Genomic DNA, 72,089 nt, shown 5'->3' with positions numbered 1-72,089 from the left:
ACAGGTTATAGTTCTCATTAAAAATAAATGGGGTTATCTATATATGTCAAATTGCCTGTCTGCACAAGTGGCCAGTTCCCCGACTGTTGAATTTCACAAGCTTCTAGTGTTCCTAATTGTCACATGGAAGTAATTAATTGAGTCACTTGAGAAAAACCTGTTCCAGATCATGTAGGGTATTTCTTTACAATTGTGGAGGCCTGAATTACTGAACTCTAGGAAATACTCATTTTGTTTACTTTAAAAAATAGATGTTTACCAGTGTAATTAACGCAAAGAACTGATGGGACATAAGCTTCTCAAAGTTACAGCCACAACCACATATAATTTCCCATCACATCTGTTCATATTTCTGCATTTTGTTTGTGTCATAGATCCTCCCAAAGAGAATTACGAGACTTTCATAGTCAGGAGGGTTTATAAAATATTAAACTTCATCAGTCATTTTTAGCCTGAGGCAGCCAAGGGAGAACTAGCCAGGAAAATTCTTCAACAAAATTCTGTTAATAATTTTGCATTTCCAAATGAAAAATAAGTAGGTTTGTCTTCTCTTCCATAACAGTTATCACTATATTATGAATGCCACACCAATGTTGCATGGTCACAAAGTACTGATGACTGCAAGTGGAGGAAAACACAAATCTCTCCCCTTCCTCTGGATGATTTGTCCTGGCTTAGTTCTTTGAAGCCAGATTCATTTCAGGTGTCACATTTAACCAAGACAAAGAGATAACGTCATCTAATCATTATTACAGTATCAAAAAAAGTAAGTAATTTTCAACTGACCACTGTTGAGAGACTCTGCATCGTTTGGGGAATAAATATGAGTACAAGAAAGCATAAAACAAGGTATAGCTATCAGTCATAAAGAGGAGATAAAATATGGATGCCATACAATCCCACAGATTATAAAAGCTCTTAGATTTTTGTCCAGTACAGTCATTGGTGATTTATTACTAAGGTTTAAATCAATGAAGATGGAAGAAATTGGATTACCCCTCTATTCCAAGCAGAGAGCTACTAAATCTCTGGTATCTCAGTTAATCCCTTCACATTTTCCCCTCTGTTCATAACCCAGTTTTCCTCCAGGAGCCTCTTCCTTTGCCTGCCATGAAGCGGCTGTGCTCTGGGGTCCCAGCAGCATGAAACAGTTACGCCACCACAAGCTACTCATATAGATGCAGTAATACCAATAAAGCTTAACTTGGGAGTTTTTGATTTATTTCTTTTAATTCTTACTGATTGTTTCATTTGTGTGCATATGCTTATGTGTGCGTGTATGCAGGGCTTACTATCCCAGCACGTTGCTCAGAGTTGCTGGTGTTGCTGCTTCTCAGCTAGAAGCACTTTGCCGTTTAGTATGCCTTTAGCAGTAAAGTGCTCCCACACTAAACATAGCCTAAATTGCACCCTGCAATTATCTCTTTCCTTAGCATGGTTATCTCTTTCCTTAGCATGGTTAAAAAAGCCTTCCACAAAGGTATTTCTATTAAGAATATATGATTTCCACTAACGTCTGAAAATCTGAGCAGGTTTCTTGACCTAACAAAAAAAAAACCCTTAGAATTAATGTAGATGCCCCATCTCACAACCAAACAAAACAAACAAAAGGAAATAATTGTAAGCATTGCTGACAGCCATTCTGCTGTTTGGAGAAACAAGGCTCCTTTTTTCTTGCTAGAGAAATATCTGCCTAATGGATTTATTTTCTATTTGGTTAAGCCACGGCCTGTAGGTAGCCATGAACCTTTGGTTCTGATGTTCAGCAATAGGAATCTGGTGGACAAAGTTTGTGGGGAAGAATATGATTTCATTTAAGTGCATTGATTTTTCTAATGCCAGGTTTTGTGAAGTTAGTCATTGTTGTCTTAACTGCGCCATCCCGGGAAGAGTTAGCACATGCCTGAACTCCTCCTTTGCATAGATACAAGAAGAATTGTTAAAAATACCTATCTCCTTAAAAAAAAAAATCCAGATTTTGAAACATAAAAGGAGGACTGGGAAGGCAAAATGGAGGCCTTAGTTGATTGACAATACAGGATATAGAACCTTTCAGATCCTAATCCATGAGGGGAGGTTTGCATCTGGCCCCATAATGGAGTCCACATGCCTGAATTAGATGCCTGGACTCCATGCATGTGCGTAAGGGGAGTTAAGTGCCTCAGAGAGGGATTCACAAAAGCCACTGTTTGGGGAGCTGCCTAAGCCAGCCAAATAGGAAAAGCTGAAGATTGCAGTTCATCCTAAATCCTAGCTCTCTCCTGCGTTTAAGTGCCTTCTGGTGAATGAAGTACACAGGCGCAAGTCCTGCCGCTCTCAGTTTATAGCCCACAATCCTCTTTTGAAGACAGGTGCCAGATTTTTCTTTCAAACTCTGAGAAGCCGTCAGCAGCTCAAGCACCGTCTTACTCAGGCTGTAGAAGAGGGGTCTAATTCCTTCCTCTAGCAAAGGCACTAAAGTGTGTGTTTCCTACCTCCTAGGCATGCCCCGGCCAGCAGGCTACATGCATCAGCTCCCAGGAGGTGGGTGAGATAGAGGTGGGTGAGATGGAGGTGGGTCACAGCAGACCCAAGGAGGCCTGGGGAGGAGGAAGGCAACAAGAGGGTTTGTCTGAAAGCTTGGGAGGTGTCAGCAGGCAAAGGGAGCCTCAGGTCCACGCCCTGCACTAAGGAAGGTTTGTGCCCTGGGACCAAGCAGTCCTTGAGGAGGACTTTAGTGGCCTGCCAGATCAGGGGACAGCTAATCAGTCTGTCATCAGGGACTTAGATATCTATTATGGACCAGAGACCTTTAATTTCCCCCTCCAATCCTATTTCCTCGTGTGCTTCCAGCCCCACCTCTGCCTCATAGAGCTGCGGGCAACCGAAGGGAGGCTGGACTCCCGCTTTGATCCAGTTTAAGCACTTGGGTAGCAACAGGTTTGTCAGCCTGTCACCACTGGCAGTGTCCTTCATCCTGGCTGCAGTACTGATGAAATGCTAGCGCCAGAGCTGCAGACATTTTATAACAGTTAAAGACAGGAGACCGTAGCACTGACCAGCTCTAGAGCCTGTATATTTGCTAGTCTCACTGTTACCAGTGATCATGGGTCCAAATGGCTGCGCTCAACATTTCAGATTGTTTCTCTTGGAGTAGAGTTGAGATACTTAAGTGAGTGAGCGGTAGTATTTGCTCTTCGGTACTTGGCTTTGCTTTCCTTTGGCCTTGGTTGGGTTATTCCAAGGTGACAGATAAGGTAATTTCAAGTCCTTTAAACCCTAGTACATTGGATTGCATATAGGAAATTAATTCTGCCTCGTGGCATCTTTGGAGCTTAAATGACTATATATTGTCATGGATGCAGGGTAAGTGTGTGTGAGGGGGGTGTGGGTGCATGTCTTTTATGTCTCTATGTGTGTTTCAAAAGCACTCTTTACTGTGCTTGTGAAAGACATGGCAAACATTTAGTATAAGCATTTACTGAATCAAACCTGCAGGGAGTATTTCACAACTCAGTTGAAAGGTTTTTCGGTGGTGTCATCCTACCCTTATTTCTGCACTCATAGAGTGGGAAGAGAGCAGCGTCTGTGTTGGCCTGTACATGTTACAGTTGTTAATGAGTAACAATGATGTCAATCTTTGTCTCTCTGCCCATTGACTAGTCGAGTGGTAATGTGTTGAAGTAGACTTGAACAAGAAACATTTCTTACCTGCTGCGCAAGAGCAGAGGAAAGAAGGTCTTTATGGGCGGATGTGTCTAGCATGACACAGTGATGTATGTGAGCAGTTCAGTCACGGTGGCAGTGTAGAGGAGTACACTAGAGTTTTTGGTGGTCATTGCACCCAAGTGCCAGATTACAAAGAGATGTACATTGGTAGATCCACTGTCAACCGTCTGGCAACTTCCAACTTTATGTCCACCCATAGATACGACCCAGAGAACAAAGGGTCTTTTACAAGCCCAGTTAAAAAAGCCCAGTTTTGAAACCATTTTAACCAAATGACTGGTTAGTTGTGGTTATTGTCATATTAGTCTTCATCAAGAAAAGTAGCATAAAAAATAAAATTTACCCATTTAGGAAATATGATCATGAGGTAACATCTGCTTGATTTTTGTGAATGGAACAGTGTCAGGTCATGTCTAACATCAGCACATCCTAACCAAATATGACAATATCTGCAGTATTTTATAATAAAATAGGAAAGTAACTGTTGCTAAATAATTTTAAAACATCTTCCCAATTTCTGTCTGGGTGGAGTAGCCTAGTATGTTTAACCTTCTAAGGCAAGATCATTTCTTCCATTGTTTGAGCAAAGGTAGGAAAAGTATGCACAGGGCAGGAATCTATTTAATGGCAAATAAACCTTCCAATAAAAATTGTCTGAGAGACGGGAGGTTTCTTCAAGAAAAATATTTTACAGACATTTGTTATTGTTTTCTTATCTTCCTTGGACCAGGACTTTGGGGTTCCAAGGAGCTGCAAAGTTAGAACACAGCAAATAATAAGGGAGAGAGAAGCTGCTCTTTCTCTTGACAGTCTCATCACAGTACAGTGAACGGAAATATTATTAACTGGTCATAATTCATCTCCAAAATAGAGCCTCCAAAGCCTTTTGCTTTTATTTAAAAAAAAAAAAAAGTCACGAAGCAGCATGAGGGCAAGAGCCAAGAAAACACATTTTGTATGCCATCAAAGTGAGAAAAGGAACAGAAACGCTACGCCGTGCCAGTTTCAGAAAGAGGAAATCAAGCACATTTTATGGCAAGAAGGCAACGCGTAAGGGCACAGGATTGCAACAGGAGTCACATAGAACAATAAATTGTCTCAAATTAAGATCAGGCCAAGTACTTCAGAGGCCCCTCCCTCCCCCCCGATTTCTTGCTTTCTTCTGCAGCTCCCAGGATTGTTAAAGTAAACACTCTCTGGGTTGCAAAGGCTAGAGCATGATCCCTACAAAGAGGCACATGAAATAAAGTTTCTCTGTAACCAAAAAACTTCCACCAAAGAACTGGTGCACCCAGAATTAGACTCTTTTTCTTAATGAGATTTCATGATTTTGATGCCTCGTTAGGGGTTAACGATTCCTACCTAGAACACTGTAAAGCACTTAAATGTAATCAGTACACGTGCAGTGCTAAAAGAAGGAGGGAAGAGGAGGGGAAATACAGTTCTAAGCCTCAGAGAAGTCCCCGCTTCATCACTGATAATAAAAAGCCTAAAACTTACCCCTTTCCAAAGAGCCAGCCCTCCTGCCCAAGAGATGCCAGGACCCTTCGCCTCCCAAAATGCCCCACTGCAGAGAAACCGGCCAGACCTTGGTGGTAACAGAGACAGACACCTGCCTTTCCCAAAGCTGCAGCTGGGCTCCGTCCACCCAGCCCATGGTTTAGCCTTTTTACCCCCAAAAATGAAGATACAGTGACAGTGGCGATGGCATGGCAGGATATCGCACCGCCGCAGGGTGCCTGCAGGTGGCCCACAGGCCACGCAAGGCAAGTCAGACCTCAAGAAGCACCAGGGACTGAAATGGCACTTGCTACAGCCCCAGGATGCTGCAAAGTGCAAGAGCAGTTTCTGGCTACTTTTCCCTTGTCTCCTCAAGTTTGGCACCCAGCATAGCTTAGCTAGTCTGAAAAGTCAAGCCTACAGAGATACTACATCTGCAGACATCTCTACTGCTTTACATAATGTTTAATCTAATAAAAAGACAGATTATCTTTCCTGTGACATCTGTAACAATCATTGTCATAACCGACAGCACTTCTATAATCAGGATTCTCCTTTCTGTTGCCACTTCTTGTGAAGTGTTTAAGAAAAATACGTACTCTAGCACCTATTTGTGTCTTGTGGATGTTAATGAATGGAGTTTTTGCATACACATCTCAGCTTTCCTAAAGGCATTGAGATCTACTAATGCACACAATGCTCCCCTCTAAGCAGTCTTCCCAGACACATGAAAGAAAACCCTAAACCAGGCTATATTAGAATATATATAGCCCGAGTTGATCTTTTGTGTCTCTTTAGGACTCGATGTACCTTCACAAAGAATGTATTTTATTTTTTCTGCTTTTAGTACAATACTTTGATTAATCAAATGAGGAAATAAGGGCTCTCTGAGCAGTAAAACTGGTAGATGTCCTTCAGAATAAGACTGCCAAATGTATTTGGGTGAAGATTCAGGATACATTTGATTTTATTAATTGCCAAAGAAAGAGAGTCTTCTTCCCTGACTTTTGTCTACTCCCATTCATCTGATAAGATGGAGCATTTCACTGATGAACAAGCTCAATACTAAACTGTGCAGATTATTCACTTGTCCTGTAGAGCCAGTTGCTAGCGTGTGGCTTGTTCACAAAGCTGGCTGAACCCAAGAGGTAGCAAAATGGAAACTTTTTACACTTTTACCAGGGAGTATAACTGACAGCAACACTGCTAGAGGCAGTGCTTTGGATTGAAATAGTAAAATGTTGTGATACACTTTGCAAATCATTGTACCATAATAACATGCAAACAATTGTACCATGAAAATTTGGGAGGCTTCTACTGCACGCAGCCAGCACAACCTATCTCAGGGCAGAGTAAGGACAAGAGCGATGAGTGACAGCTGAGGAGGGAGGCTTCCAAAGAAAGCCTGTAGTTTCCTGTCTATACTGTTTTGCAACCAGTAATCACCATAGTTCAAATATCAGCACCTCGAGGTTCAGCCTACTGGATCAAGCAGCGCAGTCTGAAGTGCATCTCTAGTTGTTTGTCTTCACATTTATTTGGGGGTAGGGGACTGGCAGTAAATGTAAAGCGTTTTCGCCAAATAAATCCCCAAACTGACAATGCCCCCAGGAGACAGTTGGTTGACTATAAAAGCACTTCCATTAAAACCAGCCTCATTGCCAGTGGGCTGCCCACAGCAAAACCCATTACATCTGATAAGGCAAATTCCTTGGACGGTGTCAGTGCCTGTGCCCCACGGGGAGCTCCTTCTGCAAGTGCTGGTAACACCACCACTTCAGAGAAGGAGCCCTGGGGTCATTTCCCGCGTTGAAGAAACAGTCTGTGCTCGGACTCATCAGCCGCCAGTCCTGGGCTCCGTGCCAGGAGGGCGATTACACGCCAATAAGTGCAGAGGTAGCTCTTGGCTTTGATCACTTTGTGTGTTCCACATTATCGGGTCCGGGTTTACGTGTCTCGCGCAGCCGATCGCTGAATGGGGAGCTAGTGGCAGTCACTTAAGTGTCTCCATCAAAGCCGCCTGCCACCAAGACTGTAGGCAAACTGCCCAGAAGAGCGCATTAGGCAGAGGATTCAAGCGCATGCCATATGGCAGAGAACAGGAAAATGTATTCAAAGGCAGGTATTTGCTAAATCCTACCTATAATTAGTTCTAATCCCATAATTAAAGTCGCATGCTTTTCTGCAAACATTCCCCCACGTTGGTCCCTCCTCCCCACCCCGAGGTCAGACACCGCTTCGTGCAAACAAGTACATGCCACCACGCAAGACAGCCGCATCCCTGGGGACTGTGGTCACCCGGCCAGCGATGCCCAGCTTGCTGCTCCTCGTCACGGCGCCCTGCCGTCTGACTGCAAGTAGCTTTCAGGCATTTTCCAGCAAACAGCTTCTGGGCCAGATCCTCAAAGACACACAAGAGACTGGCTCTCCTGGAAATCAATTACTAGCGCCAGGCATCTGAATACCATCATAAATCATGAACTTCGTGTTTGTGTTGAGTTGGCAGAGCCCTGTGCCGGGGAGTTAGAGGTTGTGAAGGTGCTGATCTAATCATGCTCAGATTTGCAGAGAGAGATGGAGATGCCTTCCTGGGCCCACGTAGGTAGGCTGGCGGCAGGCTGGGCATGGGGAGAAGACTAAAGGCAGCATAATTATGTCTGTGTGGCCTAGTTTCTCCTTCTCATGATGGCTGCTTCCAGTCCCGGGATGTGCATTTTCACATATGCGCACACATAAATACCTGCACATAGACAACTATTTTCATATATATGTAGATACCGACATACATGCAAACATACACTGTTTGGAAGTAAGAAACAGAGGAAGTCCAAGGGTGCCATTTTCATACGGAGAGCTGAGTGACCATCCAGACCTAGCACACACACAAATGTATTTGCAGAAAGATGGGAGCAGAGGCAGTTGCTTTGTCTTCAGACATGGATTTACAAATGGATAAACAGAGATCTCCCCAGGCATAGCAAGAAAAGATCATATAATTACCACTGAAGTCAAAGATAGCTTATAGATGATTATCAGTTTTTAAGATGAAGCTGCTTAGATGTTTTCACACTTCTCTAGGAAAACAACTGTAGGCACCATTTTGAATTTTTTATAAAAAAAAAAAACAGAAATAGGCATCCGCCACATGTTGACTATTTCCCATTAGCAGCAGGTTTATGAATGTGTGCATTTTAAAATGCGTATTATAACAAACCTTGTTATGACTGTCTTAGATTTAGTAAATACCACATGATAATCAGACACAGTTGTAAGACCTTGAGCAGAATATGATTTAATTTATTTTTAACATACTGAACAATAGCTGTTTCTTGGTAATCTAAACTGAACACAGACATTCAACACTACTTTGTTTCCTTGGAGGGGACAGTGAAAGGGGGAGGGGGGGAATAATAAACCTGATCTCTGTGGGAGAGTTTCAGAGGCAGGAGTACATCCTACTTTCCTCCCTACTGAATACCCAGGGCCCTATAGACCCTTTAGCAAGGTAAACTCTTCACCTAGACTAGAAACGAGTATCGACTTCAATGAAGCTGTAGGCACCATTAAAAATAAAACAATGGGGGACCCCAAACCTGCTTGGGCTGCAGTCCGGCACGGAGCAATCGTCTCCTGTCAACGGCATGGCCGAGCCCTCACACAGGGGCTGCACTCTCCCATACCGTCCTGCTCTTTACTACTGAAAATAAGATTAAATCAGCGCAGCTAATCTTAATTTGTTTTATGAAACTGGTTAACTTTCAGAGGAAATTGGTGCCAAGTTACACTTGGTTGCCTTCACTCCCAATTTTTATGTGGGGTGTGACTGAACTTTCAAAAAGAAACGCCCCCAAACTGAGTTTAATTAGTTTGATTGCAAATTCAAAAACATCTGTCCAAACGACATAAAATCTTGTTTGGCACAGAAAGGCAGAAGAGTGCTTTATATTCAAGAGGTAATGGGTATATTAAATGGCACCCTAAGCTCTGAGCAAATACAAAATTATTTGGCAAACAGAAGGTTGTTGGTTTTTCCTGCCCCTGAAAATACGAGCTCCCACTAAAATTCAGTCTTCTGTGCAATACAGGGTATCCTCTGATCCCTTTAGAAAGTACTGACTGATTGACAAGTTAGTCCTCAAAGGAGTTGAATGATCCAGAGATCAATTTTAGCTGAGATTAAGTTTTGAAATAGCATCTTTGTAAACTGTGGACAGCAACATACTGGGAAGATCAAGGCTTAAGTCACCTACACATCACGGCACTGCTGCCGAGAATGACAACCAACATTTGCTTGACTTTTCACATCTAAAGACATCCCCTACTTTAAGTCACCCCAACTACTTGCTGGTGCTGAGCAACTACAGGAACTAAGGCCTTGATAGCTGTTCTTCTCATTTTGTCCTAAAGTTTCTTAAAAGAAAGGTAGCTAGCTAACAGAATTAGATTACGAATGCCCAAAAGAAATTATATGCCCAGTGATTAATCTAATACTTTTCAGGTGGTAGGAACCTTGACAAAAAATGTGTATAAGGGTGGGGGTGTACACAGGCTTGCACGTATAACCCAGCAGTTTAAGGGAACCATATTGTATAAAACAGGAACAGTATAGGTTATTTGTTACCAAAGTAGCACTAACAATGAAAACAGAAAAAAAAAAAAATCAGTTATCAAATTGTGAAGATTTTGTAGCTTTCTCTTACAAGCCCTTCTTTAACTCCACATGAGCAGCCACGTACCTCTGGCTGCGAGCTGGGGGACAGCCAGGGAACTCCCCATGGAGGGGTACTGCACATCTAACCCACCTGCTCTCTCCAACATGGTGGTGTTACTCCTTACACCCAGTAACACCTCATTTGCCATTTCCATTGCGTTATACTGTCCCTGCATGTCCTAATATGACAAAGAGAGACTTTAGTGAGGTTTATAATGTTCCTGTGGGATTGGACCTCACAGTCCCCAGGAGCCATTCCTGAACACACCATTGTAGATACCTGGTCATGTGATCAGTTATCAAGATTACCCCACTTTTGATCCTAACCACTTTTGATCTTGAGTCAAAAACACCCCAGAGGACTTAGCTTTTTAGCATCAAATATTTTTAGGAGCCCTCTTCTGGGCACAAAACCTCCAGAGTCACTAGGATTTTTATCTTGCGAGTTTTGCAGCAGTCATTTTCCATGTGGAAACCTGAGCGCTAGCAAGTCTTTCCCCTCAGTGCAGTATGGAACGGGTCCCTGCAGCTTTAGGCAGCCTCCGTGGAAGGGACCCCAGGGCAGAAGAGTTCAGGTCACCAAGACCTACTCATGTCTTATGCCTCTTTGGGAAATACAGCAGTTCAAAAACAATGCATGATAAATTAAGCCCACAGGGCTCATCTCTGGGCGAGTATCTTGCAGGTTCTGAGACATGGGCAAATTTCAGTTAACCCCAAAATTGGTTGCAGAGCCATCACTTCCCTGTAAGAACCAATAAATCGAGGTCCAGCTTCCACCCTTTGCAAGGCCACCTAGGATTTCAAGTCCCATGCAGATGGGCATCAGTCTTTCCATACATTCTTTGCACAATTAGGCTAAATCAGCTATTATTTCTTCATATCAATTTAAGAATTACGACTGCTGGTACATTTTGTTTTGTCTTCAGTTTCTACTGACAAACGCAAATAGCCAGAGGAACGTCCTTTCTAGTTTTCTCAGGAGAACAGTTCTGCCAGAGAGATTATTGAGAAATGTTCTCACTTGAGCTTTGCCCATAAAAATGTGCTTTTTCAGGGACTCTTTCTCACCCACAGAGCCAACCACAAGCATTCACACACAAGCAGCTTAACACTGTGGTGTAGTATAATGTTCCATTGCCCCACCCTAGGTAAAGCAAAACATTTACTGTGTCTTAATTTCACTGACTGGTGCAAAATGACATCACACGCTATGAAGGCACAGTAGATTCTCCTCCGTCTTCCCTCAGACATTCAAACAGTTAAGGTAAAACTTTGCATTCTCCAAGCCTTTGGCTTCTCTAAGGGTGCACGCATGCACTGATTTACCTGACATTCCCATTGCTTTCTGACAGAAACACAAGAAATTCCCATTACAAAACCAGCCTATTGCTCTGCTGATGGACACCTTTGAAAGCAAGTCAGATCACATTACACGAATGTGTTTGGAGATGCTCCCTAAATTGCTGGGATTTGGGTGAAGGGTGTGGGAAGTCTTACACTGTGGCTGCATCTTCAGCACAGATTTTTCTCCCCATCACTCTGGTATTTTCCTTGAGTCCTGTCACCGCTGGGAAAATCTCCTTTTTCTGCTCAAAAGCTCTGGAGGAACCTGTCCAACATTTAGGATCTATACGCTTCTTTTTAAAAAAATCAAGAGCAAGTTTTTCAGTACCTTTTAGGCATTTAAAGATGCCAGTGTTTTCCTAACAAGGTCTTCAACGAGAGCTGTGCACCCAGGCATTCAGAAACAAACTGCAGGGCAGAAAAAAAGACCTTCAACTTCTCTCTCCTGGTACATAAATAACTTTTTAGAAAAGCTGAGTAGGATGAGACAGGCAATGAGCTGAAACACTGAAAGACTATCCCAGGCATCCCTCATGTTTCAGGGCAGGCTTGCCTTATAGTGACAGTATCTGACACCAATAATGCAGCTGGACCTGCTGCCAGGAGGCAGTGAGCAGTAGCAGTCGCACCACATTTCTCATCAAGACTAATTTTGTCTGATCCCTCCTTCCTTGGGGAGCAGGGGGAGAGACGAGCCATAGGGCTGGTGCTGAACACAGGCCGCTTCCCAGGTACCTGCAGCAGATCCCAAGACCCAGACAGCTCATGTGAAGTCGCTGGGAGGCTTTGACCTTCTCCCACAAAGATGTCGTCCAAGTCCCATGTAGCCAGAGGTTGTTCAGTAAATAAACCCCCACCTTCCACCTCAGCTAGCCACAGGCACCAGCCCCAGCCAAAATCAATAAATGAGAAGCAATTTGTCATTTCCAGGCCACACTGTTTTGCTTATGATGAATCAAAAAACACTAAAGGAAACACAGATGTAGTGAGATCACCTCATTTTCTGGAGCCTTCCTATCTCTAGAAGTTCTGCCTGATCTCCCTCAAAATTTCCATGCGCGCACACAAAAACATCTCGTGTGCTGCGTGGTCCTGCCTGTTAAACCACAGGTGGGTTGCGTGACGCTTGGCAGGGCAGAGGGAGCTCGGCACAAGCAGTGGGAGATTGAGTTCACCCTCAGCTGCGGGCAGGCTCGAGTCTCCCCATAGGAAATTTTTTTCAATTAGTTCAAATAGCTCCCACTCGCACACAAAGCCCACATTTTGTAATAAAAACAAAGAGAAAAATCACATCCAAAGGAATTTTACCTATTTCCCTCTCCGCTTATTCCACTGAAGTTATCTTTTTAAAAAAACAAACCCCCAAAACTGGCCACCAGAACAACAAAGAAGCCAAGAAGCTAATTTAATAACTTCATTCTTCAAAATCCACCCTGCCCTTCATACTTCTAGGTTTCAACAACAGTCCTAAATCATCCAATATCTTCTAATATTATTTAAAGAGGTTTCACTGCATTTCTCTCCTCGCACAGGCAATGCTTTTCATTTGGGAGCAATGCACAGAAAGCTACAAATTTTCCAGTAGCTGGGATTTTACCTGCAAACTGAGGCAGGCGTTTCCCTACCCAGCTACAGGGAGCCAAAGCTGCAGCCAGTTACTGGTGATGGTACAGAAAGGAACAGACAGGCCAACAGAGACAAGAGTGGGGATAACCCCTGCAACCCCCCCCCCCCACACCACCACCACCAAAAATCCCCAGGTTGCTCGGGGTCCATGTGCCCAGGTGGAGCTGCAGCAGGTTAATAAGCTACCACATCCCAGCTGAGCCCCAGTAACTGATCAGGCACAGGCTGTCCTCTCAGTCCAGTGCCATTGAGCTTGAAGCAGAAATGCTGCGTCCCAAGGCCCTAATCCCTTAGCTCACGGCAAAGCAGCCAGCCGAGGGCTAAAAGCCACATTAAACTCGCTGGAGATGAAGCCTTGGGTGAAATGCTTTGCTTGAACAAGGACGAGTGACTGCGCTAGAGCTTTAGCTACGCTTACAACCTCCTGTACATCTTGGCTCTGGTTTTCTTTGCCACATGGCAGTTGGTTACATCCAAGACCTTAAAATTCCTGGGAGAGAAAGTGACTGTAGAAACTCAGTTGTGCAACATATGCTCCATCTAGTGTTTATTCACTAATATTTCATTTTCTTAAATGGTTTGTTTTGCTGTTAACACATAGTTCTGTCTTTTCTGTGGTTCATTTATCTATTTAGGAACTTTATTGAAAATATTAACCTTTTACTGGTTGTTTTAGCTATGCTGTTTGGATTTAGCCTTCACTTACAGCTTCAGTAATGACAATACTCTGTTTTCCAGTGAGAGATTAGATCTCAGAGCAAAATGAAGCAGAAATATTTTAAAAGAGCAGTGAACTCTTTCTCCAAATGCTTTGCTAACGCGAACAGAGAACTTTGAGCAGGAGTAAAACATAAAAACTAAATGTCACCCAATGTTACCACCCGATCAATCACCTTCACCACCACACAGAGCAGTGAGAGAAGCAGTTCCCAGCCCTCCCGGTGCTCCAGCCAAGTCATACAGCGGCAAGTGCGGAAAACACGAGCCATGACTGCTGGGCTCAATGCCTGTGGTGCCCCTGACCTGCTCCCTAAGCTGGGCCAGTCTTGCAGCTGCCCTGCAGCTCGCTTACACCCCCTGCCCACCGGGCACAGGTCTCTCATGGATGCCTTGCAAAGTCCTACCCTCCTCAGTGACTTTCAGGCCCTTTCTAGAGGCCCGCTGCCCACTGCACAGTGTTAGAGGAGGCAAGCGGAGCTGCTTACTGCCCCCTTCTCCACCAACACATTTCCTCCCCACAACCCCACCTACCTCTCACATTTTCCCTCAGCTTTCCACAGCAGCAGCCTTACCTGCCTGAAGCCACGTCTCCTTATGGCCCCTGGGAGGATGTGTCCCAGCCCAGGTCGGTTTGTGCTGCCCCTCAAGCAAGGGGGGTGCCTCTCATATGCTGCAGCTTTGCCCTGCGCAGGGGAGACGGGGCTACAGCCCCCCAGGCAGCTAGGTACACGTGAGGACCAGCCCCAGCAGGAAAAGCGAGAAGCTTCACCCTGCAAAATGCAGGGGGAACCAGGCGAAGGGAGCTCAGTGCTGAGCCACTTTGCCACAGACAGAGGAGCTTTTCTTGTCCTGTGGGAAAAGGACAGGAGCATGAGCAGGAGGTACAAAGCCCCTGCTGCCTCCTCAAGCCACCCTCCCCACACCTGGGCCCAGAAGCTGCTGGGAGCAAGTCCCAACGAGTGGTTTGGGAAGGCTCTGCAGGTGTGCCTGCGTGGCGGGGGCTTTTCCAGCAGCTCAGGTTGGGTGCAAGGCATCTTTGCCCTGTGCACTCCCTGGAGAAGCAGGGAGTCGGGGACAGCATCAACCCTGGCAATTGCCACGAGCATTTCAAAATAATGGGACTTGCCTACCGGGATCGGTTGTGGGACAAACTGGAAAATACTCAAACTGTAACACACAGAGGCTCCTCCTTGCCTCAGGCTGCCCTCAAATTTGCGCTCATTTAGGGAGATCCTGGTTACTGATTTGCTGCTCACCTGCTAGTAACACCATTACTGCAGAAAGGAAAGCCAACAGCAGATGGGACAAGAAGTCCCAAGCTTGTATTTTGAGAAGGAAGAAAAAGAAAGAACAACGGACCCTGTTCTGTTATGTTAGCAGGGCTGGAGAGGTGCTGGGATGGGCTGCCTGGGGAGGGGACAGTGTCTGCAGTGGGGGAGACCTTTAGAAAATAGTCAAACATCCCCAGAGAAAGGTGTGGGTTGGCTGGTCCTGCCCGGAGGCACTGGTGGCTCAGACAGCCCCTAGATGGCCCTGTTCTTCTGGGTGAAGGCTGAGAGGATCAGAGCCTAGTTCAGGACGAGAGCTGGCAAGAAATTTGTGACAGAAATCAAGACCTTCTGGACCCTGCAGCCACAGGGCGCAACCCTAGGCACAGATTTAAACTGCAGAAATTCAGCTTTTGTTGCTATGGAAAGCATGGCAAAAGGGGTGTTGATTATTTAGCTTCCTTGGGCAGAAAGCCCCTTCCTGCACTCCCCCTGTGCCAGAGCTTGCAGCAGAGCTCCCCAAATCTTGTGTCATAGCACTGACACAAGTGAGAAAGTGGCAACGTGCAGCTTGGGGACAGGAGGGAGTGGGTCCCCACGTGGAGAAACTGCAGAGGGCACCACCTGGGCTGTGTGAGGTGGCATAAAACAGAACACGTATAAGGACATTTGCTATAATAGTACTATTTGAGTAGCAACCTCCAGTAAAACAGACAGAGGCCTGCTGCAGGATGTCCTCCAGGGCAACACACAAACTAGAGCGAGTTTACAGAGGTTTAGGTCCAGTTTGCTGCAAAAAATGAGATCAGGTTGTCCCCAGTGGAAAACACATGACACGAAAAAAGCATTTTGTGCCAACTGTGGGTTTTGTTGTGTTTTTTGCAGGTGATGGCCATGCTGCTCTTCCCTGTGCAGCTGCTGGCAGTGGCTGTCACCATTTACCTAGAGCTGGTGAGGTCTACCCAAGGCGGCGTCTACTATGGGATCAAGCAGCTGCCACCCCAGGTGCCCCAGTACCAACCCCTCGGACAACAAGTACCTCACATGCCACTGGGCAAAGAAGGCATCCCGATGCAGCACATGGGCAAGGAGGTGCCCCACATGCAGTACGGGAAAGAGTACCCACATCTGCCTCAGTACATGAAGGAGGTCCCACAGATGCCTCTGCTTGGCAAGGACATGGCTCCCAAGAAAGAGAAAGGTAGGCTTGGCATGTCCCTGGCCCACCCCCACATAGTGCCCACAGCACCATCTGCCTCGGCATAAATGAGGATGGAGAGCAGGCTGGGCACAGCACCCAGGTGCTCTGAGGACTGGCCAGGTTGATACCTGGCCACGGGTGAAGGAGATGGGATCACATGAGCTGTGGGGTAGCTTGGGGTCACCAGAGCAAGGCTGTAGTCATCCCTCAGGCTGCAGCACTGCCTCTGAGCAGCCCTACCTGTGACAAGCCTCCAGCACCTGGGGCTGGCCCCAGGTTTGTTTGGGTGCTTGTTGGAGGGCAGGAGAAACCTCATAATCCCACCCACCTGCAAAAAACCCCCTGATGCCCTAGGCAGATGGGCCAGGGTCCTGCCTGGAGGTACTCCCACTCTCACTGCAGCGACTGGACATGAAATAAGAGTTAAGAGCCCCAAGATCTGAATTTACGGGAACATCACAGTTTTGTCTGGATTTGTCCAGACCCCGTGGTTTAGAGGTTTGCAGATAAACACATAAAATTGCTCTTCTGTCTCTGCATTCCTCTTTCTGTAGGTTATTTATGGGAGTAACTGAGGCTCTGGAGGTACAGGGCATTACCACATGAGTCTGCACGTACAAGCACTTTCAGTATTCAGTAAAGGAAGTTTGGATAGTATTAGACTATTTAAGAAAACATCGAAAAATGTCCAAAATACAAAGGGCAACCAGGAACACCCAGTGTCATAAAATCCTTGTGGAGACAGCGAGTGTCTGTGCGACTTCAGACAAGTTGGTTAACTCTTTGTCTCATTGAGGGTTCTGTGTAACCACAGCCTCTGCTGGCTTCAAATAGAAATGGAAGATTTCAGGGCCTATTTTTGGAGTGTCTGAACAAGCACGACTGGCTGTAGTAAAACCAACCCATCTTGTGAGCAAAGGAGGTTTTCTACGTGCATGAAACACAACATGTGCAGAGAAGGAGGCTTTTTGCCTCTCAAAGAACAGTTAATTCTCTTGCCCTGAAACCTCATCTCTCCCCTTCCACCAAACCTCTCGCACTTTAGAGCCAGCGAGGAGCAGACTTTCCACTTAACACAAAAAGCCTGCAGCTTGAAAAGCAATGAACCCCAGCACAGCCACTCCCACGCGGCAACTCACTCACCCTGACCTGCAATGCTAAGTGGTCACATACACAAAAATGTAGGTTTGGACAATAAAAACATTTTGTGACGTGTTTAGAAGAACTCTAACTGGATGTGGCTACGCTAAAAACCTGTGGGAGCTCGGCAGTGCTGGGTAAGGCTGCAGGTTTCCAGTAATATCTTAATGGGAACCAAAGCGTTGGTGAAAATTCAGTCATAGCTACGTGCAAATGTCTTACTGATACAATCTTTTTTAATTGGTCTTGCTAGCGTAAACCCCTCCACCAAAAGCATTTTTATGCCAGAACTCCTCCTACAGCGCAAGAGCACCAAGCAGCTATCGTGTCCTGCGAAAACTCTTAGATTAGTCTACAGCAATATGGGAAAAAAGGCAGATTTGGCTGCTTAAGATTGTAGAGGTGGAAAACACTAGTAAAACGCAAATGGCTTTTTGCAGGGCAACAATATAAGCAAATATGATGCACAACAATGATTTTATGGTAACAGAAACACGCACGCAAGTTTGGGGTAAGCAAAACAGGAACATCCTCTTCGTTCCAAACACCAACCTGTAACTTGCTGGCCAGCTCTGCCTCCCAACCCACCACAAAACGGAGAGGCATCATAGCAAGCACATTCAGTTCAAAACTGCCTTTGTATTTCTCAAAGGATGCAACTGCAATCACCTTTTGTCTCTCCCCATCCCCTTTTCTTTTTCTTTTCTCCCTGACACAGAAATGCCCATACGCAGTCTGAGGGGTGAGCAAGGTCCCCCAGGTGAGCCTGGACCACGAGGGCCGCCAGGGCCACCAGGATTACCGGGACACGGTGTGCCAGGAGCCAAAGGAAAACCAGGCCCACAAGGATATCCAGGAATTGGGAAGCCGGGTTTGCCAGGGATGCCAGGGAAACCGGGCGTCATGGGGCCCCCAGGGCCGAGAGGGGAGATGGGGCCAAAGGGGGAGATTGGGCCCATGGGGATACCTGGGCCGCAAGGACCACCGGGCCCTCATGGCCTTCCTGGCATTGGGAAAGCAGGTGCTCCAGGGCTGCAGGGACAGCCAGGACCGAAGGGTGAGCCTGGGATGAAGGGGCCTCCGGGAGCCCCCGGGATCCCAGGGCCAAAAGGGGAGAAGGGCGTTGGGATCCCAGGTTTGCCGGGCCTCAAGGGTCCACCCGGGCTGCCGGGTCCCCCTGGCCCTGTGGGCCTGCCGGGGGTCGGCAAGCCAGGCATGGTCGGCTTCCCTGGCCCACAGGGACCCCTGGGCAAACCTGGACCCCCGGGAGAGCTGGGGCTGCAAGGGCCCCCAGGGGCCCCCGGGATGCAGGGCCCTCCCGGCCTGCCTGGTGTTGGCAAACCCGGCCAGGACGGTGTCCCCGGCCAGCCGGGCTTCCCAGGTGGAAAAGGGGAGCAAGGCCTGCCAGGCCTGCCAGGGCCCCCTGGCCTTCCCGGGGTTGGGAAGCCAGGTTTCCCTGGGCCCAAGGGTGAGCGTGGGGTGGGTGGTCTGCCCGGACCCCTGGGGCCGAAGGGGGAGAAGGGGCACGCAGGGCCACCGGGCATGGGGGGGCCACCAGGGGAGCCAGGCCAGCCAGGACTGCCAGGCATCATGGGCCCCCCGGGGGCTGCCGGCTTCCCAGGACCCAAAGGAGAAGGCGGTGCTGTGGGGCCACCAGGACCGGTCGGCCCCAAGGGCGAACCTGGCCTGCAGGGTTTTCCAGGGAAGCCAGGCTTCCCTGGGGAAGTAGGGGCCCCTGGGCTGCGGGGGCTTCCGGGCCCCACAGGGCCCAAAGGGGAAGCCGGGCTCAAAGGCTTGCCGGGGCTGCCGGGTGTCCCAGGGCTGGTGGGGCCAAAGGGGGAGCCGGGGCTCCCTGGTGCCCAGGGGCTTCAGGGCCCCTCGGGCATCCCGGGCATCGCGGGACCCAGTGGTCCCATCGGCCCCCCAGGGCTGCCAGGAGCAAAGGGGGAGCCTGGCCTGCCCGGACCCCCCGGCTTCCCTGGCATGGGCAAACCTGGCGCTGCAGGGCTACAGGGACCCCCGGGGAAGCCCGGGGCGCTCGGTCCCCCTGGCCAGCCAGGACTCCAGGGGCCACCTGGCCCCCCTGGACCTCCAGGTCCCCCGGTCATCATCCCACCCACTCCACCATCTGTGGGACAGTACCTGCCTGAAGTGGGGCCAATAGATGGCGTCAAGCCCCCCTACGGCTACAAGGGCAAGAAAGGCAAGGCTGGTGGCGCCGTCTATGAGATGCCCGCGTTCACAGCAGAGCTCCTCACCCCCTTCCCTCGGGTTGGGGTGCCGGTGAAGTTCGACAAGCTCCTTTACAACGGCCGGCAGAACTACAACCCCCAGACGGGGATCTTCACCTGCGAGATCCCCGGCATCTATTACTTCGCCTACCACGTCCATTGTAAAGGGGCCAGCGTCTGGGTGGCGTTGTTCAAGAACAACGAGCCGCTGATGTACACCTACGACGAGTACAAGAAGGGCTTCCTGGACCAGGCCTCGGGCAGCGCCGTTGTCCCGCTGATGCATGGAGACAAGGTTTACGTTCAAATGCCATCCGAGCAGGCGGCAGGACTCTATGCCGGGCAGTATGTTCATTCGTCTTTTTCAGGATATTTATTGTATCCCATGTAAAACAAAAATCAGACACACACACACACACACAAAAAATCAAAACCTTTCTTCTCTGCTTCAAACTTTTATACCATGAAAGATGCATTTTATGACCGTTTCAGACCATTTTGTACAAAAAAAAATTAAATAAATACAAAGTTTAACGTTATGCACAGCTAGTTATATATAAAAAAAAAAAGGTGTGGTGAACATATCTAAAGATGCGTATCAGGTTCATAAACAGTTGTTTTGCACCCGAGGGGGACATATTAGCTGTACATCATATATTTCTGTGATGCCATGCTTACTTCATTTCATGCACAGTAATTCAGTACTAAGGTTCAAATCAGTCACTCGCTCCTGTTGCATTGACCGTAGTCAGGAGATGAAAACCAGTGACTTAAACCAGAGTAGGTCAGTCTCAAATTATATGGAAAAACTTGAGTGGCTTTTTATTTGTTTGGTTGGGTTTGGGTTTTTTGTGTTTTTTGACAGCAGGTCTGCCTGACAAGCAAAGGTTCTCTTAGCTGGAGACCTTTATTTCCCTTCCCCCCACATAAAATATTCCTGCAGGTGTGTTTTTTTCCTGAACAACTTATTTATGATGGAAAGGGAGTAGTGATGGTGTCACTACTCCACACGAGCCTTCTCCAACAGCCATTGGACCCAGAATGCCACCACTGTCTCCAGCAGGCGCTGGGTTCACCTCCAAGTACCACAGGGCTCGAAAAACCTCCATCTGCATTTGCACAGTTGAAGTAGATGAGGCAGATGATAGTCAAAACTGAAGGGCTCCCCATTTGCTTTGTGCCACGTGATTGAGACATTTTGGCCAACACGTGGCAATACAGCAGGGTGGAATAAATCCACTTGGATTTCTGTGCTCGTGCTAAGAACCTGTGCCCATTTGGCTTGTCAGAAGAGACGCCTATTCTGCCACTCAGCAAAAGTTAAATCAGTTATACTCTTCAATGACTAGGCAAAGCAGAAGTAGCTCTGTTTGCTAATTAACTAATCTGTTGTTTGAGATCAACCGATAACTTAACCAGCAATACTGATCATGCAAATTTATCCAAGAACTTCATTTTATATAAAAGCTGATTTCCAATCCTTATTTTTATGTTACCAATGGTCAAGGAGAACCTGCAAGCCTCGATCTTTTCTGTACACGAGGAAAGCAACTTCTCTGCAAGAGCTGTCTGTTCATCAATGGTGCTAATCTCACCTCGAAAGTATTCGTTTCCAAGGGCAGTGTACTTTGCTGTGTCTCCCTGTACAGTGCTGCACATCACACACTGTTACGCTAGTTGAAAGAGTTAAATACTCATCACTTCTTCAGTGTCTTTAGCTAACGCTACCGCTTTTGATTCAAAAATGAACTAGATTTTTTTTTCATGCAGAACTAAGATTGGATTTAACTGGCATTACCATTATTTAAATGCAGAGTTTAATGCAGTCTAACATTGACTAAGGACTCCAGTGATATAATGTGGTGCTTTATCTCAGAAATTTTATGGAATGGTGGCAGGAACAGACGGACAGTTTACCAGGCATTGGTGACTTCGGTATGTTCCCAGAATATATGAGATATGTCAAAAGCAAATAATTTTGTATTTAAAATTTTTGTACTGATTTGAAAAAAATATCTTATTAAATACCTTTAAAAAAAAATTAATCCTGTCTTCATTCAGCGGAAGTGTTAGAAGGAACGTTCAACCCACTGACTTCATATATCAGGTGATAAGGACTCTCCGAAACCACTGACAGCCCAATATAACAAAAAAACCCCACTACACCCTTTTCTTTAGAAAAGCTTTTAGAAACCCCACTACACCCTTTTCTTTAGAAAACAGCTTTTCCCACTCCTCCTCGTTTTTTCCACCTGCAGCAAAAACCTAGTGTGAAAGCAGCAACGTATTTACCACCGATCTACCATCACTATTCAACTGTGGCTCCATTGCAGGGAGTAAATTACAACCCATGGAGCAGCTTCCCTGATCTCACCTCAAAGACGGGCATTTCCTCCAGGCTCGGGAACTCCTAAACTGTCCATACTAAAATGAATGCATTGCATACCTGTTAGCATCAGGTAATTGTTTTCTAAGTCTCCCTTAAGCTCCCTGAAGCTTCCTGCTCCCCAGCATCTCATTCTTACTGCACAAAAAAGAGAAATCAGAGCATGAGCAAAGTATCACAATCACTGTCTCTCACTTTCTATCACCTTAGTTAAACATCTTTTATTGTAGCACTCTCCTGAAAGTCCCCAGTAAGACAGCCAAGATTAAAAAAACCATGAAAAATTAAACTCAGGAGGATGCTGCTCTTTATCTTACCCACAAAAACTATGTCCCAGCTTTGCTTTTACTTGGCCTGCAGCGCTGTTTCCACCTGTAGTACAGCTCAGCCTGCCTAGGCTCAGAAATTTTCAGCCTTGTTTGCTCTACTAAGCACCAAAGTTTGTTCTGAAACTCAACACCGTATCTGATAACACTGTGTGTACTTTACACAGCATTAATAATGAAGGGGACTGGGCACACAGGCGCATCCGCACACACACACATGCAGAGCACTGACCTTGCAAAAATAAGCCTGAGGGCACCGTCTTTAACACAATTTATTCACAGGAAAATAGTCTCTTTCCATTTGTAGCATTCACGATTTCACTTGAAAACTGTAAGAGTGTCGTCAAAATACAGCTGGCACTTTAAAGGCATATAAAACTTAAGACAAATGGCAAATAAAATATGTATTTACTGATCGCAAAAACAGATGTTGAGCTTTGCATGTTCTTAAAAATCAAACTCCACTTAAAAGTTAAGATATTTACACTACCTCCCAGGGCACTGTTAAAAAGGAAAAGGGTGGCATAGGAAACAAGAGGTACCACACACTAATTATTAAACACCAAAGTTGTGATTCTGTATTATTATCACCAATACAGTCATTTGAAATGTCATTTAGTGATATCTTTTAGGCACTCTCAGATTTGTATTTAGTGCAATAGTTTGTGACCTTCCTTTTTAAGTTATATCTCCGTATTTCCCTTAATTATTACAGCAAAGGAAAAAAAAAACCACAACTTTCCTGACAGAAAACAAACAAAAACCCTAAAAGACTGAGCCAAACAGAGCTTTCAGCCGATGCATGTCATCCTGCCTGTTTTGTGCATTCTTCGGTACCTTAGAGCTGGGTCTTTCTGATGCAGCATTTTGAGGGGGGTGGCAGATGACACGCAGGAGCGCCTTTGCCGCAAGATGCTCCTATCTTGAAATTCAGCAGGCTGCTGGAGAACAGGACAGAGGAAGAAGGGATGAGACCATCCGACTCGGCAATTGATACAGGAAGAAAATTCATGGGAGACACTGGGTACCTATAGTTACATCATTACCAGACATGGAAATAAAGTTGGCAGCACCCGGGGATTCAAAATTCGCCAGCTTTGCTGCTGCTGCGATTAAAAAAAACAGGGTAGATTTTAAAGGGAAGTTTCAGTGCAGAGACTTCACTTCCAGGAATGGCAAAAATGGAAAAAGAAAACCTTAATAGCGGCTCCCCCTCAGAAAATATCTAAGGTATTTGGAGTTAGCGTTATTGCTTTCGTCAAAAAGGCCCAAGGCAAATCTTTGGTATTGCAAAATGCCTGTGAAAACGTGTGCCCGGATAGAATAGACACTGTGATATGTGGCCATTACTGAGAAACACACTACGGATAGTTATTAACGCCTGCATGAAGTTAGTGTAAAAGCGATACCTGTCCTCAAGGCAGAAAAGCAGAAACGACTGTGTGGAGCAGGTGATGATGAAGCAGGGCTGGTGTACACAGAAGCCTACCAAAACATCTTAGGGGTGGGTGGGAGGAATTAATCACTTGGCTCACTGCTTATTATTGAAGAGAAAAAGCTACTGGCCTGTAAGCTGTGCTTTCAAAAAAAAACCCAGTACCCTGTGGTTTACCAACAATATCAACTCTTGGCTCGGTCCCAAGTGAACAGGTCTGGCTCTAAACTTTATTCAGTCACACTGCGATGGCAACCTCAGCACTTGCAGACTTGACAATCCTACAGGAGCACAGAAGTGGGAGAAAAATATCCCTGGGGGTACCATTTAATTTCAGAAAGTCTGTCATACAAATGGGGAGGCTTATTAGGAACAAATAAAACAGAGCAGCTGATAAGGATAAATGCTTGTAGACAGCATATTAAACGCATTGAGAACGTCAAACACATTATCCAAAATAAAATAATTAAAAAAAAAAAAAAAAAAATCTTTCGGAGACCAAAAAAGCTGATGTGGTTAAAAAAAGAATAAAATAGTCCATTTTAAGTAAAAAGAGTTTGGGGGATGCCATTTGTTTGCCATGAAGCCTTTTTCCCAATTATCTTGTTTGGATCCTAACTACAGCCAAACATACACATAACCCTCAAAAAAAAAAAAAAAAAATCCTAGGAAAAATAAGAGAAGGAATTGGTTTAGATTAGTGGGTAGAGGAAACAAAGCAGAGAAAATAACCACATCCTCAGCACAGCTCCCTGCCCACTTCCTGCCACCAGGGACAGGGATGGAGAAGCAGAGGGAAGCAGCCTGCACCATGGCAGGAACCAGGCACTGCGAGGAGAGGGAAACTCAGCAGCAAAACCCCACCCTTTTGTATTTAGACTTTTGAGCAAAGACTTCCTCAAAGGCTCAGAAATGTGCATGTTTAAAAAAATAACAAAAAAAAAAAAAAAGGAAATACAAATAACTGAGCCCTTCACTACCTTGTGAGGAAATTCTAGTTTCCTCCATTTCCACCACAGTCACCTGCTGCAGTGTCCCCCATGCTCTCGCCTGCCTCCCTGCACAGGGCTGGATAAGGGGCCACCCCTGCAGCAGACGGGCCCCATGGCACAGCTTGTCCCTTGCTGGGCACACATCTGGGTCCTTCCCCGCCCCAGACTGATGACATGCGGAGTTATTGCAATATGTCCAATTTGTTTGAAATGCACCAAAGCTCAGGAGTCATTAGGTGAAAACACTAAGTGAGAGCACAAAGCCTCCTCCCCTTTATCTGTGGGTCCCCTCCAAACTACACTGCACTCACTGATCTCTGAACAGCAGAGCCAAGGGACAAAAAAGGGAGAGGAAAACTATGGGAAGGTGGTAGTGTTTTTTTAAATACCTACTGCATGCCACAAGGGAAACAGGGTAAAAGAAAGATGGTTCATTGGTCACTTCAATGCTTATTCCTCTACATTGCTGCAAAGAAATTGTGTTCAGTACTCCTGTAATCCTCAGCTTCTGAAAAATACAAATATTGTGCTCTTGCCCTGCTAGAGGATTGTGTTTGTATTTTAATTGTTTGCACTGCTCCTAAACATACTAAAGCTCTCTATATCATTTTATTAAAAAGCAGCAAAGGTTTTTCTGTCAGCTACACTTTTTTTTTTAAGTGGACTTCTTTATGCTTTCTTTAGGTGTGATTAACCACAAGATCTTCAAGCAAACCTGCCACAAATTAAAAATATACACTCTACAAGAGAATTAGAACAGCACACTACTTGTTCTTTGACAGTTGTCAAGGTCATTCCTAGGCAGATTTAACTTATTCAGCAGGCTTGTTCAAAGCAAACCAATACAGGAAACAAAAATCCCATTGAATGTTTCAATTAAAATCAAAAGGAAGTTCCCACCGCTAAATGGTATATCCTTTAAACCCAAATGTCAAGATGGGGGAGATAAACACAAGTCAAATATTAAGTCAGGTGAGGTACATGTTGGATATTCCCTAGCACGCTCTGTTGCTGAAGATGGGAACATGCATTGCTCACATTGATGCATTTCAAAAGTGGAAATGCATTACAGCATCTGAGAAAGGCAACTTATCTGGTTTGGAAATATACATCTCAATTCTTGGGGAGTGAACAGAAAGATACACAAGATCCTCTGTCCTGGAGATCTGGGAATCCAACAAACATTGGCTCTAGATTTAAACTCAGGTGTGACATCTCTGTCCCAGCTCACGTTTCTGTTGTGGTCTGGGAAAAACGGCTGACACGCAGGTAGTAAGGACAACTCTTCAGTCTTCATAATCCCTCTTTTTAAATCAAGCCACCAACCTTAATTTATTGGACATACAGTACGGGGAGTAGGGTTTTCCATAAACTGAGTACAACATGAGCATTGTCAATATAAATGTCTCCACAAATCAGACCAAAAATCTTCACCTTTGGCAAAGGCATGCAGCAGTTCAGAGTCGATGGCCAGTGCAGAAGCTGTAGCTTTTTTGCTGAAGATGGACATCTCCTCTTCGGTAGGGCAGACTAAAACCTGTACACTCTGTACGTTCCCCCTTCTCCCAAACACACAGTAATGATTTATAGGCATCGTTTTAAAGCCGTTTTCATACTATAAGACAGACATTCAAGACTTTACATCCATCTACTAATTAAACACTGGTTGTCTCAGTCTCTTGACAGTGTAACTCTTGAAGGACAAGAGAAACAAAAGTATTCCATAGAAGTAATCATTTGGAAAGAGTTCTTGCTGATAAATAAGCGATGTGCATCACATTTTTATATATCCCTGATACTTTCAGCTGAAAGTTTCATGGTTTACCATTATTAAATAGCTTCACAGAAATTCAGTTAACTCTGCAATAGTCCATTACCCTCAGGCTTAGAAGAAAGCTTCTGCCTTGGTGAGGTTTCTGTGCTCCTTTTAAACAATAAACAGTTATGCTGCACTTAAAAAATAAAAATGTCATACAAAAAATAAAATTTTTTCAAATCTTGAAAATAGTGATTGTTCTCTGTATTTTCCATTCAGCTTTCACGTCAAATTGACAACAAAGTTCTTGTCTATAAGCTTCTTCAAAAATTTCTGCTCAGCATTGATGTTGTGGTATTCATTCTAAAGAGATGTGAGGGAATAACAAAGACAATTAAATTCAAATTACTACCAGAAACATCACTTGGTTGTTCCTTCCCTTTAATTACCAACGATATTTGGAAGACGCTAAGAGTGGGAAAGCTCTGGGGAAAAGACTTCTTAGCAAAGGCTGTAGCACAGTCTCCCACAAAAACAGGCGAGTGACTCTATAGCTCAAAACTAGATTAGATTTTCCATTAGGACACAAACCAAAAGGGATGATCCTTTAATGGCAAGAATGGGTGAGACAGAAGTCCTTCCATTACTAACTCTCCCAACTCTTCCCTACGCTTAGAGGGAAAAGCTGCATAACCATGTTTAGAGCACAAGGAGTCAGAAAATGACTAATTCTCAAAGCTCAGTGCAGGTTCTTGAAAAGCACACATCAGGCATCTGTAAAACTGGATGCGTCCTGTCAATCAGTTTCAACCAGCCAAAAGCGACACATCTTCTGTGCTGTATCCAAATGTTAGTGGAAGACAGCACGAGGAAAGTAAGTTTACTGACAAATCTTAGACACTGGATCCAGTAAATTAAAATATAATACAAATACTGCATAAAACATTATGCATATACATTATAATATTTACAACTTAACGCCACTAAAAAATTAATGATAAGGTTTTTGTTTAGTTGTTTGGTTTTTAAAGATTTGAGATTTTAGGAAACTTAGGGATGTCTATTCAACTAGTGATCAACCTTATCCAAGCTTGGTACACATTGCAAAAAAAGCACCTGCAGAGAGGAGCCTCAAAACAAAGGTGAGTTCAGTGTTAGAGAAAAATTACCTCAGAGCAGCAGACACTGAGGAGTCCTCAGACATGAGAGGCTCCTGTGGGCACTGCCCCTGTCCTTCCCCTTCAGGAAAGGGAGGAGAGAAAACGGTCCTCACATGCACTAGGCATGCACATGGAAGGGAAAACTGTTCACATTGAGGTAAAGGGCTGAGGTGGAGTTACTCAGAATATAGAGCTGAAGGCAAGAGCAGAGACATGACTGTAGCAAAGCAGGAGGGAGGAAAAGGCATCACTGATGTTTGCCAGCCTCCTGCTGGCTCCTCTCCTGGTGAGTTGTGGCTTCCCCCTGAAAACAGTTCCTTCTCTTCCTACCTGCTTTTCTTTTATGCTTTCAATTTCAGAAAAATTCAGTTCTTCTCCTAACTGCAAGTTTGTAGGTCCTAACTCCTTCCATTTCCCTTTGCTCTTCTTTTTTTTCTTTTTTTTTTTTTAAGAAGGTTGGCAACTATGACATTGTACAAGTAGCTGCCAAGGAAAAAGAAAGTGCAAACAGAAACAATGCTATTCATGTTCTGACAGTAATAGCAAATATGCCTCCATCAACAGGAGCTGTGTAGCCTAAGGGTAACACCAGCAAAGCAAAACAGAACATGTAAATGGACACATGGAATGGAAGGCTCCAGGGAGACCTTATCACAGCCTTCTAGTACCTAAAGGGGGCCTACAGAAAAGATGGAGAGGGACTCTTCAGGCAGTGTAGCGATTGGACAAGAGGTAACAATTTTAAACCGAAAGAGGGGAGATTTACATTAGATATTAGGAAGATTTTTTTACTGTGAGTGCAATGAGACACTGGAACAGGTTGCCCAGAAAAGTTGTGGATGTCCCGTCCCTGGAAGTGTTCAAGGCCAGGCTGGATGGGGTTTGAGCAACCTAGTCTAGTGGAAGGTGTCCCTGCCCATGGCAGGGGAGTTGGAACTAGATGATTTTAAGGTCCCATCCAACTCTAACCATCCTGTGATTCTACATCTCATGCAGACATTGCAGAATAAGGTGTAGCACAAGGGACACAAGTATCATTATCCACATTTTTCAGCAACAAAACCAGAGAGGAATAGATTCAAGCGATGTTAACCAAGCAGCTGTATCAGGAGGCCTTTCTGACCTGCAGTACACATTTCTAGCTATTCTGAATTGTCTTCCCCAGTTACCAGCTATAATCCTCTCAGCATAAACAAGTGTTTGTTACCTGTATCATTTGAGACATTGTGTCGTTGCCATAGTAGTGCAAAGAACTGTTTCTGTCACTGAAATCGTACTTGAAGCCCGCCAGGTGAACTTCATGGCATATGTGAAATGCAAGTGTAATGGCAATAAGTCCCGTTGTTGGATGCTTGGGTTTCTACAATGAAACACAAAGAGCACACACACATAAATAACTGGCAGTTTGACAGGAACAGCAAACTTAAGAACAAAGGCCCTGGAAATCAGGCAGCCTGGCTCTTCTACAGAAATTTGGTTTTGTAGTTTGATCCCCTCATGTCTCCTAAGGAGTAAGATACTGCCTGCAGGTTTTTCCATCACCATGACTGCAGGTTTTTCCATTTCCATGTTGACCTTCCCCAAGATTCTCCAGTTTCTAGTCAAGGCTGAGCCCATATTGTAGACCCCTTCCATCAGCAGAGGCATCAGGAAGGTGTCCCCATCCACCTGCTCAGCAACCTACTTTCATGAAACTGGCCAGGCTTCAATATATTGGAGACCATTCCACCCTGTCAAATTTGACCAAATTAGCAGATGTGTTCAGGAGTTTCTAGATGATGGAGATCCAGAGGAACAAAGTAACATGACATGCCTCAAATCTTCATAACACCAAGCTAAAAATGTATAAATGCTACTGCTGCATAAATTTGGCTGCATTTGAAACTTTTCAAAGAAGGGAAATTCTAGAAGAACATGGCTTTAGATCTCCCCCCACTATTTCTTCCATTAGAAGAAAAGAAATTGTAGATAAAATTGCTTATTTCTCCCTACAGTGAGATAGCTCAGAATAAATGCAATGTAAAATATCAAGTGCTGGTCATAAACAGGTTTTAACTGTGCAAAATTAACAGCACCTAACTGAAAATCAGCATTTCTTACAACAGCATAGAACAACTCATTGCAACCGTCTGTCCCATCCTGTGATCAAGTACATGACTGTTTTAGCAGCAGCAGTGGCTAAAACGATCTGTAGAAGTAAATGAGGCAAGGTTTGTAGAAAGAGCTGAACGCTTTCATTAGACCAACAGATGAAGCTGAGGGGGAAAAAACGCCCCCAGCACTGATGCCCTTCTCAGCTAAAATAAGAATTTTCTCAGAGACCAAATGAGCTACACATTCGGTAGACGCAATCAAACCTCAAACTGAGCATAAAATCACATGCTTTTCTGAACTCTTACCCAATGTTCAGTTCATTTGCCTCTGAAAACAAAGCAGACAAACCAGTACCGGGCAACTTTGTGCAGAGAGGGCAGATGCACTCAATGACACAGAAAAAGATTTCTTTGTATCGTATGATAAAAGAAAAATCCCCAGGAAGAAGTTAAGTTACTAACATCAGCTCTGTAAGCCTAATTAAACTCACAGGATTGAATTACCACCTTTTATGTAGAATTTTTTTGTTCCTTTGTAAAACTCTTGGAGTACTCCAGCAATAACATCAACTTAAAATGCATGCTGTTACCCAGGGCTCCTGCCAGTTAGCGAAACTTTCCGCCCTGGGGGGCGAGTATCATAAACTTAGCAGTGACTCTGTTGCAATGCCCACACTAAAGAGGACACAAAAATCATGGCAGGAATGCTATATGTCAGGATTAGAGCAATGTGGAATATCAGGAACATCACAGGTTGCAACTAGCTCCGTTTACCTTTGGCTAACATAATTTGCTTCATAAAGAATACACTAAAAAAAGGAACACTACTTTTAAAATTTATTGTCACACTAGCGTCCGAGCAATAACCAGATACCCTCGGCCTGTAATTAAATTCATTCAACCAGTCACGTTTCGTGGGAATAGATGCAGCTCTGGAATGACTCTGCAACACTTTCTGACTTCAGTGCCACTGGGGCACCACATCCGATTTTACAGTTATGCTCCTGGCTCTGCTAACACCATCAGAGTTGCTAACAAAGAAACAGAAATGCTTGCTGGACTACACATAAATGCACACACAGAGAACGTGAGATTGGCTTAACGGAAAAGGCAGAGACAGCAGGGAAAGCAACAGCGGTCTTCAGTGTCTCCTGCAGGCAGAGGGGGCTGAAGCACAGGACAGCAAAGGCAGCATCGGCCCTTCCCCAGGGATGCGCTACAGGGACAGAGGGCTCCAAACCAGGTCCTGCAAAAGGCCACCCTGTCAACGGGAACCCCAACGGCATGACCTGCAACTTAACCAAGCCACTACACACCAGCGGATGTGCAGGCTCCCAGCCACAGCTCGCTTCGGACATGCGAGGAAAAGTGAGGACAAGCACTCTGGAGCTTGACCACTGCTGCCGCCGGGGAGGAGAGGCTGCAAAACCTCTGGGATGGAGCAAGTGAGACGTGGAAGTGGTAGAAAGGGGCTCCAAGCATGGATGCACTCTGCCCCAGCTCTGAGTAGGGACACCCAGCAAGCAAGAGAGAAGCAGAGGTCATGCATGTTACCCAAAGCAACTGAGGTCTCTGTGCCTCTGTACCGGCTCCAGGACAGCACGCACATCTGTTTGGCTCACTGACAGCATCTTACTTTTACCCCCACTGAGAGGGGACCACAGGAAGAGACAAGAGGGATTTCTGGAGCCATGGAGGCCACGGATGTTCTGTGGCTCTTTAGGAGATCATTATATGCTCAACTACTATGCTGCTTTCTTCCCACCCTCAGCTGAAGAGCTGAAACGCCATGGAGCCCCAACAAGCATGCAGCCAAACTGGGTATTCCAGTTCGAGAGCTAATAAGGGAGGAAAAAGCCACTAGTAGGTTCAAAATAAGAAAGGATTTTGAAAAAGAAGAAAAAAAAAAAAAGCACAAAACCACCCAAAAGCAAAAGACCCTCAACTCCCTCAAATATGAATTAAACTAGGAAAAAAGTTGTGGTAGATACTCCACAGTAACAGCCTATCAAAAGTTTCCACATGTCAGTTGGTTGATCCTGATGAAGCAGCTCTGTGCAATGATGTGACCCCAGGGAACCGTAGCTGTGCTAAACAGCACGTGGTCAGTCCCAACTGCGCAAGGAAGGTCTCCAGCTTGAAGCCTTACCTTTCATCAGAAACATTCTTCAGTCGTAAACTGATGGTTAAAATGTATTTTTATGTCCAAATTATTGGTTAACTCATTACAATGCTTGGCATCAAATCAGTAAGCACAAGAATGCTGCTAGACAGATGTCATTAGTGTGGGGCTGGAATATCCTGTATGCTCCCTAGCCCCTACCCGCCGCCAGCAGAGTGAAATTGCAGCAGTGTTAGAATTACTGGGTTGTTGGGTTTTGTTTGTTTGGTGTATGGGGTTTTTCGGTGTTTTGTTTTTGCTGGGGGGTTTTGGTTTTGTTTTTTGGTTGGTTGGGTGGTGGTGTTTTGTTTTGGTTTGTTTGGGGTATATGAAAAAAAAAAATATATAAAAATATAAGTCACCCTACATTTAATAATTCAAGGCTTCTTGATATTTCCAGAGGCTCTTTGGATCAGCCATGTTCCAATGCCTGTCTGCTTTTCCCAATTTTGCGAAAGGCATTTTGTCTGTCTGCAAAAGCAGTCTCATTTAATACTAATTATAGAATCCATAAAAAGAGATTTTTGGCACACAAGGCTACCCGCTCTCTTTCTGGACTCCATTTTCCTATCTTTTTGAGCACCATCTAAATGCAAACTACTGTAATGTGAACCTAAAAGATGTTCTAAGATAGTCCAATATAATAAAGAGATAATTACTTCTGAGTATGCATTTCGTTGCACAAAACTTAAAGGCACAGCAGAAAAAACCTACCTCCTTCTTTGGAAACCTTGTTGGGAAATTAAGCCATTCATAAGCCGTTTTTCTGGTGATGCTGGGATCAAGAATCCTGATTTGACTAGATTTGTATATCAGGTTCAGAGCAGGTTTCTTCCAAAAGCCTTTAGCACTCTGTAACATGCAAACAAATACACATTTTGACGGCAATTAGATTTTGGGTTTGTAGCAACTCTAATCAGAGTAAAATCCAATGGCAGGACGTGGAGGAAGAGGAGGAGTCTTGAACTTCCCAAAGTTCAACAAAAACATCTGCCAAATTGTACTCATGCAACAGGATAACCCCCTGCAGCAGCAAAGGTTGGGGCCAGCTGGCTGGAAAACAGCTTTGCAGGAAGGTCTCTGATGGACAACACACACCAGCAGTGTGCCCTGGAGGCAGTAAGTGCTCATTATGTGCTTGGCCACATTAATAAAAGTATAGGGAACAGGTCGACAGAAGTTATCCATCTCAAATACTTTACATACAATGCCTTTCTGCGACTTCACAAATGCTGGTTTGGGCTCCCTCCTGTGCAAGAGAGAGCATCAAACTGGGGCAAGCTCAGCAGAAGGCCACTAAAACAGCTAAGGGGCCAGAGAGCACAGCAAACAAGAAGGGTCTGAGGAGGCTGGGTTTGTTCAGCCTATCTTCAACTATCCGGTAGGGGTTTACAAAGTGAGACAGGACCAGACTACTCAGAAGCACATAGTGAAAGGATGAGAAATTCTTTCATGTGAGGGTGCTGCAACACTGAAACAGAGGTTGTAGAAAAACTTAGCTGGATGATGCCCTGAAAACTCAGTGTAGATTTGAACATGGACCTGTTTTCTTTCAACAGGGTTTTGGATTAAAGACCTTGAGAGAGAGGTCCCTTCTAACATTATTCTGCAATTCCACCAAGTCAGCAGCACCAAAATAATCTGGGAAAACGGCTGGAGTGTGCATGTCAGTATATGAAACAGTACTAGAAAGAAGATAAAAAAGTATTTCCAAGAGGAAAACTGCTTCAGGGTGAGGAACTGATCAAATATGTGTGTCAAAAAGAGGACTGTCTAGGAGACTGATTCAGTGCTCCCCCCAGCTAGGAGGAAGGACTAAGATTAAAAGCAAAAGAGGTATTTTTCATGTGAGATGTGGGGCAAGCCGAGCCAACTCGCACAATAAAACTCACTATTTTCTGACCACCTAGTATCTCCCAAAGCCACTTCAAGTCACGTGGTTTGAAGACGATGAGAACAACAGTTGTATTAGGGTCGTAGTGGATCGGATCTGAAAAGATGGATTCCGGGTAAGAAAGGCGGAAAGTTGTCCTCCTCCCAACATCCTCTTCGTACCCTATAACAGGGCCATTATTCATTCTGCAGCGGAAAGACACAGAGACAGCAATGACTACCCCACCCACATCCTTACTGTGTGGTGGCTGGCACATGCATTAGTCTGCGGGGCAGACAGCGTGTCCAAGTACAGGAGGGTTTAGCAGCCCAGCATTTACTTATCACATTACATGGTAGATGAGCAATTATCAGGTGCACTCACCCTCTAACTCAGAAGGATCAAGCACTTATGGGAACTTGGCCAAGGTGGTTTAGAATACAATTGCACAATTGCTTATCATGTGTCACTTGAGCAGAAAGCCTTCTGATTTGGCTCAAATGCAGAAATTGGAGAAGACCAAAGAGAATATCTGGCTTGGAGAATTACCCATTGCTCCATTCATGCGAGTAGATGATCCAAGTCATACAGGAGGCAATTCAAGAATGTTTTAATACTCTTCACTGTCCACAGCATACAGGGACAGGTATTATGACTGCGTAACTGATGTTGATAAATCTTTGTGCTAGCTTTTTTTGTTTGGGAGGTGCTGGGTTTTAGGTGGATTTTTTCTTGGTTTTTTTTTAAATACTACTTGCACAGCTGCTACCGCTTTGGGATATACCAGAATAATAAGCAGTGAGCAGATGGGTCAGGTCCCTCTACTCTGAGGTGTTAGAGGGGTTGTGTTTAAGTCTCCATCTTGCAGTTTTTGCCTGGTGGGCATGTTGCATGTTCTTTGGAGAATTCAGGCAGTCTCTGTATGCTCCATTCCTGCCAATGCGACTGACTGCTCAGAATATGAGGCACACTACTTAGGAGCAAATGTTTGCAAAACAAGGTATGCACACAAGGAAATATTTCAAAGTTTTATCAGAAGTTGTCATTAAATACAGAATGCAGAAACCACTTCTTCGTTCATTCACAGTAAACGTGTACTATATTTCTGAAACAGTTTTGAATTTAGAGCTGTTTTTAAATGTGACACCAGTCTATATAAAGATTTCCATTTTAAGAAAAGTATGTAGATCTACAAAGAGGCCAAATACTTGAAATAGCAAAAAAAAAAAATCCATGGAGCTTCCGTGCATCATTATACTACAGTGAAAATAAGTGCAAGGTATGTTTGTTGTTTCATTGGGGTTTGGGGTTTTTTCGGTTTGGTGTTTTTTTTTTTGCAAAGCACAAAGTTGTCAGGGAAGTAAATTTTCCTAAGAACGGGGATATTACCTGGATCACTTCCTATCATTTTAAGTTTATAACAGGAGCCAAAACTGAAGAATTGCATACATTCATTTCTACCTTATCGATATGTTTTCAAATGCATGTCAGACTCCAGGCTTTGTATACAACTTTTTCTAGTAGTGCCTGAAGACTGAAACACTATTCCTACAATGAGCACTAGGACTAATGGCAAAGCAACAAAACTGAGATCTTGTTCAGTGTTCAACACAATGTTGAAGCAGACAAACTGAAATGGCAGCTCAGGTTCAGGCATACTATCTGACAGGGTATTTACCATCACAGTTCCTGCAATGGAGAAACCGATTTATCTTTTTCTTCATGTGCAGAAAATTCTTTTAGAATTAGCCAAATAGTTCATTTTCAGTTTGCTTGGCATTTGAGCTTGCCCTCCTGCCTGTTCTTCTCTGAGCACTTTCCCAGTTTCCCTAGTCCAGATGCCTCTTCTTCAGACCCCAGCATCCTCTGGTCAAGGCATCTCAAACTTCCAATATGAACTAACATGCTTGAGAAGAAGGGGCAGACATCAGCATCACCCTACACTTAACAGGCGCCTTGAGATGGACTTCCCAGCGAACATTACAGTTAATCCACTCCAAGCAACACACATGCCAGCACATGGGTAAGACAGGTGTAGTGTGGAAGGCAAGAGGCAGGGCTGCCTGGGATGCTGGCTCACAGCGACGGGCACATGCAGGGCTCTGGGCTGTATCATGCTTGAACCCATCCCTGATGGTAACATCTTGCAGGTGTGTATCTGTACACGAGGCAGACTGACCACCCAGTGATCCTTCCCCCCCTGTATCAATCAGTCTGTGTAACAAAATATTGACCCTTTTTTTTTTTTTTCTAAGATTTTTTTAAACGAAGGCTGTGACAGAATAAAAAACAGGAAGTTTTTTAAGGTTTCATTTGTATAATAACTGAACTCTGAAGCTACTGGCCGACAGCAAAAGATTGTTAATACTTTGCACATACACAAAATGAAAAGGAGATACCATTTACCTTATTATCACATCATATGAGTCAATTTTCTCCCCTAATGTCTTGTTTCGAAGTACACCTCCATTACCGACCACAACACACCGTCGACAGGCAATGCTGTGGAACAAACAGAGGTTTTAATATGCATAACATCCCTTGCTTCATATTGCTATTAATGATGTACTTGCATTTAGCTGGCTTATTTAAACTGAGCTTCTCTATCTTTTACAGTCCTTGGCCCCAACGGAGGGGTCTCAATCCTGCATCACATACTAAGGTTGCTTTCTAAAAAGGCAGCTGCATTATTTCAGGGACTGCCAAAGTCAGGAAATACCTTCTCTCATGGAAAACTGGTTTTATACATGTCCTTTTTCTAGTGGTTTGCTGTTTAAGATCATCTAACTGGTTCATGATATGGGTGCCATTATATAAATTATCTTCCACAATACTTCAAACTTGTCCCAGTCCGAGGGTTACCAACCAGGATACAGTATGTCTAGAAAAACTAACTCAAACTAAGGTGGTTCTGCAATATTGTACAACTCCACAACCCTAGAGGTTTCCAATATAAGCTACAGCAGCAAGGTTTAGGTTCACAATTTACCTTACAGGCCTCTGAATTGTACATGTGAAAAACTGTAGCCCAATGACACGTGATAGCTCTTCAAATGAATATAATCGTGTTGATTTTTCTCCCTCTACTTAGAAAGCGCTGTCTAAACATGTGCTGAAGTGCACGCTGTCATGACATAACAGAGGGGATATGCTTGATTAAAAGCTGCGTGCTCATGGGACTAGATTGAAATTAGACAGCATTACTGAGTATATAAAATACTGAGCTACACGTTAGCTCTTATGCTACATCCAATCAAAACAGTAACTCTTTCAAATTTACAATATATTCAGAGTTAAAAAGCACCCAAAAAGGTATTATGCAAGTACAAACTTATGAAAGTAAATTCTAATGGTAAGATTTTTCCAAGTTATCCTAGATTTTCTAAGCATGTCTTTTGCTCTCTACTGCCTTATATCAATGCTAGTAAAATGTGTGCTTTGCTTAAAAAAAAGTGCACAGTTAGTTTTGCTGCTGTTTTACTCAAGAAATTCTGCCTCTTTAAAGAAGGTTTACATCCAAGGTATAAGATTGCAAACTTCTCCTTACAGAACCACCATGTAACCACATCATTTTTTCTTGTAAAAATGCTTCTTTATTTAGAGAAAAAACTGTTCAACTTGGGTGCAGCAGGAACAATAGCAAAATAAGTGTTGGTATTTTCTTCAGACACAAACAGGCTCTCAGCTTACTGAGGTTGAGCCACCTCCCAACATCCTACTCCCATGGTTCTACGCTATTTCTTACTGTAGGGGATGCTAGGACTGTGTCCCAAAGAATACTACAGTCTGTATTAAATGCCCAGTGTGAAACTTTATATAGACCTATATATTATACATTCTCCTCAGATAGTCCAACCCGTTTTTTCAGCTGAGGAGAGCTGAATGAAAACAGCCTGTTCCAGTCAAGACTGACTGACATTTCAATGTATAAAGCAGTTCCCCATATTTCCTACATAGTTTTAAGATATCCTGAGAAAGTAGGCTGATGAACACATGCCTCTTGCCAATTTTACAGTGGGAGGAAGGAAGCAGAAGTTACCCTTTTCCTGAATTACACTTTGTTACCTGGAGCTATATTATAGAGCTCAAAGCAAGATCCTGCACTACAGAAAAGCAACAGCAAGGAGAAACAGGAAGGAAAAAGGAAAACTGGACAAAAATTGTGATCATTAAGTGATGAAGGTGGAAGGAGGGAGACAGGGAAGTGCAGAATTAGTGTATGGCTGTACCACGTTTTCCTGTCATTTAAAGCATGCCTCTAAATCACAGAAAGTTTCAATCATCTCAAACCTCTGAATTCAGTGTCATCAAGAGCTACGTGGCCGCAGCTGGGTAACTGAGATACAAACCTCATCACCACAATGCAAATCGTAAACTGTTACCCATACTCCAACTCCTGGTGCTACCTCCTGGCTAGAGCATCCATCCCCAGTGCTTGGTGGACACCCTGGTTTGGCAGTGATTGACACACCATGCATGAACTCATCTTCAGGTCTCAACAAAAAGCCGGAAAAATTGCTCCTAATCTAGCTGAATATTTTCTGTTATACTCTCTGATTACTTGGTGTGAATTCACAAGAACAATGTCAATTCCATTACAAGTGATTTGTATTATTCTGACCACGATAAGCAGCCAAAAGGTTACTGTGAGGAGGCACTGTTTATTCTGTCCCTTGTAGATTAACTTTAACCGATTCCTTATTACACACCTTTCACTTTTTGGCAGAGGCTATGGTTTTAGAAGCTTCTTCACTATGTCAACCCCTAGCTATTGAAGTAATGCCTTCCACTCTGGTATAAAACTGAGGAGCTCTTTGATTTCTCCTCCTCACACTGTGCAGTTGTGATGTAGCAGGACACACTCAGGGCAGGGAGGGTAAAATAAAACATGACTTTAGAGCTGGGCAAGTGAGGCTTGTGCAGCTATAGCAGCTACAGTAGCTGCTCTCAAGTCTAATCCAAACTCTCTTCTCTCTTACTGACAGACGCAGACCAGATCTTGTTCATGGCTAAGAGCTAACTGATACTACTTGGATGGAAAACAGAGTGAAGTTTGATTAATCTTTCAAACTCCAGTGCCCTTAATAAAATACTCAAAAATAAAGTTATCTTCAAATAACCAATAAAGTTGCCTTCAAATAACCAATAAAGCATCTAACATTGGTATGTGAACTTTTGAAATGGATAAAATCAACAAGCAGATCAAATACTCCTGGTGAATTGTACATGAATACAATCGTAAATACAGTCAAACAAATTAGAAAGACCAGCTTTTAATCTCTGTCAAGCCAGGAGGTCAGAGTGGGCCAACTCAAACAGGAAGTCTGGCACAAACATGCCATTTCTGAATCGCCTCATCCCTTTATCCCCCCAAGTATCCAAGTGTCTCCAGTTACAGTCATCGGTTTACGTCCACAGTAGTGCAGATTCCACTGACAACAATAATCAGGAAGGGAAATGGTTTATGCTAGAGTAAAAAACCAGAACATAATAGCATAGGAAACTGACATATGAAATGTAAATAAAGAATATGTAGCAAGGCTGGACTGTATTCAAAGATATTTAAGTTAAATAACTGACCTGCACTTACTGTAGCATCATAAAAATCAACACAGTGATTTTCAGCAGACTGTTACTCCCAGATATTTTACCAACCCCACTTCTTAAAGTTTCCTTTCTCATAATGCTTTAATATTAAAAATCCCCAAACACTCACCCTTGACCCTATCCAAGTCAATAAATTGGCGAGAAGAAAAATAAATTCCAATGTCCTTAAACAATACCAGGTGTGCTGCAAGTAAATATAACAGACTGAAATGTTTGGAGGTCCAGCTTACTACCACCAGCACAGTATCAACGAAAGTGAAAAATATTAAGACCTCAACTATAACAATTGCTATAGCAATGGTTTGGGTGGCTAAGGGATTGCATTTAGGTGTTAAGAGACCTACTTAGAGTATAAACGGATCCTGATGTAAATCAGGTAACTGATCTCCAACATCTAAATGCAATCCTTTTAGTCACTCAAACCATTGCCGTATTCACATGGTCTCCACAAGATCCTCTTAATGTCAAGGCCAGGCATCAGTTTACGTATTTTTTTTATAAGGTGAAATGCTAAAAGAAACATTTTCCTAGTCTATAAAAGAAAAATATTGTTAAATGGAAATGTAGCATTTAAAGGTCAAAAGGCTTGCATCCTCCACATTCCAGTGAAACACTATTTCTCTGGAAAAGGAAAAAAGAAGATCTCAACCTCAACTCCTTTAACACACACCCCCATAGTCAGCTAAGGAATGCAAATTATTTCCTTTGAGATTACTTGGGAAAAGGAGGATGCAGAAGTCACATTTTGTTGACTCAGAATTGTGTAAATGCATTTGTAAGAATTTACTCCTGTTGAGCTTAGAGTCCAGAGTGCCCAGTGAGTAACTATGAGGAAATGGTAGAGCGGGTGTTCAGAGGTGGGTATCTACTCTGTAGACATACCCCTAGCCTGAAAAACCCTTCTCCTATGGGCTATTCCATCAGTGACACTGTTCACTTCCAAACAGTTTTGGATGAGCTAGACCTTCACACAGCGAGAACTCCACCTAAGTTTGGAAAACGGCACTGTTCAGAAAAAAAAAAAATCCTTTGTAGCTCACTATGTACAGTTTTACTTAAGTCACACACACACCATAGATCTGGTGCTCATATAGCCTAAAGTTTGTTAAAATACTTTATAGCAGGTTCCCCTACTCTGCCCCACAAAAAGTTTATAGGGAATCTTGGTTTACATTCTGCCAAGAAGGCTAAATTAGGTGGTAGCAATACAGAATTGCCTAATAATTCTGTTGCTGTATTACTGGAGAATGTTAGGATTAATTCCCAAAGGGTTTCACATTTAAAATCCACTGTACCTAGGTTTAATGCATATATAAAAGCTCTTCCTTACTGCAGTTATTCATGCCCTAACAGTGCTATACACAAAACCTGATGAATCTAGAAAGAATACATTGTATGAAGTCATTGTACATTTGATTTATTTATACTACTGCCTACTAAATAGTAAGTTCTCATTTTGCTTCATTACTAAAGTATATTACTTTTATTAAAATGAAGCACACTTCCCAGAACCATTAAACATATCTATATCTCAAAGAACTACATTCAAAGAATACTAATTATCTTACTTTTGATCTATATAACATACACGTCCATTTAAAAGGTACTATGTTGTATTGCAAGTGTCTCTACTTTACACCCAAAACTATTATAGTGCAGAACTTTCAGGAAACTTCCAATACAACATTTGACATTATCCTTGACAAACTCCAGATAAAAGATTAGCCTTTGTCAGCCAATTCTGTATAAATTTTCCCATTTACCACTCACCTTATAGAGAATAGGGTTTTTTCCCTTCCCCCTTCTCCCCCCCCCCAAGAGTAAACTTGATCCTCCTAGAAATAGTTACTAAATGCATGGAAAGGAAGGAGTACAGTAGGCGAAAAGGAAAACTAGGTGTTAAAACCAAGATAATTCTTGAACACCTATTATTTTATTCATATTCCACCCAACTTTAATTAAAATGTGATCCTGGCATTTCGCTTCAAGCAACAATCTCCTGTTTGATCTCCTTGATTAAAAAAAACAAAGGCAAGTACAGCCAACCTCAGCATTATTTGCATTCAACTCTATTTAAGAGGCCTGCAAATTAACATGATATATGGCACGTTGTCAGCCCGTTTGCTAGACTGCAAATCTAAGTCATTTGCATCACTTGGTAAACACAGAATTTGAGTATACTTGCCAACCCTACTATACTACCTTCAAAAAACCCAACACCTCCCCCCCCAAAAAAAAAACCCCAAACAACCAAACCCCAAAACCAACAAGAAACACACACACAAAAGCCCTCCAAAAACAAACAAACAAAAAAAATCCTGGCAGAATTGGCTTCTAACAAAGAGATTTTTAAACAAGACCATTTAATGCATGAGAAGCAAGTTATCTAAGGCATGCTCCAGTCTGTGCCACACCCTGGTTACTCCCGGAATGCCAGGAACAGCCTTTCCAGGCTGCCCATGTCTCTCACGTTCACTGGAAAAGAAGCTGAGCGTACACATGAACAGCGGTGCGTGCAGCAGGCCATGGGGATATGCATGAGATTTGTTTTGTGTAGATACAGTTATTGGTTTGCATCTGCTTATCTCAAACACTCTCTAGCTTACACTAATGACGACTTTGAAAGAGGAGATCACATTCAATTTTTAAGGGCTAATTTCACTTTCCTTAAGTATATAAAGATACTACAGGAAGATGGGATTGCATTCAGCTAGCAAATTCCTAACACACTTATAAAAAGAAATCTGTAAGTTTAAGTTCCATCACAGAAAAGTTATTCTTGAATGCTGGTGCTACATATGCTTAAAACCAAACTTATTTAAATCTTAGAATCAGTTACAGATTGCTCGGAAACTGTCGGTCAGATCTGCATCTTGGCTAACTTGAGCAATTTCAGGATAGTGCCACTGACATAAATATTAGAAATACAATGAACAGAAACAGTAGTAAATAAACCATCTCACCTGTCACCTTCATTGGAAAGTCCACAGTTCTGTAGTCTTGAAAGGGCTAAACGAAAAAATTGCTCTAGAAAGCAAATATAAAGAATAATTAAAATGCTCAATGCTTTCCAAAAAAAAAAAAAAAAAGCATGCCACCCTGACTATAGCATTTTCAGACACAGTAGTTTTTAAGTACTGTGCATAAAAAAAACCCAAACAAACAAAATAAGAACACTTGTAATTTAGAGCTGCAGGTAAATCAGTGATGCCAAAGAAATTCAGGTTTATCAGAGCTCCTCTCTGGGAAGCTTTTCCTGCCCCAACATTCCCGTGTTGGAAAATAGCATGGGATTTGTATAAAAAAAAAAAAATCTTAGTTACAGTAAATAAGCATTGGAAGAGCTTCCAAGACCTGCATCCTAATTGACTTTGTTTTTTCTTTTACCCACTATTTCAGCTGAAACAGAAGTAGCTTTGACCCAAGAGGAAGGGCCTGCACAGCCAGGGACAGTGACAGCATTACGCATTTTCGGAGAAGACATCAAACCAGCCTGTGCTCACTGGCAAAGATGGGCTGAGGCACCTTCCCAGCTCACCCTCGGTGGGCAGGCGTCTGCTGGACACTCAACACACCTCTGAGAGAGGGCCTCAACTCATTCCCAAACATACTTTTCCTCACCACAACCCCAGAGGTGTAGGAAAATGCACCATCCTTGTTACACTGATGGAGGACAAATAAGAGAGTGCAAAGTCCAGATGCGCAAGGTACTAGGAAGGTGCACTGTTCAGTGTTAAAAAACTCTGAGACTTGAGACCTTACAACCCTTTCCAAAAGGGTAACTAAGACCATTAGGGTGTCTGGCCCTCTCTACTCTGCCCTGACCAATGCAGGCAGCAGCCATGAGGTGGCCAACATTTTGCATGGGTACAGCAGCCACCCAATGGCAGGAACACCCCCTGCAGCCCCTGGGGAGGTTCCCTGGTGGGAGAAGCTAGCCCACTAAAACAAAAATTTTGCTGATGTAACTGCCCCAATGTGGGGTCTTCTGCATCAGTAGGACTCTGGATCCCAATCAGCTTAGGTGTGTTGATCAAACCCCATCACACTGACCCAGCTAATATTTCATCTAGAAAACCACTAGCTAAATATCTTCAGCACTCCAGCCCACATAAAAATGAAAGGAAGCTGAATAAGCTCCACTTTTCCTCACTTCCACCTTTTTGGAGCTTCTCTGGTTAATGGGGCAACCCCAACACAGTGTTTAATTTATTAAAAAAAGGAAAATACCAGGGCAGAGGGACTAAATGAAACCATTCAGTCACTGCTACGTACCCTCAGAAGGATTGGCATCAGTGAATAGGAAAGGTCAGAACCAGAGATTCAGGTGGCTTTACACAAGATTAAGGTATTTCTGTTTAAAAAACAGCATACATGGGGAACACAAACCTGCTCTCTTTATCCCGTAAGGTAGTTCAAACTTATCGCTCCCATGGAATTCTGCCACTCTGATAAAGTCATTAGCACACAGGAACGGGTATATTTTGTCAACACTAATAAAGGGAAAAAGTAAGAAGTTTCAAAAAATCCACATGATATATTTGAATAAGCCAATAATTAATGCAATTACTTTTAAAAAAGCTTTCCTTATCCTACTTCAAGTATTATCAATTTTTAAAAGAAGAAAACTCATGAATACAGAAAGAAAGCAGGTGACAGAAAAGGGGAAGATTTTATAACAGAAAATACAGGTAGAGAGCGAGATAAAATTCTTTCTCTGCTAGTATAAGTTATATAGTCATTAAAATCACATGACTGAAATCTTACACCATGAGACAGTATATTTAAGAGAATACGTAACCTAGGAAGACAATTGATAACTTCAGGTTTGAAAAGTATGTAACAGAGGCAGCAAGGAAAATTAAGAGTTATTATTGTATATGGCAAATTAATAAATAAAAATGGGATTTGAAACAAGGTGTTTTAACTCGAAAATACCATGTCCTGAAGACATGAGCTTATTTGAGATGTGCTCCCATTACAAACAAGCTGCACTTTATGGCTGTGTTGACATTAGGAAGTAGTTTGGGGCAACAAGGGTATATCCATATAGCAAAAAAGTACGTTCTCATGTTCACATTACACACATCTCGGGCTTTTTTGCTCTGGACTTACACTATAAGGGTCCCACAGATTGAACACCCCTTAGCAGCTGCAGCACATTGGAGGTGCTCCTGTAGTGCATCTTCTGGCTTAACCAGAAGTCAGATGTCTGAAAGGAGCCCAGTGCACATGTGGCAGGGCCACCCTGAGATGAGAAGCATGGCACAAGGGGATCACAAGGACGTTTGCCTCAAAAAGGCATTCCTCCTGCGAACTAGAACATGATGGTGTCACACCTTATAAGCGTCAAGATAGAAAGAACAGGTTACTTCTCTCCTCAAAGGACAGTAACCAGAGACAAGAATTCTCTCATAGCAGGGAAGGGCCTCTTACTACCAAATCTGCCAAACCAAATGAATGAACAGTAGACCCAATCCTGTCACATGCTACCATGCCCTTGGCTTCACCTTAGAATTAAGTCCACACCCACTTGCTGAATTGGTTGACTTTGTAGCAATCCTGCATGCTAGGTCTTGTATTAAAATGTTAACACAGAAGAATACAGTCACAGTGAGAAAACGGAGTGTTGATGATAAATATCCACAGCCAGCACATGACTTGCTTCTCCATTAAAACTATTAATAGCTGTTAAAGAAAACCCCTCCCTCTCAGTCTCACAAACAAGTATCTCACCCCAAGCTCTATGCATTCAGAAGATACTAACAGTAAACAGAAAAAAAAAAAAAACCCACCACCCAAAAAAACCCAAACACAACAAAACCCCACAGACCACACACACCAAGATCTGGGCCATAGGTTAACTAAGCAAGACCACCTAACTTTAAGACACCGTGCACTAAACACACATATTAAATTTAATAACTTGCCTTGCTGTTCAAAGGCAGCTGGTAAGCTCACACATAATAAATAATTTACCTACTGCAAAGAGATTCTTAATTCTAGCTCTTCTAGCTCTGGTTCCTTTCCAATAAATAATTCTGCCAGGTCAGAAATCCTTTCAGCCTCCCCAGGCTATTACTGAAGGGCACAGACCAGATCTTCAGCTCGCACAAACTATCCCTGTAAAGGAGCTATGGAAATACACAAGAGACTCTGCTCTAACTCTGCACCTACTTTCTTCTCGCTGCGCACCCCGAAGTCCATTCTCAGCTCAGCAGCAGACCGACCCTGCTGTGCCTGACACAGAGACAGCCTGGGCACACTCTGTGGGCAAAGGACCTACCACCACCTCGCTGGGCCAGGCAGCTACCCAAAACTCAAACACCAAAGGACTGCTTTGGGGAAGACAAACTTGACATCCTTCCATGTTCTTTAAAATAATAATAGCACTGAATTAAAGCCATGTTTTCTTGAACACAAAAAGGACCAAAAATAGAATCAATGGTGTCTTTGCTTAGAGCTTTAAGAGTCCTTCAGCCAGGACTTGGTCTAAACATCTTCCCAAGCTTTCTCAAGGCCATGCTCAATGTTTCCTCAGGTAAAATAAAGTCAACAATATAGCCTGTCTGCTTCTGGTCCAGTAGCACTTTCTTGATCTCTCTCATTTAAGACTTGTGCTTATATTAACAGAAACTCCCAGTATTTCCTCACAAACATCTTGATACACTTTTGTGACCAGATACCACCTTTGTTTTGAGCTGAAGCTCTTCCTTTTTTTCATTCGACATGCTTTACGAAGGAAGCTTCCTATGAGTACCTTAAAGCGGAGAGCACCTACATACAATTCAACAATACTACCAGACGAACAAAACCATGAATAATCCCAGATTTCATTAAAATTCAATTCCATTAAAATTTCATTGAAGGGGAAGAATCTCATATCATTAAAGACTGGATGAGTTTTTGCACATTTCATACTAGTCTTTCCAAATAAAATGAAGATATTTTCAAAACTTCTCTGGTCCCTAGCTGCTACAGAAATACTTAGCTACCAAAAAAATCTTAATCTTAAATCCAGGTTCTTAATAGCAGAATGACTGAGTTTCAGTCTTAGACATGAAGGCTTCTTTTACAGGAAAAGCATGGTGTGGGGGGGAAAAGGCTTGTATTCAATCATTAAAATAGTTTCACTGTGTGCTGTTTTTGGCTGGGGTAGAGTTAATTTTCTTCATAGTAGTTAGTATGGGGCTATGTTTTGGATTTGCTCTGGAAACAGTGTTGATAATATAGAGATATTTCAGTTAGGGCTGAGCGGTGGAGTCAAGGCCTTTTCTGCTCCTCACCCCACCCCACCAGCAAGTAGGCTGCGGGTGCACAAAGAGTGGGGAGAGAACACAGCTGGGACAGCTGCTCCCAAATGACCAAAGAGATAGTCCATACCATATGACATCACTCTCAGCAATAAAAGCAGGGGGAAGAAGGAAAGGAGGATGTTCAGAGTGATGGCATTTGTCTTCCCAAGTAACCATTACACGTGAGAGAGCCCTGCTTTCCTGGAGATAGCTGAACACCTGCCTGCCACAGGAAGCAGTGAATGAATTCCTTGTTTTGCTTTGTTTGTGCACGCAGTTTCTTCTTTACTTATTAAACTGTCTTTATCTCAACCCACGAGTTTTCTCACTTTTACCCTTCTGATTCTCTCTTCCATCCCACGGGAGACAAGTAAGTGATTGAGAGGCTGTGTGATACCAGCTGGGGTTAAACCACAACACAGCGTTAGTAGCTACAGTATCTCAATAGGAAGTATTTATTTACTCAGCACATACACCACCATGTTGAGCTAGTTGTGTGGTATTGCTCAGATGCTGATCAGTGGCAAGCTAGACAATTTGTGTTGCCACAACTAGGAAAAGCAGCAATGAACCCAAGCCCAGAAGCTGTACTTCCAGCAGTGAATCAAAATGTGAAATAGTCCAGAATATGTAAATAACCTATTTCTACCTCAGGCAGCACAGCCTTTCCTTCCCCACCCCACTTCCCACAGAAGACTCACCCCAATAAAGATTCAAATGCTGGTTTCAGGAGACAAGTATCCAACGAGTTCCTTCTCTCCACAGCCGTAGGTGGCAGCCTGCAAAAAAAGAGTTTTAAAGAAATGGCAAGAACAGGAACAGGTAGCAGCAGCAAGGTAAGGGAACTTGGATAAGCCAAATTAGTAGGAGCGGATTAGTGAGTTAACACCATAGCAAGTTTTCACAATTGCCTCTATCCATATTATAAAGATGGATCTTTCTCGTTGCGGTACAATTACTTTTACTAGTAAAGGCTTTTATCTCACACTGCTGCTTCCAAGGGATCTGCAACCTCTTTTGCTCAGCAACTATCAAAGCAGCCATAACCAGAGGTGAGATTTCAGGCCCACCTGCAGAGAAGCAGTACCCACAGGCTGAGTCACCCCAGCAGCCATACCAGATCACATCACCAGTGCTACTCAGAGAGGAGAGTGGAGTCTTCTTTGGAGAAGGGAATAGACAGCGTCACACAGGGTACTTCAAGGAAAATGAAATTCTTTGGGGATAAGTCATTCCTCTCATAATAAGGCTAAGGTTTACACTTCTAAGCACATTCCAGCCTTGGCAATTTAGCCCAATTAATAACAAATATGAAACCCAGAAGGGAGGGTAAAGTTCAGAATGAGCAATGCATGCATCTGGGCTGCATTAAGAACAGAGGGATGAAACCACCACATTAGAACCACAAGCTAAACAGTCCATTAAGGTTAATCGCTTTTGGTAACCTCAAGATGTCATGTGAATACTGACACTGAGAAAGCACCCTGTGAAATCTATCAGCTGGACAGCTTCTTGCTTTCCAGCATCAGCCTCACAGACAGCATTTTGCAGGACAGCTTCAGAGAGAACAGAGATCTGCTTTTAAGTTTTGGCATAGGTACTCATTAGTCCCACAAGCCTAATTGCAGGAATTTACTAGCACAAGATCTGCTTATACACGCACCTGCATATCACAAGTGAGCCACACCTCTGATTTATTAAATTTTAAGCACAATAGCTGCCCTCATAGGTCTGCTAATTTTATTCAGGTATAACTCAGAATTGTAGAAATTTGGAAGCTGTAAACAAAAGTCCTTCCAACTATTCATTGCTTGTTACAGACAGTCACTGTAAGAGACCATAAATATTAACCAAACACTGGAAACATGACATGGACAAATTCCTTTCTGCCAGACATGTTACAGTTGTGTTCATAACAGAAACAGGCAATGGACACAGCTGTACAAAAACCAATTGAACAGGGGGCCTACAGACAAAGGTTACGGATTTTAGTCTCAATTCCTCCCCACCTGCCCAAAAACCAACCAACCAATAAAATCCCACCACAAAAAGACTCAACCGCTGAACTTACTGGGTAACTCCACTAGTCTCATAGGAAGGAGGAGCCCTCACAGAAGAAGTCTGTCCATAAAAGCTAATCCTGCAAAAAGGGAAATGTCACAACGCTGTGGTTTGCTATAAACAGAAACCACAACAGAAAGCTAATTGTATGAATTGTATGCTATAAACAAGACAAGTAGAGGCACATCATCAATCGCTATTTTTAAAAGCTATCACTATTATCTTCATAACACAAACACACTGGTCAGTCCTGGTTACAGCTGTGTAAAGGCCAGTGAAAACTCAACTTCTTCAATAAGCACCCTGAATTTTAGGTCCCAAGCCACCTGTCCCATGCAGCCTGGAGACAGTGAAGGCTCATTTCTCACAAGGTTGTCACTAGGATTCCACAAATTTCAGTTTTTCAACAGGTGCCCACCACCTGCAGTTACTCCCCTGTGTGGAGCAAGTCTCTCCCATGCCATTTATCAGACATCTAAAGGAACAAGCTAACACTAAACACACATGGGGTGGGGGGAGATATAGACACATGACACACACAAATAAGATACCTCTCCTCATTTGAACACCTATTTTTATGAAACTCAGAGGGGCTCCCTATCTCTGACATCCTGACCTTTCCACACAATGAGGCTCAAATTGACTGCTAGGTTTAAAAGTCACACGAGATAAGGGGCGACAGGACAGAACAATCACAGTCATTCCCTCGCTGTCCAAAAAAACGAACCAACCACAAAAACACACACACACGCTAGTAATCACTTGTGTTGATTACTAGTAAACAGCTGTTCAGTGATAAAGCAACTCACAGCCATGAGGATGCCTGCACTATAAGCAAACAAAGCATCACCATACCAGTAGAGGTTATTTCTCCACAGATTTCCATGCAGTATACCATACATAACAGCAGCTGCCAGAATAAAAACCAGAAGAATTCGTTTCATGACTGGTAGACCTGAAATGCAAGAAAAACAAAACAAGAAATTTAAATCCAAGTTACACTATTAAATCAAACTTTTATAAAGAATCTAGAAACCTACGAAAGGAAATTGTTACAGCTATTCTCCACCACCACAAATTTGACAGGGGATCCCTCTGGTTTGATTTCTCACACAAAGTCCCAGTAACAGGAGCCGAACACTGCTCTGCACGGTAACACAGAAGCATTTAGAGAGGCTCGCTTTTAGGTTCTCTCTGAAGACACAGGAGGAAGACAGATTCTTCATGTCAGAGTATGAGCTCTTTTCTGTCCACTAGCAGCCGAAAGAAACCAGCCTCTTGGGTCAGAAGTTGGCCTGTACAGGTACTTGCGCTTCTCTTTCTTGTACCACCCACTATCAGTTTCCATAATTACACAGTTAAACAAGCATTAGCACTTTGCAGGAGGCAGACAGACTGATGCTGATAAAGCAGAACAGGGTATGAGCTGCCACAAATTGCTACTGGCTTTTTCAGGATCACTGAATATTCTTAAAGTCTGGTTTTGGACATTTAAAGCTGCAATGAAGCTGTCTGCTTATGCCCTTGTGTCCTGCAGTCTCCGGCTTCTGACACAGACCAGACTGCATTGCTCAAGTGACAGAAGAATGCTATTTTCACACATTGCAAAACAAGGAAGAAAAGTTAGGACCCAATCTGTGGAACTTACTAAGTTATGGAGAAACAGCAGAGAAAGTGTTCATTTTTCAAACAGAGTTTTCACCTCATTGCACAGTCTAGTAGAAGAAAGCCAGGGAAATATCAGAAGCTCACGTATCTGGCAAGACATGCTGGGAGAAAAGCATGTTCTGCGTTGCTCACATCTAACACACTGAGCTGCCCTTTCAGTAGCTATGAATGAGCTGTTGTTGCTTAATCTTCTGAAGTCCAAAATAGCCATTCTGGCCACAACTTACTGTGGAAATTTACTCAAGAGCTATATTTTTCTGTTATTTTCACCTCTTCCTCCAGCATGGTAAGCAGGTTCAATGCACATAATGCATAAACACTTACTTGCATATCTGTATTTTAACTGAAGGTAACAAACAGCTGTCCAGCAAAAACAAGCCATATCCAAACATACTGCTGCATTCTCCAACAGTGGAGCCTTTGGCTTTATGGATGGTTTTTTTGTTGTTGGTTGTTTGGTTTTTTTCTTTTTTTAAATTCCATGTTGCTTTTCAGGATATTTAAAGTTGCTGTTTAAAGCTGTGTTAAACAGTCCCAAGGCAATAAAACTCAAGGTAGATGTAGTCCAACTGATCTACAGCAATATGCTTTATACTAGTAACACCTTAACATCATACCTTGCATTAAAGGCCAAGAAACTACTTAGCGAGCGCTACATTTTGTTACCAGAAACTGAGAAGCAAACTACTGTCACTCACATAGCTTCACCCCTGAAGAAATACTTAAGGGTGAAGTATTTGTTACAGTGACGCACGCAAGCACAACAAGCCACCGCTTCTTCATTTATTTTTCCCCCCATATCACAGAATCACAGAATCTTCATGGTTGGAAGGGACCTTTGAGATCATCGAGTCCAACCAACAAAAAACAAAAACACAACCAAAAAAAAAAACCCAATACAACAAAAACAACCCCCAAAAACCCAAACAACAACAAAATAAAGAAAAAACACAAACAAAAAACAAACAAAACAAACACCAAACACACACCACACCCACCCAAAATCTCAGGCACTAGAGCATGCCCTGAAGTGCCATGTCTACACATTTCTTAAATACCTCCAGGGATGGCGACTCCACCACCTCCCTGGGCAGGCTGTTCCAGTGCCTGACCACTCTCTCAGTAAAGTAATTCTTCCTAATATCTAATCTAAACCTCCCCTGCAGCAACTTCAGACCATTTCCTGTGGTCCTGTCATTATTCCCTTGGGAGAAGAGGCCAACACCCACCTCTACAACCTCCTTTCAGGTAGTTGTAGAGGGCAATGAGGTCTCCCCTCAGCCTCCTCTTCTCCAAACTAAACATGCCCAGCTCCCTCAGCCTCTCCTCATGAGACTTGTTCTCTAGACCCCTCACCAGCTTGGTGGCTCTCCTCTGGACACGCTCCAGCAGCTCAATGTCCTTCCTGTAGTGAGGGGCCCAGAACTGAACACAGCACTCGAGGTGAGGCCTCACCAGTGCCCAGTACAGAGGCACCATCACTTCCCTACTCCTGCTGGCCACACTATTCCTGATGCAGGCCAGGATGCTGTCCACCAACACCCTCAGGTCCCTTTCTGCCAGGCAGCTTTCCAGCCACTCTTCCCCAAGCCTGTAGCATTGCCTGGGGTTGTTGTGACCAAAATATCCTTCACAGGAGTTTAAGCGTAGGGTCAGAGATGGGGTTTTATAACAAGCACCTACCAGTAACAAAGCCATGCAATGAACAAGCTATAATCTATCAACCTTAAGTATATGCTCCAGGCCATCCTGCTCTGTTCTGGATGAAATACTCATAGGCTGCAGCTGTTGCAATTTCAACTTTTCACCCCTCGATGGAAAGTAACACTGCCTCCCTTACAGCTCCGGCACCCTCGACTCTTCTTGAAGAGTCACTGCAATTTTTTTTTGACAGTCATTCTCAACTTCTAGAACAAACTCTGAATTCTTGCAGTGATTTTGTAACAGTCTTTCCCTAAAACTCCAAGAACATTAGAAGAAAACTCACCTACTGGGTTTAATCAAGTCAGCAATTGCCTCATTTACTTGAAAAAGATACTGTGCTCTCTGGGGTTTTTATTTCCTTTCATTGTCAGTATTTTCACCCCCTCCTGCTTTGCAAAAGTTTGTTAAAATATCCCACTGAAGTGGAAATCAACTGCTTACTTTTTACTCCCTAATTCAATCAATGCAAACCCCAGTTAAACAAGAGAACATGATGAACCAGCTCTTTGGATAAAGTGGCTAAATTAACAACTGATTAAGTTGCCGATTTTGCTTACTTCAATGTAAAAGATAACCTTGCTGAAGTCAGACCACGCTACAAAACAGAGAAAAGACAAGCCAAAGTTGCACATAAAGAGTCTTTTAAAAAGAAAAAATATTATTTGTAACAGCATTATTCAAAGAGAAAAAAATGCTCTGTTTGTAAAGTATTTACAAAGGTATTTGTACAGCCTGCCAAAAAAAAAAAAAAAATCATTAATACAAGAGAATACAAGTCAACATTGTCCTTCAAACAGAATCATAAGGAATCTGTAACAACTTTCAGTGTCTTACATAGGACATTCAGCATGGCGCACACATGAGAATGTGCCATCATTAAGGGTGTACCTAACTCATCTCTTAGGAACATAAAATGGTCTTAAATTACACAAGTGTCTTCTCACTGTCCCACCCCCCAGCACCTGGCTTCATTTAGTGTTTTGAAGGGAAAGTTCTGTAGTCAAGAAAGACGACTCTTAGTGAAGACTTCAACCTGGTTTAGTAAACAGAACTATTGCCCTGTTTACAGAATAAATTATTCTGGGTGTATTTTTAATGGTGACAGCATTTTCCATCTCTCCTTTCCTATTTTAAAATAGCTAAGTGTCACATAAAGTTAATCAAAGTAAACTCCTATGATGCAAATACTGCACTAGAAAATTCCCAGAGGCAGAGAAGCAAGAAAATAGGTAATTGAGAAGACACAGTTCAGATGTAGAATGACAGTCACATTCCAGCTTACTTATCACAAGACCCAGCATCTTGATTTAAGCTCATCAACCTGACTGACAGAGGTCAAGGACTCCACTTAGGTCAAGGTCGGTCAGGGCTAAGCAAAACATGGAGGACAAACCTGGAACTCAATTATTCAATTCCCTCCTCTTTCCAAAAAGCCTACACCACCACACACACAATGAAAGCGCAGGAGCCCAGCAGGCCAATGCCCGACAATCACGGTGTTAGCTGGTCAATTTTCTGAAAGCAAGCAAGCAACAGGATGCATAAGTGTTGCAAATAGATTCAGGAGCATTTTTAATAGGAATTTAAGCTAACTTCCACTGTTCAACTTCTTGCCCCTGCCAAGGCAGAGCTACAATTACAGAATTAGACAAGACAGACTCTTATGGTATAAAGAAATCAGCCTGCATCTCCTATAGACAGGTGGGTCCAGCCCAGCTCTCACCAATTCACCACTGAGAGGCATTAGTGTGTATGACAAATTAGCTGTATAAACCCAGAGGCTATTTTTTTCTTTCCTTGGTGGAAGTGGGGAACCAACATCTTTGTCAGAGCTGCATCTTTAGTTACAATTAGTCCTTATTCTGCTACTTCAGTAAGTGTGGTATCCGATATGAGCCACTATCTCATAGCCTCTCTTTATCTTTCAGCTTACATAGGCAGTTGATGTAGCCATATCACACGGGAAACTATAGCTGTTGGACTGGGCCATCACGTGACTACACTGTGATCATCTTTTCTCATAACACTTGTAAACGTCCCTCTTGTTTTCTCACTGAAAATCAGGTTGCTAATAATACAATGCAGGAGGCTTTTCTGTCTGTCCTGTTTATTTTGTAAAGCACCTTTGACTATTACTAAACAGTTAATAAATATTTAACTAAAAAGTGGTTAATACTAAATTAGATACTACTCATCCTAAAACAATCTTAGCTCCACACCTGGTCTTGTGACAGTTTAATTTCTTGCTGCTGCAATGAACTGACAGCATGAAAATTTCAGCTCACTCAGACCTTAAATTCCAAAGGAATAGTTGTGGGGGAGGAAGGGAAGTAAGCTTGAAAACGTGCTTTGAGTGGACCTGGAAATTTAAAGGGACATGGCAAAAAGCACAAAAAAAAAAAAAACCAAACCACCTACTGGAGTTTAAAAAGAAATATCAGGATTTTTAAGATGTGGTCAGTGTTTTGTGGGCTTGCTTGTAATAACCAGTCCAGCAGCACTGCTTCCTTTTGGTCAGGGTGTACTGCATGCATGGTGGAACAACTATGGAGAATGACAACCAAGGAGGGAGTTTTCTCATGGTGTCATTTGTCTCAAGTTAAGCTGCCAAAACATGGGCACATTCTGATATGTATCTTTATATTTCTTCTGCCAAATCTATATGCTATTCATCATTAACTTTTCCAGTTCTTGCTCTAAGTACACGCACAGTTCACTAATTCTTCCCCTCCGGTAAGGAAACACTATAGCAGTCAATATAACAGCATTGCAGCAAAGTCTAAAAGGTATTGCCATGGCTGAGTCAGTCTAGTGCCTTCCCTCACACACATTCAATTTTGTCATCATTTCCAGTGCTCCTTTCCATTTTAGTTTATTAAGAAACAGAAGTCCCCAGAAATATTAAGTATAAATGACGAAGATAGATATATTGGATTATCCTAGCAAAGTGGCCCTGAATTAAACCTACATTTCTAACTCTCTTACAACAGTGAGTTGGCTTTGAAGTGAGAAGTTTAACAGCATCTTAACTGGAAAAGACTCTTGCTAACCTGCCTGGCTCAACACAAAACCAAAGCAGTTATTCCTGTTCCTCAAGGTCTGCACAAACCATGGCTCCAAAACCTAAGGTTTTACTGTGTCAAAATGCGACTGGGGACTTCCATCACCACACCACATCTGTGACCTTTACCAGCAGTTAAAGATATCTCCTGCACCAGAAAATAAGACATTTTCAGGCTCTTTGTGCCCTATTATCTTTCAACTATGATGACATAAGCAGTAGAGGAAGTTTGCTGACTATGAAAACCAGAGCCGCCTTCCCCTCCAACAGCATACTGAACTAGCCATTTACTTCCACAGCAGCCCAATAACTTTGAAAAAAGACTGTGTTCCTCCATACACAGCTTCTGTTTGTTAAGGAAGGTCTCCAAGGTTTCCCCTACCATTTTCCTTTTCTCCAACTACTGCAGAAGACCTGAAAAGAAATAGCAAGATAGTCTTTTTCTACTGATGTCTAGTAGATTTAGTATCACGGTAGTAGTGATGTTTAGTAGATTTAGTCAATCCTTGTTCTTTATCAGCTACTACAGCCAGAAATGTAGCCTCTGCTGACATTAATCTACTAGGGAGAGATGTAGACTAGAGCTGTGTCCACCTTTGACCTTTTGTGCAGCTGCAAGATTTAATAGATTGGGTTTAGGACCTAAGTGCTTGCCTCCCTCCCTTTCATCCTCCTGCTAATGGTGAAACCTATTCTGTACCACAAGAGACAGCAATACATTTATAATTTTGTGGACAATTCATGACTATTTTACTGGATTTTAGTCTTTCAAATAGAGACACCAGTATTTTCCTCCTTACCAGAACACACCCACCAGCTGGGTCAAGCAAGGGGGAAAAGCAATTTAATCATTATTTTTCATTGACAATCACAATTTCAGTTTGCTTCTGTCCAAAATTTTCAGGGAGTTCTCTGCATCACTTGCCCTCTTCTGTGACTCTCCAGTCCTACTTATAAGCTCAGAAACTCTTCCCACACAGGCATATCCTTCAGCTAAAAAGTATTGATAAAGAATACGAGTCTAGTCAAATCTATTGTATTTTAACCCCCTGCAATTCTAATTTACCTAGACAGGATGGCTGGTGGAAGAGGGAGGTTAGCTCCCTTCCCAGGCTTGCCTGCAGCCTTCTGGAATGAGCATAATTTACCTCTGTGTCTTGGGTGTAATAGGCAACGCAGCACCTACACCCCTCCAAGCCTTCACCTCCAGCCCTGAGCTCTCACCTCATTCCCATTACCATCTTAAATGGAAGACGTCAGCTTGTTCTAGCCAAACCTAAGCCCTTCAACATTTTGGGCAAGATCTGTGAAACAAGGGTTTCTAGCCTTCCACTCACACGCGGGAGAGACACCAGGAGGACATGCTATCAATAGGGAGAGTTTGGCAAAAGCTGAGAAAAGCCTGCAGGTCCCAACTTACTCTCACAGTCTTATCAACGTGTTCAGACTCTTGTTCCTTCCTCCTTTTTATCTAGTGCAACGTCACCTGTTCAGTGATGTAACTCCTTTTTCATTCCTCTTCCCTCCCTCTGCCTGAGGACCCAGGACCTTTTACATATACCCTATAGTGAGGGCAGAACAGAAAAAAAAAATGAAAAGGTCAGAGAAAAAGAGAGGTTGCATGCACTCATCAGACTGTTTCTTGGATAGCAAGAACAAGCTCGGTCACGTAACTACAAGGTCGTGTACAAGCCTGGGTCACGTAACTACAAGCTTTTTAAAGGTTACTGGAACAGTCCCCCTTTTGGCTGCAAAAGACTGCTGTGATCCCGTTCTCAGAGGTACAGCAATCAATTATGTGTGCTGTTTCACAGAGAGATCACTTTTGGGCCTACCAATGCAGAATTTAATGTCATTTATACTAACAGCAATTACTAGTTCCAGGGATGAAAAACAAGGCTACAAAGCATCAACCAGTACATCCTGCCAGAAAACCCTGATGAGCAAAATACAATGGAGCACAGACATTAGGTGTCACTGAAATGGTCCTCAAATAGGAGCAGTATTCAGTGCAACTGTCTGATGCTGAGTTAATTAGCCCTGCTAAGAGGCAGAACATGTTACCTCCAGCTTGGGGCTACAACAGCATTGGTAAGCCACTCTTGAGATGTGAGCTAATCACAGAATATTTTTGGTTGGATGGGACCTTTGAGATCATTGAGTCCAACCAACAAATATTTTGACTCAGATTGCCACAGTGCAATGTGGATCCCCGGCACCAGCTCAAGGTGACAGCATGCTCTATTGCATGGTGTAGACACACAATTAAAACTGCAAATGTAAAAGAGGTAGCTGGTTTTATATGTCCCAGCTGGTCAATGTTGTTTTTAATTATTTTTCCCTTCCAAGTAGAAAACAATATTCCCTAATGTTCACAAATGACTTGGGGGTTATTCCAGCAATAGACACAGGTTTTTGTAGCACAGTTAAATACTGCTAACTTGAGTTTAAAAGTCAGCCCTGGATAGATCCAAATCCAACTTGTGGCTTAGAGGGGAAGATGAACAACAGTAACTACTGGATTCTCATCTAACGGGTGCTTTCTAAGCATCACAGAATACCAGAAATCTTGCCTATAATTATGATCAAGAATAAGATCAGGTCCACAGCCTCGTCTTCTTGCCTGCTTTTGTGCCTTGAGATGAGGACTAGAAGGAAGCGGCCAGTTTATGCAAAGGTGCACAGAAGTTGGGAACAGACATTTATTTTCATATGCTTTCCCCATCCTGTCCCTCCACAGGCCTTCCCCTGCAACACATTTTGTTGTTTTATTGGGTTTTTTTCCTTTCTTCCTCCAGTGCACTTGAACACAAACCAGCAGTTACTGGCATGTCCAGCAGCCACAGAGCTGCAGTGCAGTACAAAACCAGCTACTTTGGGTTCAGTCAAAAGTTACCCTATGCATCCAAAGTCCAAAGCAGGTATGAGCTGAGCCCAGATAGCTCTGCTTCCTCAACTCCCAAAGCTTTAATCAAAGCAAACAACACAAATCCAGCTCTAACTACCCCTTTAAAAAAAATTATAAAAAAAATAAATCACAAATTCAGTAACACAGGCTTAGCTGAAAGATTTCATCAAGCCCTGTTGTTCTCTCCCAGATTAACCTTTAAAGCTTTAGCCTGCCTAAACTAGGCCACTATTTATATATTACACATCATAGGTGTCGGTATAACACATGATAGAACAAAATGCACAGAGAACAGGTACTATAAATCGATGCAGCTCCTCCTGCATACTGTGGTGACACCACTGTTCTTTCTCAGCCTGTGTTTCCCCTCTCCCTTCAGCTCTTCTTCCAGAAAGACTGGAATATAAACAAGCATGCATAGTGTTCTGGGAGTCAGAGTTCAAGTTATTTTCTCCTCATACCTTGACTTGCGTAACTGAAAAGGTTTTTTGTCAACTTGAGAGAGCTGCTCTTCCTGAAGGAACAGAGCATCATAGTTTTGGGCTGCTTTGCTTCTTCACCTCCTTTTAAACAACAAAGATGACATATATTACACTGTGCTTGAAAAAACAGAAAATAATTAATATAAAATGATTAATATATATCCCACTGCAACATCAGTTACTCATTCACGCCCACTGTTCTTTGTCCACAAGTGCCTGCAGAGTCAGAGGCTTGAGGTCAAACGAACAATTCTTCTTCAATTTCCCAGAGAGAAAAGATGGAAAAAAGTAGAAGGAGAAAAACCTGGAAATAGCCAAATTAGTCAGGTTTCAAAACAGTTCAGTTACAAACCATATCACCTCACCAGTTTTTTTCCCCACAGAAACCATGATCAATCTAAATAAATAAAGGTGAAACCAGAGAATTTTATCTATATTATACGTGCACATTCACTACAGCATTAAATTCACCTTAAAACAAGGCATACTTTGTCTTCTAATGATGCCAAGGATATCTAAAACATCCAGCTCTGGCAGATTTGGAGCTAGGGATTTAACCTCAGCTCCCACAAAAATAGCTGGGAATTACAAAACTAAATCTACTACCACTCAACTTGGGGAAAATAAAGAATAATCTCAATCCTAGGCTAAAATAAATCGCAAAAAAACCCCACCCCACTCACAAGCAAAATTAGAGCTCTCAAGGCCAGTAGCAGAGGGAATAATGTGGGGTTTGGTTTTTTGGTTGGTTGTTTGGTTTTTTGGGTGTTTTGTTTTGTTTTTTAAAAGGATAACTGAAAGGGCTAATTTACTTGCTTCACTACCAGCACATGGAGAATGAAATGCTCCCCATCTACATCAAGTCCCAAGTAAATCACACTAATTTCTCGCTTAGTCATAGCAGTATAAATCCTGATCTGTGCTTGTATCAGAATCTCTTCCTAAGGAGACAAAGGTGCTTTTTGTGTGACTACTTTTCACAGTAGCTATTTGCCAACCCCAGTCATGATTAATTCCAAATATGCATGGACTGCCATCATCTGATGCCCCAGCTCTTTCTACCAGAATTTTTAGTCTCCATATAACTTGTTACTATTTAAACTGTTATGAATGTTTGTGTGGACTAAGAGGCCCAGCAAATAGGTGTGAACATGCTCCTACAGCATCCAAAATTGAAGAGTTTTTAATTTAAATAACATGCAAAGCATGTCTGTAGTCAGAGACCCAAACATATTATGTTCACTGATTTTTGCTGCGTTGCTTGCTATCTTGCCTTGACTGCTAAAAAAAATCCCCAAACTACCAAAAAAAACCCCCCAAAACTCCCGACTGTTTGAGACGGAATTTACCCAAACAGCAGATTCTTCAAGTCAATCTGCTTCGATGCAACTTCGATGTGCCAACTACAGAGAGCTCTGGGATTCTCAGGAATGCAGCAAAACAAGTCAGAGAAAAGCGTAAAGCTAAATTAACTTGGAGAGGGAGGAAAACGGAGAGAAGTGGTAGCACTTACCCCACACTACTACTAAGTCTTGGAAGTTTCCCAGGCCAGTGATCTTGCCAGCTCAGGAGAAAGCTGCAGGACACCAACAGTTTGAGCAGTTTCTCTGATGACGTTAATGCCTTACATTTCCAGTGCTCCCAGCTCAGCATTGCAACAAATACATTCACATTGCCTTTGGATCTTGAAAAGTAATCAGAATACACACCTTAGCTGCTAACTACTATAAGAAAGCCAAGTCCAAACTGACAGTGCCAAACTGGAAAAGCTCAAATATTGCAAATATTAAGGCAATTTTCAAAAGCCGTCTTTATATGCAGCTTTGTTTTCTTAGCACTAAAGCTCAAAAATATTATTTAGAACAACAAAAAAAAAAATCCACCATAAGAAAAGCTTAATGAGCAACTTCATAACTATGACAATGCTTTGTGGACATAAAGTGGTTTCGAGCTAACAAAGAACTGTTGTACAGGTTGCAGCAAAGCTTGTATCTGATCCCCTAAAGGCTTTTAGAGCTTTGTTTCCTTTCTTAAATGTGAATACAGGAAAAACTACCACATACTTATCCTGAGGATTTTGAGAGCTGTGAGATACATAGCAGAATTAAAAAATGAAGTCCTGAAGAACATTTAACGCAGCATGTGAAGTCCTAACTGACATCTTTTCTGAATGGGAAAGGTTGACAGTAAGTCTACATGTGTTTAAAAAAAAAAGAAGAAAAAAAAAAGATTTCTTTGTAAGGTAGTGAGCTTTCCAAGGGGAACAAAGATGTGGGTATATCCAACTTCAGCATTCAGAGTGTTATTAATTGTGTGTTTCCTTAGACAAAGCTGAAATCAAATAATCAATAAAAACCCAGGACAAATGAGCATGTCAAAAGACATAAAACTATAAATGGAATTCTTGAAAGAGCAACTGTTAGTGGTTGTAAATGAACTCAGCTCCTTATGGAAAAGTTTGCACAAGTTCATTTACATATTTTCATCCTATACAGGAGTTCATAGCCCTGACTTATGCACTTTAGTTTCCTCACCTATACACGAGAAGAGTTAATTATCTCTGACAGTAATCTTCAATCGCCATCTGTCTGGAAGGAAAGCTGCCTAAATTAGTCAGCAGGGAATGCTGGGAAAGCTTACATACTTTTCTCAGCGCTACACAGAGACACCCATTTAGGACTTTATGACCTCAATCCTCACTGAAGGTTAAACACATCCCATTTCCTCCCCAAAACTGAAAACTGATGTATCACTATGTTGGTTAATTGTGGGGGGTGAGGCACCCTTTTTTGGGGTTTTGTGTGTGTTTGTTTGAAAAGGAAAGTCACCCCTAAAATTGAGGAGATTCAAAGGTGCGTTTCACCCCACCCACACATCTTCTTTCACAGTCCCACAGCCTTCCTGCTGGGGTTGCCCTGTAGTGGCTAAAATGCCTACAAGCCCAGGTGAGAGCCAGAAGGCTTTCGGGCAGCTGGGCAGCCTTCCTGCTGGGGTTACACTGCAAGTACACAGGCCAGTCCCTGCTGCAGCGATGGCTTCACACAGTACTATCTGCTGCAAATCATCAGCTCCCTCCATCATTCTCCTTTGATACTTTCTAAACCAAGTATGGTTTGCTATAGGTGAACCAGAGCGTCTATTTCTACTGTTTGATTCTCAGTCTCAACAGTCCTTAAACAGATTAGCTGTGTCATTGTCCCCCCGCCCACCTAATCTTTGCTGAGCATCAGACTTGCCCAAGGATGTATGTGCACGTATCTCCTCTGAAGAAAGGAGAGTAGTAGGTAAGCCCTGAGACAACATGGGGCTTCACCTTCCCGTGAGTCACAGCAGGGCCATGAACTTCTTTTGTGGCATGGATCTGCTCTCCCATAACCAAACTGGTCACAATGCAGCCAGGATATAACATGAAGTCTGGTATTTGCTTCAGCATCAAACTGGAAGTCCTCTAGAGCAAGATACACTGTAAGCAGGACCTGATGTGTTGCCTATTGGTATCTTTTCCTTGCTACCCTGAACACACCAAATGGAGCTCAGTCTCCAGCATCGTCGTGTCCTATCAGATTGCTATTCATGCCCCAGATGATGCAGAACTCCTTTAGAGCATGAAATGCAGTACAGTAAAAGGTTTTTTGTTCTGTTCTATCGTGTGTTCTTAGCATGAAATGAGATTTATGCAATCATACCCTGTATGCATGCATGCATGTCCTTTCCTTCCTATAGGACTTTTGAACCCCTTTAGCTAATTTCAGTCTAATTTGACAGGAGATTAGGAACTTAATGTGTTTGAGGCCTCTACAAATTTTGCAAAAATAAACAGGCAGGTGGGTAGAACAAAGAAACCCTATAAACTCATCTTTCATGAAAGATCAGAAAGTCTACACGCAGAAAGACATCAGAAACCTGGTTTCACTATATCGTTTTGTCACACAAATGTGTGGCAGAGATATAAAAGCCTCCGGCCATTAAAAACAAAGTCCTACACTGTGAAAAGCCTTGCACAAACATATGAATGTCCAAATTTCCCCAAACATTTGCCTGAAGTTAAACATTTTAAGTACCCTTTTCAGCCACTTAAAGTGTTAGCTAACTTCAGTCACCCAAGTTCAAAAAAAGTCACTCTGACACCAGCCAGAATTTATTATAGGAAATATTCTCTGTGAAATCTGAAAAGTGATATGCATATTCTATTTCACTTCACTGTTCTTTCCAAAAACCTCTTAACAACATTCTCAATTTAGATTAGAGATCTTTAAACTAACACAAAGCCTAAGGTTTGAGGCTAAGCCATCTAAGAAACTGATGCCCCAAGTTGAAAACACATTATGGTATGCCATCAGCACAGGAGAGAGGAATGAAAATAGCTACTCCATTCAAATTGCTCCAATGAGAATGAAGTAACAGTATTTCCTTAACATGTTTTGTAAGAAAAGGCAGTCAATCTCGAGAAACTGTAAAAATGGTATTTACACTGACCAGTAATCTGGCTACTCAAAACCCAGTTTACACACCTGGGCTGTGCTCCACTGCACAAGGTGAGCAACACACACACGAGAAACGCTCTGCTACATCAGACCAATGTCCGCCTCACCCACAAGTCTTGTCTCCAGCTCTTGACAGAGGGAGATGCTATTTAGGGATAGCACATTGTGAACGCTTTGTGGTTCATTCCCCTCTTCCCCTTGCAGCACCTACAATCGTTTAGTACAGGAGTTGGAGGATAAGGTCACTGCCTATTCCTTTTAGCATCTTTTTATGGACCTTCCAACATCTCCAACTTGGGAACAACTTGGGAACCAGGGCAGAAAAAGGACAGGAAACCCACCAAAGGAGACTGAAGTGGTAGTGCTACATCAGAACTACTGAACCACGGGGCACTTCACTAGACAGGAGGCCCTAGACGTTTTGAGAATGGGGAATCAAAACTGCCACAGATGGTTATAACGTGGGGGGGGATGGACACACAGACAACTGGGAGGAGGGTAGGCCTATATAGCCTTCCAGATTCTCAGTTGAGACAAGTAACAGTCACTCCATCTCATTAAATATTGCAAAACATTTGGGTGATTAGAACTAGCTGTAGTTTTCCCTTGACTGTTTCCAGCAAAAAACCCCCAGGCTTTTCCCAGCTAACCAAATGAAGAAGTAGTAACTTGTGTAGACAAGGGGCATGATCAAAACTAGCTACAACACGCTAGCAAGCCTTGTATACATTCACCAATAAGGACAAATCCAAACTTGCTCTGGCGCTTCATCATGGATTCATGGATTTAATATTACGGCTCCATTTAATCTTGTGCAAATACTATGTTCAAACAAACCCCTAGGGCATCTCCCATCTACACCACCAACCCTCCTCCTGGTCTCATTCCCACACATTGACTTCAGACTACCTGAAGCACTGTGAAGATTGAGGTGATAATGTTTTCCAGGGTGATCAGACGTGACAGTAGACAGGCAGGTTCAAGAACTTCAAAGAAATAGGAAATACCTATTTTGACTACCAAAACATGAATAAGGCTGTGGTTTCATTCAGCAACAACAGCTCTTAAAGGGCAAGCAAATTCCCGTCTCCTTATTGCAGGGACGAAAACTCACAAGCTCCTTCCCCCCACTGTCCCTTGTGTTATGCTAGGGTGCTTGTGTGCTCCTTTTCCTAAGCAGATCATTTCTCCCCCACAGGTCATCATGTAGCCAAAAAAACTGTATCAGCACAACATACCTGCAAAAATTAGCTTCCCAAGTGGGAGCTACATAAACCAACAATTACATTGGAAAAAAGAAAAAAAGATAATGGCAAAAACACAATTTCAATTCCTTTCTTACCCTGGGAAAGGGACAACTCCTCCCCCATCCCACATGCGATATCATTTGTATTCTATACACACACACATTTTGTATTGACTATTAAATGGCCATTACATATGCATATTTCCACTGCCTACCTCTGCTAAGGCTCTCGGTAAACCAATGACGTGCCCCTCACACCGTTCTCGTTTCACTGCTGGCCGCAGGAGTCTGATAGTGAGCAGTGAAAAAGAGCAGCAGCCGGCTACTGCTGTGCTGCAAAAGAGTCAGTCTGCAGATCCAGTCTAACAAAGAGTTCTTCTGAGCTCTGCAGCAGTTGATCCTTACTTTAGTGTTTCTGACCTGTACTCACAAGAGCTAGAAACTGTTCTTTTAAAAGTGAGTTGAAAAGTCTGTGGAAATCTAAGACTGCTAGCCACCCACCTCACAAATAAAGTTTCCTGCTGGCTAGTGGCCCAAAAGAAAGCAATATTCCTGCTAGGGGAATAGAAACTTGCACTGTAAATCAACAGATGTTAAGAAGAGCTTCTATGATTAATTCTGAACTTCATTTCTGTCTGCTCTTAAAAACCAGTTCCTTGATTACTCCGTTCCTGTCCTCCTAATAGGATGGTTCATCAGCTTTGCGGCTCCTCAACTTTTCCAGCAAAAGCAAGTAGGGGCTATTCAAGTCCCTTGCTCCTCCAGGCTCCCCACAGATGCTGGAATGTAAAGAACAGCCCCAGCACAATGTACTCCAGCTTTACTGCTGCTGCTGGGGCTGGGAGCAGAGGCAATGCAGAACAGGCAAACTTTGGGTGTTATCCAAGGGATGCTTAAAATCTGCTCACTCTGTTGCACTGCTGTAAAGTCTTCCCCTCAAGATAACAAGGCTTCACTTTTGCCTTCACAACCAAAGAATGACTGACTTTGGACACTAAAAAGGCACCCCACCCCAAAAAAATTAACGTTAAAAGGACACGATACTTTAAGATGATGGGTACAGAACATAGCAAGAAGCACTACCACAAAGTACTTGTACTTGTTCAACGTGTTTTTCAAAAGGTAGTGATACCGCATGCAAGCCATATGTTTCCTATTTTTCCTTCATAGCACACACTAGCTAACGCTGCCCATCACTTTTCAGCTTTTCAAGCTTTCTGTATGAATATCAGGTTAATTTCCATGCTACTAAAAGGTGACTTGTAAAGGAAACAACAGCTTGCACATCGCATTTTCCTCCTGACCTCAATACACATCAAGAAAAGCTGAGGTTTTAGCTTCCTCTGTATCAGGAGGATAAAAGAAAGACCTAACACTTCAAGAAGTTCACACACTAAATAATAAATAAATAGAACAAGTTTTATTTTAATTTTCCTTGAAAACTATGAATAGGTACAGAAGTAGTCATACGTGACATAGCAAAAATGGAAGCAGAAGAAACTGGGCTAATGGGGAAGTTCAGGGTATTTTTATTCTGCCAGAAAGGTCTTGGTCTTTTGAGTAAATAGTAGAAAATAGAAATTCTGAAAAAGAAAAAACCCTGTACACTGAGTTATACCATAAATTAATTTCCCAGTATTATTTACTAGCTTTTCTATAAGGCTAGAGAAATAAATGAACAAATTATTCAATGAACAACAAATGAGTTGTCATAAGCTTGATAAATTAAACTCCCCTTAAATACACAATGCACATTTCAATTCATGTAGCAAAAACAGTGCAAGCAACTGCAAGGAAAGATGCCTGTAAAACGAGGTATTTCAAGTAATCTTGAGTCCATTCCTAAAATGCACTTACCTAGTGAGCCATGGCAGACTATCTTGCATCATACACACAGTAAAAACAACCATTCATGCTTATAAGTAGCATAATGTTAATGTTAAGGTACAAAGACAAACAAACCAAGATCCTGTGCTACAGCTCAAGCTATACTGTGGAGGAAAAAAAAACAAGAGCTTTTCCTTACAAGCCCCTTTGGGTCAATAGTGCGGACTGCCACATGGAGACTCCCGGTGGTCTTGCAAGTTATATCTTCAAATGATCCATCTGATTTGCCTTCTCTTCCAGGCCAAAATACTTGAACCAATCCCCAGCAGCGTATTAAGCAATACGCAAGAAGCGTAAAACCACAAATCATCTAGAGCAGGTTTATGAGAATTTTCCCAAGCCTGTCTTGGGAGGACAGATCAAACCTTCACTGAAGGGCACTGATCACAGTGTGCCCAGAAACTAACAATGAAAACAGGCCCAGGATAAAAGTGTTAGTGGCACAAAGAAGCTATCATAAGACAGACTATAGCCGCTCCCTGCTGCCTTCTACCCAAAAATTATCTTCACATAAGGCAGAAAGTAATCATCGAAAATCCTCTAGAACTGTCTCGGCTTGTAATCTTTCAAAGGTCTGAGGATGCGGTGAAGAAGCATCTCAAGCACTTGCCACCGCAAATGAGACCCATCACCATGCTGGCTGCTGTATTTCCGTCCCCAGTGAGGCAACTCCCCTCCATAATCGCTAAAGCCACTATTTAGCTGCACACACAGTACATATCAAAATAATGCCTCGCCAATCACTTTGTCTAGCCAGAACACCACAACTTACCTATTTCCACACTTCTTTACAACTGAGGACTTGGGTACTTGTGATCTTCCTGCCAGCTTTCAGGTTTTGCTGTCCTGCTTACACACTCTGCAGTTACTCCCATGGGCACTTCCCCATTGGGCAATTGCTTCCACAGAGAAACTTTTCTCCTGGTTTTGAACTGGGGGGGTATTTGAACACTGGGAGTGTCATGAGTCTCAGGGGATTATTCATACATCCCACAAGCAGGAGAGGTCTCCTACAGCCAAAATGACCCTCAGGAAGACCATGGGACTGACCCACCTTTAATACTGCCACTTCAGTAAACAGCCGTAAGCTTAAAGAGAAACTTAATTGACTCTCCTTCAGTTCAGCAAAGACAGACATGCTAAAGAAGTGGGTACTGCATCAAGCTGGAAAGAAAGATCAGTAGATTTGTTTCATGTAGGTGGGAAGGAAAAAAAAAAGGATACGTCTGGTGCAATGGAAGGAAAGTTATTTCAGTTTCAGAAATATCGCTTCTGTGACCTAATCAGATAGGAGTATTTCTGATTCAGACACAGGTGGGTAGAAAGCCTCACTCCACACAAATTTATTTTTCCATTAAGCCCTTCCTGTATTTAGTTTTTATAATTTAGGAGTCACCAGTCTAGTACCATGGCACTCTCCACAACATAAATTATACATTTTTTACATATACAATGTATAACGTTTTTATACAGTTCAGCTGCAATAGAATTGTCAGATTATTTGTTTTAATCTCAGCCCATCACTAAGGTTGTCCTTTCTAAATAGTTTTGCAACCACATTGTACTTAAGAATAGCTCAGCATAAAGTGGGTGAAGAAGAGAGAGACAAAAACTGAAGAATCCCGGACAGAAAGTTTCAGTTGGTAACAGCAGCACAACAGCTACAAATCCCAATAGATCAACTGTTCATTTTAATTTACGAAAAGACAGCAGAACCGATCTCACAGCTTGCAATAACTAAAATAGAAACACTACCGCCACTGTCAAATAATAATCTAAAGACTTAAAAAAAAAAAAAAGCCACAACCAAACACAACTAGAGAATATAAGACTTCCAGGGTTTGTTTCTTCCCTATGCTACAAGTAATAGATTTGTATAGCTTAAGACAGAGTCTACCCAGAGATCCATTGTTCCTTCCCCGAGGCCTTCGGCATTTCCAAGGGGCAGTCCCTCTTTTCGGGTATCCCCGCTAAAAGCAATCCTTTCTCGGAACCTGCCTGACCGGCAGCCATGGCAACGCGGTGGGATTACCAAACCCTTGCACTTTAGCAGAAGCCACGAATCTCCCCTCAAATTTTATTTACGGACCGCCGCCCCTCCAGCCCCCAGCTCTGCCGGGAGGCTCCCCCCTGCGCGGGGCTGTGCTACCCGCATGAGCCCGCTTTCCTCTCTACCTTACCTTGCCCTGCCCGACCTCCGAGCCCCCCGGCCGCCACCCCCCGCCCCGTTACCGCCCGCCAGGCCCCGCCGCACCTCGGCAGGGCTCGCCGCCTGCAGCACCGCCCGCCCGCCCCCGGCAACTCACCGCCCACGGCATGCGGCCCGAGGGCAGCCCGGCGCGGCGGCTGGCTGCGGGGCTGGGACCGGCTCCGCCTGCCGCCCAGGCCCAGGAGCGGGGCTGCTCCGGGAGGCCGGGGAGAGGCGAGGGGCTCCCCCAGCTCCGCGGCGAGCCCCGCGGCCGGCAGGGGCCGCCGCCGGGGGAAGGGGGACGGCCCCTTCCCTCATTTGCCCTCCCCTCCGGAGCCCCCCGGGACGCCTACCTGGCTGGGCGGCGGGGTCCGGCAGCCCGCAGGACCTCCCCCCGGCGGCGCGGCGGGGCCGCTTCCTCCCGGCGAGAGAGGCCCCGCTCCCCGCGGCTAACCCCGCCGGGGAGAGGCACCCCGGGGGGCCCTTCTCCGGCCGGGGGCGAGAGCCAGCCCCGCATGCGGCCTCAGGCAGCGCCTCGGCCCGGCCTCTCCCCTCCCCCGGGCGGTCCTCAGCACCGGCCGCCCGTCTGCGGCATCAAGGGCATCCTAACGCCCCCCGCAAGGCGGGCGGCGGCGCTCCAGCTTCTGTCAGGCTCATCCCTACCAGTAACTGGGTCCCTCGTACGCCGGGATGTTAGTTTTTACCAAGAAGTTCCCAGGAATCTTTGGGAAAGGACTGGGACATCTCGTCTCACCAGTTCTCAAGCCGAATAAAATTCTCTTCAAAGGAGGCTTGTAGAGGCAAGGCTCCATCCCTCTGGAAGTTCAATTAATTCCTTGAATACTTTCACCGAGGAACACGCTGATGCATCGGAATAGCCAGCTCTGCCTTTGAATATGTGGTAATTTCCACCGAATAGCAGTGTTGTTGGCAGCTGCTGCCTGAAGGAGGCTTTAAAATTGGAAGCATTCTCTACATGAGACTCTACATGAGGTTAGCTGGGAGCTTTCCCGTCTTGAAATAACGCAAGAGCCCGATGAGAAAACGTCTCACGGCAGAAACGCCGGCAAACTCAGGAACGAGCACTTTCAGCGTAACCCGGTCCCGTAGGTTCAGGCACCATCGACAAGATCCTCTCAGCCTATGCAGCAGTTGACAGAGCCAGGTACGCTTTATAAAGCGGAGGCATTCACTTACCAGTTGTGTGTACAGCAGGTATTTTATCTTTAAATCATCCGAGACAAGAGGGCAGAACTTGCCGCTTCTTATCAGGGCCGTCCAGGTTGTTGGCAGCTTCTCGGTATCTTCAGCCTTAGTCCCGGGCGGTGGTGTTTGCGATAAAGATGATGATAAGGGCTTTTTTCAGCTGAGCCTTATCTGTAAGAGACAGCGTAAAAACGAAGCACATTGTGTGTGTTTTAGACAGAGATGTTATGTGGCTCGAGTCTGCTGAAATTCCTCCTCGAATTATACCAAAGCCTTCCAGGGGGAGGAGAGATTCACGCGAAGAAAGCTAAAGCGCTGCTCCGTCTCCTCCCCCAGTACTGAGAGTGTCTCCTCTGACTGATTTCCAGCTGGAGCTGCAGCCACCGTTCCTCCTCTTCCCTCCTCCTCCGCCCCCGGGGCCGGCGGTTCGCCGAGAGCCTTCCCCCTCCGCGCCCGCCCCGGCAGCCTGGGGCGGGAGGGGGGGGACGACGGGACCCGCAGAGCGGGGGGCAGCGAGCCGCCCCCGCCGCTGCATCAGCCTTTCCCGCCCCGCTAACGCCGCCTCAGCTAATTAACAAACTGCTTGTCACCTGGGAGGTGGGCGGGAAGCCAAGCAAACTGAAAACCACAGCAGTTATTTCAGGTGCAGGATTCTCCCTTTCTGAGTAGCCTGCCCCCTTCCACCGCGAAAGCCATTAGGGGGAGGGACCACCCCCCTTAGGAGCTGCTGCCAGAGGCAGAATGAAGCCTCACGCTGTACGACCAACCCAGGGGAGAGTCGTGGAGCTCCTGGAAAAATCTTCTCTCCACACTACAGCACCTTCTCTCCGCTCTCTCACCTCTTCTGTCTTTACCCTTCAATTCACCTTAGTATTACGGGTACAAAACCAATTAAAAAAAAAAATTCATTAAAGTTGCACAATGAAGGAGTGAGAAGTTAGGAAATACCAGAAGGTGGATTATGTGACTTCACTTCGGTCTCCTTGCTCATACATTTCATGACAGTCTTAAATTATGCAGTCTAATATTATTTTGTTCTGGCCTTGCTTTATTTTGCAAGGCCTGGCTTTGTTTAGGACACAGGATGGCCTTTACTCTCGGGATGTGTCAGATTTTTGCAGAACAAGATGCTGGGACGTAGGAAACCTTGAGGAAATGGATCCTATTCCTGCCTCTGTTCCAGACAGGATGCGTGTGCTGCAGCTGCATCTTTTGTTCATGAGTTCATGGGTGTGAGCTAATTTCACACTAGCTAACCTGGGTATCGGTAACAGTCTAGCACGGATCTTTGGGCAGGCTGAAAAATATAGGGATTAAGAACATGAATGTGCTGTTAGCAGGACTGAAGACTCTGAGGACTCCAATTGCTGTTAGTTGGACTGAGAGAGGCCAACTCAAGTTACCAACACACCTCTGAAGCTAGTTAGACATGCAACGTTCCTGTGGTGATACTACGTGATGAAGTCATTTGACTTCACAGCCCGTTGTAAGTCACGTGCTTGTCCATTTTCTGGGAGTCTTGCACAATGCATCTAACTCTAGGAAGAGCTGAGCATTCACACTTGCAGCCAAAGTCTGTAGCAGACGTAGTGCTGTGAACAGAGGACCTGCTGCTCACAGTGTTATTCCCTTGCATTAAAGGCAGTGTGTGTAAGAAATACAAAGAATTGCATCTAAGATACCTGAATACATCTCTATCTGGAATAAACTGCAAAATCCCAAATTGTAGCTACATTTGTCAAATAATGTAATAATCTAATCTGTAATAATGTAATTTCACTTCAGTTTCTTCTGGCAACTGTAACCGTCCAAGACCAGCAACAGAATGAAAGCTGGCATTTGTTGTCACCTAAATACATTAAACTAAATTCAAGGATTCAAATGGCAATTTGAACAATTAATGCAGTGCAAAAAAATATTTAGTTCCTAGCTGTTTTCAAAACAATCTCTACAGGCAAGAAGGTAATAAATCATCTGCAACACCAATGAGTTTCTTTGGCAGAAAGCATCAGGGATCACTTCTCTGGGATATATTCTGTTGCACACAAATAGTATCAGCAATAATTTGACAACAATGAGTATCCTTCAAAATGCTTTGGAAAAGGATGACTAGCAGGAAGTCAAATGAATGCTCCTGCAAGCAAAAACAATGCATGTGACCAAAAAGTCAACAGATAATTTTTTTTTTCTATTTCAGTTCAAAATCAACTCTCCTGAGACATGAACCTCTCCCCAAACCAACATAAAAGCCACAGAAGCCTTTAAATGGAAAGTAGAATAAATCCAAATAAAATGAACTCTTATTTAACTTTTAGGAGAAACTATGTACCTCCTGAGTCACTAGTAAACTAACAAAATGTTGCAGCCAGACTGTACCCCAGCTTGCAAAACCTGAAAAAAACAATGCAAAAAATTACAGGAAATGGAAGGAAAAAAAATGTTGAATACAGGAAAAGCAAAACTGTGGAGAACATGGAATAAACAGAATGGAAAGTTGCAGCATCATGAATGTGATTTCCTTCCTGGCAATCCAACAAGCAACATGACTAATTAGGCTCTGTATGCAACGTGCCAGTCTATCACACACCTCTGGTCCTAGAATTAAAATGCAAACAGAACTGTCCCCCTATATTAACTACTTTAGGAGATGAATGCATT

General features: G+C 43.5%; 2 protein-coding genes across 9 annotated transcripts; one reads left to right on the top strand and one right to left on the bottom strand.

Moving 5' to 3' along the window:
- The first annotated feature begins 15,768 nt into the window (after window positions 1–15,768).
- Window positions 15,769–19,843, top strand: COL8A1 (collagen type VIII alpha 1 chain). Its single transcript, XM_074149016.1, has 2 exons — window positions 15,769–16,081; window positions 17,940–19,843. Exons 1-2 carry the CDS (start codon window positions 15,769–15,771, stop codon window positions 19,841–19,843), a joined length of 2,217 nt encoding a protein of 738 aa, XP_074005117.1.
- Window positions 19,844–22,424: 2,581 nt separating this feature from the next.
- ST3GAL6 (ST3 beta-galactoside alpha-2,3-sialyltransferase 6) lies at window positions 22,425–68,818 on the bottom strand. 8 transcript variants are annotated; one of them, XM_074145333.1, is made up of 11 exons: window positions 68,625–68,818; window positions 49,453–49,555; window positions 48,608–48,676; window positions 47,238–47,315; window positions 43,631–43,734; window positions 42,205–42,268; window positions 36,041–36,136; window positions 33,654–33,840; window positions 32,476–32,613; window positions 28,715–28,867; window positions 22,425–26,710 (listed from the first exon to the last, which is right to left on the bottom strand). In XM_074145333.1, exons 1-11 carry the CDS (start codon window positions 68,740–68,742, stop codon window positions 26,630–26,632), a joined length of 1,191 nt encoding a protein of 396 aa, XP_074001434.1. In that variant the 5' UTR covers window positions 68,743–68,818; the 3' UTR covers window positions 22,425–26,629. The 8 variants fall into 8 exon arrangements, with proteins under 8 accessions (XP_074001434.1, XP_074001442.1, XP_074001391.1 ...); XM_074145341.1 differs by lacking the exon at window positions 68,625–68,818 and adding an exon at window positions 55,315–55,339 and having other exon boundaries at window positions 49,453–49,552; XM_074145290.1 differs by lacking the exon at window positions 68,625–68,818 and having other exon boundaries at window positions 49,453–49,546.
- Window positions 68,819–72,089: the final 3,271 nt, after the last annotated feature.

Source organism: Numenius arquata, chromosome 1 (genome assembly GCF_964106895.1).
Source record: "Numenius arquata chromosome 1, bNumArq3.hap1.1, whole genome shotgun sequence".
NCBI lineage: Eukaryota > Metazoa > Chordata > Aves > Charadriiformes > Scolopacidae > Numenius > Numenius arquata.
This window is presented reverse-complemented; position numbering and strand designations above follow the sequence as displayed.

Bases quoted from the DNA above. Each gene is read 5' to 3' on its own strand.
- COL8A1 (XM_074149016.1), top strand. From the start codon at position 15,769: ATGGCCATGCTGCTCTTCCCTGTGCAGCTGCTGGCAGTGGCTGTCACC. The intron at 16,082-17,939 runs GTAGGCTTGGCA...TCCCTGACACAG, and splicing joins GGCTCCCAAGAAAGAGAAAG to AAATGCCCATACGCAGTCTG.
- ST3GAL6 (XM_074145333.1), bottom strand. From the start codon at position 68,742: ATGCGGGGCTGGCTCTCGCCCCCGGCCGGAGAAGGGCCCCCCGGGGTG. The intron at 42,269-43,630 runs GTTTGTGTTCCC...TTTGCTTTCTAG, and splicing joins TTACGGGATAAAGAGAGCAG to AGCAATTTTTTCGTTTAGCC. The intron at 26,711-28,714 runs GTAACAAACACT...ACATCTCTTTAG, and splicing joins CAATGTCTCAAATGATACAG to AATGAATACCACAACATCAA.